The following is a 61170-nucleotide window of genomic DNA, read 5'->3' as shown; positions in this document are numbered from 1 at the left end:
ATGTACTTACGCGTGATAAAAGAAACATTTCTTGTGTGACCGGAATAATTTTTGCAATAAAGTACGGCGCATTTACCCATTTTTCGTGATATTTTTACTCTTCGAGAGCTCGCGTCATACTGACAAAGTGACAACCTGACAACATTTACCATGGCTAATTTAGCCTTGGTAAGTGCTAGCGGGGTAAAGACGAAAACGTCACTCGTTACGCGTCCAGTGGTTTATTCGTCCAAGGTAAGTACTTACTAATTTTGTTAGTCTATCTATAAACAAATAAAGATAACTTTGATTTGATTTGATTTATTTGAAATACGTCACGTCGATATGACGTGTCATGTAAGTATTTGACAGCACTACCTCACTAAACTGAGTTTTTAAACGAACGATATTTTGAAGTGAACGCTTAAGTGCCGGCGCGGACCGAGATGCAATATTAATAAACTCCTATTAAGTCTTTATTTTTCATTCACGTGGTCAAATTAAGTACACATAAGCCCAGAACAGACGGTGAAACGCAACTGCAACGAAACTGCAACTGCTAGTTACTTTTGAGGTGCATCTAAGTTTCTGCCATAGCATCCGTTGAGAGACCACACATGACGCGACCAGTTTGAAACTTTCAGTTTCAGTTTCATTCATCAGAATGATCAGAAAGTTGCAGTTTCGTTGCAGATGCGTTTCACCGTCTGTTCTGGGCCTTACGTATGAAACGTTCTGCAGTTTCATAGGTACGTTCTTTCAATTTCAAAGCTACGAGCCTACGAAGCGAATTCGATTATATGTGTAAATGTTTTGTTATATTTCAGGTTTTTCATGTTTTCCCGAGGGTATTGTATGTGCACTTTGGAAACTTATAAATTCCTCTTAATGAAATAGAAAGAAAAACGCTTTGCAACAGGCTCTCTTAGGATTTTATAAAACGATTTTAAAGTTTCTACTATCACAATAGTTTTAAAACAGCCAAGAATATCTTCAAAGAAAATGTATTTAAAAGGTGTCTAAGTTTCTTCCGCCACTACTTCTCAGCACATATTTGTTGTCCCGAAGTGGTGTTGGGGCAAACTATATTTAGGACGTGTATTAGCGCCTTGGAAAGGGTCTAGGTACTGAATAAAAGCTTTTTTTGACTTTGTAAGCAGTATGTCTTCTTCTTCCTCCTCCTCGGTCCCTTACTGATGAGGATCGCGACCACAGATAGTGTTCCTCCACAGACTGCGGTCATAAGCTGTGTGAACCGCACGATGCAAACTCCCGCCCACCGTCCTCCTCACCGCGTCCGACCATCTCGTCGGTGCCCTGCCCCGAGCGCGTCTGCCTTCCATATTTTGTCCCAAGATAATTTCTTTCTCCAGACAATGCCTTGGAGACCGCATAATGTGTCCAAAAAAAAACAGAGGGTACGCTTTAGGCATATAGAGAAGGCTATATGTGGATGTTCATAAGAAAGTGTTGTCATAAAAAGGTCTAAAAAAGTTCACTGGTTGAATATTAGAACGTTTTTAAATATTGATCACCTAAATTTTATTCATCCCATTCATCACGGCTCTAACAAAACGGGGCAAAAAGGCAACAGTCGTTAGCCTATTTTTTTCTCTATTTTCAAATGTGTGGGTAATTATATAAATGCTTTTTCATTTAAATTCCGAACGCGTGTCCATTCCAGTTGGGAACTAGAACTATTAGCATTGGGAACATCTGGCTTACTTTCATTCATCTCTTCGTACAGATAGCAAAAGAAGTATAATAAATAGCCTCAGCGAACTTCGTACCACCAGTAAAAAGTTATCCTTACTTATCTATAAAACTAGCAGTGCCCGCGACTTCGTACGCGTGAAAATCATTTTTGCTCAGCACCTATTACTCGTAGCGTGATGGTATATAACCTATAGCCTTCCTCGATAAATGGGCTATCTAACACTGAAATAATTTTTCAAATCGGACCGGTAGTGCCTGAGATTAGCGCGTTCAAGTAAACAAACAAACAAACAACCTCTTCAGCTTTATAATATTAAGTATAGATGTTTGGTTATGTTTGGATGTTATAATTTTTTTATTTCGTAACAATTTCTTTGTGATAATTTAATCTTCTCACTTATTATTCTGGTATCAGGTTCTATGAGCTACTTTAGCTTCAAACATGATTTACGACACCAAAGACTAAGGTTGAGTTGCACCATCTTACTTTAACTGTGACAAACGTCAAAAATCTGTTAAACTCCATACAAAAATCATCGGTTATCGTCATAGTTACCGTTAAAATTGGTGTTGCAACCCACCCTTAATATAAAAATGTTAAAGTTTGTGAGGATGGATGGGTAAGTATTTCTAAGTAAGTATTTCACGCAAAAACTGATAAAAAGAGGCATAAAAAGCAATAAAATTAAAGGCAAATATTCTAACCGCTTTAGGCACCGCTGATTTTTTCACCTGGCAACGTAAAAATATGTGAAACCGAAAATTTAAAGACAAAATTGTGCCGTTGACAGTACCGCGCTTATGATTTCATTTCAAAGCCTAAACGATTTACTTTTGGTAACATTTTTTCTTTTTAATAACACATCATGTTTCTTATTTATAACTTCGTTCGTTCGTTCGTTTTCAGCCAAATGACGTCCACTGCTGGACAAAGGCCTCCCCTATTTATAACTTACCTACAACATAATTTAATAATAACAATGACAACTTAAAACTAAAACCACCATAAAATGAATGACAATTCGAATAGATATTGTGTCATGGATCGAATGTCGTAACCTTGTTTAAAATTGTATAATTTCCTATTTGTTATATGTTTTATTTTTGTGCTCTATACAAGATATGATTCGGACCTACGTCAGAACATAAGATTTAAAATCTCTAATCCTAAAATACACTCGACAGCAAATAAATCGCACCACCCGCGACGCGAACTTTAAAGATTTTCTTTTGACACAATAATGGTGCCCCAACAATATTGGTGTTATTTGAAAGCCCAATAAATATCCTTAAAGAAAAACACATTTAATTTCTTAATAAATGATTAACATATACCATAAATGTGACTTGAAAAAAGACCTCACTTTGGGCTCACCTCTGGGATCAANTAATCTCAACTTAACAGTTTTATAGCCATGAAAGTTGGCTCAAGCGTAACTATCTATTTTTTGAAGAAGTGACTCTGGATCCGTCTAAAGAAACATTTTTGCATTTTGGGGTAAAAACCTTTCCTATAATGAAATGAAGTTTAGAACTAGGCTTTTGAATGGTACCAATATTGGTGTGAAGTGAGGATGCATACGTTTGAAAGTGCTTAAGGCGGGTGGTGCGATTTATTTGCTGTCGAGTGTATATTGAGGCTTTTAGACAGGTAGAGCGGCTTGTTTAAAGTTTCCATCACCCATTTCTCTTTTTTTCTCTTCTCTCTTGTTTCTATACCTATCTTAGAAACACAATTGAAATTCACCATATACCTACACTCTCAATCTTACAAAGAAACTTTCAAACTTCCTTATTTCCCTTGAAACAGAACGCGGAGAATCAAGACTGGAAAACTAAAAGGTAAAGTTCTGTGAAAAATCACAAAACTAGGAACTTTCGTATTTCACAAGTAAAGAATCAACTACAAATAACACGGTTAATCTTGGCCGGTGCGCAAATGTGCCATCGCCCCTTAACTTATGGAGATAGTACGAAACATAATTTAAAGTCAACTGAACGGCAACAAATCACAAAAATGTACGCCATCTTGTGGGGGTGGGTAGGGTAGGCGAAAAACCTTGAACAGCTGCTAATGTCTCTATGAAACTACAATTATGTTGAATTATTGGAATAAGTAGACACTGAATAACTAATTATAATTAATCCAGTCAAAAATACTATTACAAAGTTGATGAACTTACGCATAACACTGAGCAAAAACTAGAAAAGTAGGTAGGTATATTAATTAAATATCTATAAAACTATTGCTGGGTAGCTATTTTCTACTAGCACCTTTTATGTAATTTACAAAAACTTGTATTAAGAATTTCAATGAGCGACACTGTACTTTAAGCCCTGAATATCACCAACTGTGTTGTAGATACTACGTTGCGTTTGAGCAGTGACCTACTGAACAATATTTCAAATACTTTTTAGGCGTAAAATATAAATTTCTCAAAAACAATCAAGAAAATATCTCAAAAATCAATTTCCGCGATTTTCTATTTACCTACGGACCCAACCCTAAACACATCCGAACCGCGCTTTACGCGTTTTTTCAAAGATGGCGTCGGTCACGGCTTCGCGCGCTGGCCTTTCGCCAGCTACCCGCGAGCTTAAAGTAATTAACAATTAGCGAGATACCTTTGTTCCTGCTGTCAATTAGGACATCACAGCGTGTGTGCCATGGAAATTAGGGGACGAAACGACTGACTAGAATAAGTTAAATCAAAAGGCAAAACGACGTAACTCGCAAAAACATTTTGTTTGGAATAAAAAAAAAGACTTCTTAGAAAAATTCTTATAAAATTGATTTATCTTTTTTTTTTTAAGATTAATGTGTTTTACCACGTAGTCCTATTACACGAAATCTTCCTGAAGATACTTTGAGTTGATTAAAAAAGAAAACTTTATGTCCATCTTTGATAGAGATTTAAAAATACTCAGCCTGTATTTTAACCAATTGCAAGTCAAATAAAGAAGGGTTAAAATCTAGAAAGCATTACAGAGATATGGGCTTATTTTAACGAAACACTACTTATTACACCTGTATTATAATTATTGAAAGTGGAAGTTAACATTATCTTATTATTGTGGTGAAACAAAAAAATAGTGGTTGACCCATTATTATAAGCAAAAATCCTTGTCTCAGAAGTTCTCGCTTAATACATATAAGTACTATACAAGGTGGAATTTTGTAATGCCACCTGAATGGAAAGTACTCTTAAGACTGTTGAAATTTTACTTAAAGAAAACATTCCTATATTATTTAAAGAAGAAAACTGTTCTTTGAGTATTTAAATTTTCTATCTACAATATTAATATTAAATAAGTACTTTCCCTTCAGGTGGCATTACAAAATTCTACCCTGTATTATATTTTTTGCATGCAAATTTTATGTAAACTTAACAAAACTTTTACTATACATTCCACTGGCTACCTCAAGCGTAGTGATGGGCACTAATTGTTAATTGCATTAAGCCCATCCTGGCGGGAAGCCAGAATGTCCGCCATTTTCATTTTTAGTTTCCATGTAAAACGAACTAGGAAGCCTTGTTATATCCATGTAATTATGGATTGGTTGTCCAATTTTAATATAATGAGACTGTACGTTCTTTTAAATAAAGCATCTCATTCTAAGCGAAAACTAAGCAAAGCCACTACTATGGGTATCCTACTTAAAAAACTTAAATGACATCATTTACCTAAGTTAATAGATCTAGTATTAAATCCTGTACGACCAATTTAGCCAAACGTCACTTTGAACATAAACTCATTAAAAATCTGCAGTAACCTTTAAAATTTGATGAGGTGACAAGTGTTTGATAACTCGTCAATATCCTGATACAAAACTCCCTAAAGCTTAAACGAAATCGTTAAGAATTATTAACAAACATCTGGTTTTATAAACCGTTAAAATACCTTTCGGTATAAAACGATTTCAAAAAATTTACCAGTTAATCAGATGGTCTGAGTGTAAGGTAACGTGATTGTTAATTTGCAAGTCTTGCCACGAACGCACATATTCGAATCACTTAAATAGCCGAATATTTCAAACCAAATCGCGAGCTAAGTCAGCACAGCGCCATCTATGTGCTATGAATGAAATTTTAATTTCATACATCACAGGTAGATGGCGCTAAGCGTACGGTTGTTGCTTTAGGGCTGTCTGAACCACGATGAGATTTATATTTTTCAACGTCATGTTCGTAAAATGGCTCTTACTGCGCCGTTTTTAGGTTTATAATGCAATTTATTTACACAGGCGTTTGTTCTTTTCGATATAATCGTCAGTGCTGTAATGTGGATTTACAATAAATAAGTAGTTAAACAAAATGTCTAGGTAGTCGAATTTAACCTACTTCTTTTATTTTTATTATTTTTGTAGTGATGATAAAAGCTAGGTAATCTTTTATAATCTTTTCATAATCAGTAATTTCAAGTAGCTCTACTTATTATGTTATGTACTAGCGGCCGCCAGCGACTTCGTACGCCGTGGATCCTGTTTTATTCCCTTAGGGGTGGAGTTTCGTAAAACCCATTCTTAATGAGCATCTACGTTCTAAAAGGAACCCTCATGAGACTCCTAGCACTTGTAGTTGCTGAGATTTCGTGATGAGTGAGTGAGTCAGTCAGTCAATCAGTCAGTGATCTTTCGCTTTTACAAATATCTTAGATTATTTCTATAAGGGCCGGTAATCAAACTCGAGATTCCCTCGATATTATCTTTGTTTCTTACAATTGGACGATGTTCTGGCACTCTGTGCCATGTACCTCACTCTCTATCACAAAAGTTGCCAAACTAATACGGAGTTGTATGTAATCGCGGGAAAGTACCCAATCCCCTTGATGGATTTATTGCGACTTATCAGCTAAGTTTATATCCTTTGAACGGAGTTGAAAAAGTTTCGAGGAGCTGTTATTTGGACTCTACATAAATATATTGGGTAATGTTATTGTCTTAACTGCTATAACAATTACCGAGCTGTGATAAGAAGAACTTGTAAACTGGCTAAAAAATCCAATGACAAGCTGGATTGTATGCTTTAGATTGTATTGAGCTTCATTTCTTTTATACTAACAGTACCTTCTGCCCGCGGCTTCGCCCGCGTGGAATTTTGCCTGTCATCGCAAAAAATTATCGCGCATGTCCTTGTTTCAAAAACCGGGATAAAAACTATCCTGTGTCCTTTGGGACTCAAACTCTCTATGCCACATCGAAATTGGTTCAGTGGTTTAGGCGTGAAAGCGTGACAGACAGAGTTACTTTTCAATTTATAATATTAGTAGGGATGAATTTGTTTGCTTCCATTACAACCTTTCTGTATTATCAATCCTCTAAAGACGTACAAGTCACGCTTTTCATAAGATTTCAGACAGAACAGATTTACATGCCATTGGCGAGCTCTACTTATGATGGCTACAGTGGAATAACAACCCAAATGTTTGTGCTACGTAGTAGAAGGGTGCTATCAATGTGTGGCACATACATTGCTCCTTGGAAACCAGATATTGTTGATGTTCTTGAATTTTTAACCTGTGTGAAAACACAGATTGAGGTGGATGGAAATATTAACAGATGAAGTTTGTGTTTGGAAGTTTGTCGAGGAAAAAATAAAACTAAATTGGCTTTAAATTACAAATAACTAGACAAAAATTTTGACTTTACCAATTTATACAATTGCTTCTAAAAAGAACTGAGCATTGCCTTTAAGGATCTTCATTTTACATGTCTCATCTGGGCTACCTTGGCATTTGTTCATAATGAATTAGTGATCTAAAAAATTAGACTAATAAGCTATGACTTTCCTTCCTGCAGTTGAGAAATACTTTGTTTCGTTTTCCTTACTATTGTTTGCATTTTATTTGCACTGATCGATCATACCTAAGAGCTGAGCAATTTTATAACAGTACTAGCGGCCGCCCGCGACTTCGTACGCGTGGTTCCCGGGGTGGAGTTTCGTAAAATTCTTTCTTAGCGGATGCCTACGTCATAACATCTACCTGCATGCCAAATTTCAGCCCGATCCGTCCAGTGGTTTGGGCTGTGCGTTGATAGATCACTATGTCAGTCAGTCAGTCAGTCAGTCACCTTTGAGTTATTATATTTAGAAGACACAACTCTAGTTTTACCCAGTAATGTATACTAACCTCATAGCTATAACCGCTCGAACAAAACTGGAACTAACTTGCCAAGTCACCAGGGACGTAGTTGGAACGTTATCTAAAGTATTTTTTGCTTCGGAAAGTGGTCGGAATGGAAATAGTTTAGGTTATAAAAGCTTTATTTTGTTCTGGTTGCGGGACGGACGCGGGGCCTGAATTTCAAGCAGGGCTTCGGAATATTAATGAGCGGATGCTGAAAAAGCTAGACTTGGCTATAAAAGTGTTACCTAAAGAGTTACTAACTCTTGTTACTGCTTGTGGAATCTGAAGTGTGTCTACCTACTTATTTGTTTTAGTTACCTCTTTTTTACTCGTTTTTATTTTGAGCCACTTTTGTTGAATCATTTCTAGGCTAAAAATTAGGACTGACTGCACTTACATCAAACGCGCTCACTAGTGAACGCGTCAAAAAATGTCAAAAAATGACAATAAATATATGGCGGATATGTATGCGCCCCTAACGGGAAACGTTCAAAAACTAAAATTTTCAGATGTAAACTCACACTCAGCCCACTGTGGACTAAGTAGTTTCGTTTTATCTTTTCTATTGCTACTCACAAATCATCGAAAATAAGAGGAAAAGTTGGATAGTTGCGTAAAGAGCTCAAATATTTTTAAATGTTCTCTTTACACGTTTTTTTTGCCTCGAATTTCATTAATTAAGTTATTTCTAAATGGTCTAAAGTTTGGTAAACTACCGCTGTAATGAAAGGAAATAAATAAAAGCCTTATTCCTAAAAATATGCGAGCGAACGGGCACATGTCGTGTGTATTCAATAGAGTGCGTCATCAAAAGCGGCCTGTCGCCAGTTCAGAAGCAGGAGTGGGGTGTGGCCTCACTAACAGCGGGGAATCGAAATTATTTTGAAAAATAACATAGACTTCTGTATCACTGAGCCAAAACCTTGGAACCAGCAAGCAAATTGAGGCATTGATAAATTTTCACGTTGAATCGTCCTCTTAAAACTCATGTAAAACTTTATTCTTTTCTATACACATATTTTTAATTGCTAATAACTCCGGCGTAAAAAAATCCGTCTGCTGCTTATGGCAGCCAAAAGTAGAAATAAACAATAGTAGAGGCTTGTCATCCATCGTATGACGTAGTTTAAATGCCTTCTGTACTCGATATTCTTCAAAGGAGCTCATCATCATCATCATCATCATCTCAGCCATAGGACGTCCACTGCTGAACATAGGCCTCCCCCAATGCTTTACATGCTACCCGGTTGGTAGCGGCCTGCGTCCAGCGCTTTCCTGCTAGGGCTATGCTCGGTGTTTATTTACGAGATCGAATTTTTTTTTTTTTTTTTTTTTTTTTTTTTTTTTATGCAAGACAAGGCAGGTATTTGACCGCAATCGCACCTGGTGTTAAGTGTGAATCAGAAATGAGGAGATCCGTAAACGAACTAAAGTCGCTGATATAGCCCGACGGATTAGCAAGCTGAAGTGGCAATGGGCAGGGCACATAGTACGCAGAACTGACGGCCGATGGGGCACAAGGTTCTGGAATGGAGGCCGCGTACCGGAAAACGCAGCGTGGGACGTCCACCCACAAGATGGACCGACGACATCATAAAGGTTGCAAAGGAGCTCACTCCGGTCTAAATCTGGAGCAATACTGCGCTATTTAAAATTTCCCGCTGTCACTAGCGCCCCACCCTTCCCAAGCGTACCCGTCACCACGTCACCCGCAGACTTGTCGATACGTTCACAGCACGCGGCAATTAGAACGTGCTTCACATTTATTTTGTCGGGTAAAAAATATTTGTGGCTTATAAATCGGATGTCAGACTTTATTACCCGTTATATTTTCCACATAAAACACATACAATCCTACAACCTCTATCAAAATATGTACCTACTAGCTTTTGCCCGAGGCTTCACCCGCGTAAAATTTTGTTTGTCACAGATCGTCATAAATTATAATGTTAATCTGGGTTGTAAACAATAATACTGTAAAGTTTCAACAAATTCCGTTCAGTAGTTTATGCGTGAAAGAGTAACAAACATCCAGACATCATGACATCCAAACTTTCGCATTTATAATATTAGTAGGGTATGATATTCTTTCGCATTCTCTTGTCTTACTGGTATGCATTTATCTCTTGTTTCTTATTTAATCATGATGTAGGTGGCTGGCCCAATCGGACCGATGGCTTAACATAGTATATTTATTTATTTAGTGACACCACACGAAAGTAACAAAATACAAATACAAAATCGAAACGGCACATTTTAAGTCATTAGTTTTTATGNGTTTACCCTACCTAAATCTTAATTGTTTATTCACACACCGGTCAAAACATATTTTTTTAAAGAACTTACATAGATTTTTTCATTTGCGTCTCCCTGGGAATCAAACGCAGGACTCACTTGATTTTCTGTTGTCATTGGCGCGGTGACGAGAGCTTTCGAAGGGCGGGCGGAAAGCTCTCCGTCGCTACGTCACACACAGGCGCTAGGCGCTTTCGATACGCTCGTAGGCTCGTAGTTCGTAGCACACAGCAGTTATATGGGTGTTCAAAAAATGTATTTTTATTTTATTTCGTTTTCATAATGGACACACTTCACATAGCAAAGATTTAAAAAATAAATAAAAGTTACGGTTTCTAGTAAGACGACAATTAACTTAAATATTATTGGTGGTTGAAAAACGTGAGAAACTTAATCTACACGTGAGTAACTTGATAATGTAACAAAATTAAATGCTTCTGACAATATGACTGAGTTTCTTGCGCTGCTTCTTCTCAGCACTGACCCATTTATTGTCCTGAAGCAGTGGTAGGGTTAATACTGCGACGTGTAAGAGTGTTTTTAAAAGCCTATTTGCAAAAATAAATAAGTTTTATAAGAGAGTTTTTATGAGATCTCAGCTCAACTACCTACATTTTCTGATTCCATTTTAATCTTGGACCAAAACTCTGTTAAACTTGACTGAGCCTCTTGACCACTTCTCACCCCATTGACTCTAGAACCTTTTGCCTTTTGCCATCGCAGTCTAAACCTTAGTCCCCGGACTTAAAGGCGATGTTCTAAGTGCCCGGCGCCCCGTGGATAATAAGGGCTGTTTACAGAGAGGTCTCACTTGTGGCTACTTGATATTTTATGCCTCGTAAATCAACACGCCGCAGGGTTGGCGGTTCTTGTCAAAATACAGATTTTAAACATTTTATGATCATCATTCGTCGTTTTATATTCACTCGTCGTTTTATATTCTTTACTTAATTACATGGATGTCCGTCATCAATAACGACCTTAAATAAGCCCAAGTTAACAGTAAGACAGCCCAGGACCGAGCCGCCTGGAGACGCATGACGCGGAGGGCCGACCCCAAATAAAATGGGAATGGGCTAGGCAAAGTAGTAGTAGTTTTATATTCTTTACTACAGTAACTTTAATAAGATACTATGGGCAAAGATTAGCAGGGCATTCATTTTATCAAGCGGCAATTCAAAATGTCTTTTAAGCTCGCGCCTAAAAAATAATTCTTGGAATGTTATCCTAAAGGACACTACTCTACCGCCGGGCTGTTGGCGGGCTAGGTGTGCCCTTTGTCCTTTAGTGTGTAGAATCATGTCAGCGACTAACGTATCTTCTGTGACATTTGACATGTCAAAGTCTACGACTCATGTCAGCTGGTCGGCGGGTTTAGTGTGTATACTGTATAACATAAAAAATAAACAAGTATCCAGTATTTCGTCCATGAAATTTCATTGACTAGTGTTAACAGCTAACTCTTTCAGTAAATGAACATAAATTTAAAAAAAAATACCCACGCCGAGGAAGTTCTTGGCCTGTATCTCACCTGATGGTAAGTGACGATCAGGCCGAAGGTGGAAGCAAGCTTCACCCGGAATCCTCAACCACGGAGAAACTAACATACATTTAGTATAAGTTTTCCCATCCCTGCCAAAGAAATTCAGCATAACCGTTACATAGTGTGCAGCGAATGTGTGATCCCTCGCGCAGTGTTGCACATTATCGCGCACTTTGTACGACATTATCACCCGGGCGGAGGGGCCGATTCTGGGAACGATCTATTTCTGTAAACGAAAGGGTCAAGACTAGTTATGGGTCAAGAGAAATCTTTGATGATGTGACCTAGTTTTGGGTCAATAGATTTTGATGACAATTTATGACCCTGCCCTTGTCGGCGCTTTTTGTGTTAGGAATATGGACGAAACAATAAAGTTTTAATCTATGACTAGGTACATGTGGTTTAGATAGTTGAGCCTGAAACTTTTTTTCGGGAAAATACACTCAAAAGTGTATTGTCTACTGTCTGTAAAATAACATCCCATCTGCTTACAAAATAGCCATATTGCAATATAGACCACTTAAATCGTTTAGTATAATGGTGCGTCCACACTTGGCGCACGGGCTCGCGCGGGCAGCTGATCATCTTGCTCACCCTGCTCTTGAGTGAGCAGAATGTCGAATGTGCCAAGCGAGCTCGTGCACCCAGTGTTGACGCACCATAAGTTAAGATGTGTGGGCATTTTTAACCAACATCAAAACCTAAAAGACACAAGTAAGGCTCCAATTTTAGTATCAAACATTGCAAACTTTCGGAATCGCGCCCAATGTGTGCACATTCGACAACATTGTCAGACCGCACTGAAACTGCAACTGTACTCGCGACTTTATTACCACTACGTGTTAGGTTTTATATTCTGTTGTTTTGTTACAACTTCTCCTTCTGACGTGAGGATTGTAACTGAAGACACTTTGTGACGTCATATTGGATACTTAGCTCAATTCGATACGAAACGATAATGTTATGTGCTGTAGAAACATACTTCATTTAGGATAGGTCAGGAATAATTATAGAAATTGGTGAAATCTTTCACGAAATTGGGACAAACAGAAGTTTTGACTGAGATCAATGTGACTCAAACGCGACATTTAGTACTCGTATGCATGTCAATCACATTTCTTTCTTTGTGCAGTAAAGTTTAAATAAAATAACGTAATGTATTGGAGAAACACATTACTTATCTTTTATGATTATGTATCCCATCTACAAATCCAACCCACTTTTACTACGTATGGCAATGTCTTAATGACGTCGGCAATATGCCAGGGGCCTTAAGAAAACTATATTGTCAGCAGATTTTCCCTAATAACATTACCCTCCCATCATCTGCCGATAAACTTCAAGGCGAAATTAATTAATTTGTTTTTTATTCAGCAAAATTTTCGGAGGCCTACAATAATTCAGCGGAGCATTAAGGGGCCTGGGACTAGTGGTCAATTAAAAATCCATTATTCGCTGGAACAGGTCAAGCGGGGTGATTATTCTATTTTCCTTGGGCACAGCTCGTCGTAGATCAACTATAGTCCGATTTTTAATTCGACGGAATTCTGACAGCTGTCATTTTTTGACAATTCAGATGTAATAAGCCTTTTTTGCTTAGAATTAATAATAAATAATATTAAATTAAATTTCATCAAGTACAACTTACAAGAATGAACTATTGTTTGTATTGTGAATTCAATGTACACTAATCATTATGTACATTTTAGAGATTAAATAGAAAAAAACGTGTTTTTAACACAGTAAAACAACATATTAACATAAACGAAAATATGTATTGATCATCAATCATCATTTTCGTCATCATAATCAACTTGGATTATAAAATTGGCATCTTGTTAAATTGATTATTTTATGAAGCTAAGATTTTATTAACAAAAGGATTTTCATAAAAAAGGTTTGTAACCCATGGATTATTGGGCAGGGATTCCAGTAATAGAAAAATAATTTCCCAATTTTTTTTGTAACTTCCATATCCATAATATGATAATAAAAATTCAAATAACCATTTGGAAATGATCATTACATTTTTAAGCCTTAGTTTTTCAAGTGAAACCTTAAATTCAAGAAAGGATTATTTTTTAATTTGTGAAAATGCTCTCCATTCTTAGTGGGAATGTTTCAATGTTGACAACACTTCTGAAATGTCAAAATTCCGTCGAATTAAAAATCAGAGTTTAGTTCATATACACAGCTGTGTTACATCTGAATTAAATAAAATGCAATGTGTTTTGAGACAATTTGGACGAAGATTTGGAACTCATGAGATGATAGCATTGCGTGCGAATAATATGCTCGTATTGCTCTAGGTCATGACATAGATTTCATCTTAGTAAAGTTCTAATTTTGAGGGCTTCTAATATTAATAATCTTAATATAAATCATTTATCAAAAAATCACTTAATGCTCACTTTTTGCTTGATTCTGTCTGAACAAATGTTTTTCCTACTCAAGTCATAATATTTAAATCCAGTCATAAAGAGGCCTCTTCCTACAGTTGTTTTTTCCATGTATAATAGAAATGGATCTCATGTGCTGGCTTATATCGTTGGGTTGTGTGTCCGGTAATTAGCCATTACACTAATTAATCTGTTTTTTAAGGAAAAATTCTGGATAATTAGGAAATATGGACGAGTGAATCGATGCAAATTAGTAGAAACGTAGATTTTGAGAGTTCTACCTACCTACTACAAAATTAAATTTCTTTAGCGAAACTATATCTTGGACGAGTATAACTGCCCAAATAGAAAAATGAATATTTTGAAAGGTCAAATGACTGATTAATGGAGGTAGCAATTAATGTCGACAACAGAAAATGATCAGACTATTTAATTATTTCATACCTATATGGAAAATACTACAACTACAATTATGTCACAGAGTAAAGCTTGATGTGCCGTCTTCTGTTATTATTATCAAAATTTTTATTGCGCAATAAACATCATACAAAAGGTGGACTTAATGCTAAAAGCATTCTCCGCCAGTCAACCCTTGAGTCGTGCAGAAAGCCGTGAGTGCGGTGCCAGTTAAATAAGAATGTCTCAAAAAAGTTCGCCGTGCGAAGTTGCCAAAGTCTTTTGATGACACACAAATTCATCATTGATAGAAAATAAAAATAGATTTCTTTATTTATGTGGAATAAAAACAGCAAATAGATTATATTATCTATAATGCACTGTGGGCATAACATTCCGAATCCAGCGTTATCAACCGAGTGTCGTCGCGTCTATGGCAACGGGAAAATCATTGTGCAATACATCGCATGAGTCAGATCTCCGAAGCTATATCGAATTTCGACTGCATCGAACACGGCTCGTTAGCTTAGTGGTAGAGCGCCGATTTACTTGCAATTCTCTAAACTTCCATCGGAGGCGAAGGTTCGATTCCTTCACGAGTCAAACTTTTTTTTTTATTTACAATAAAATAAGATTTTTAAGTATAACTGACTATCTTATTGAGGTGGTTCTGTTATATTGATTTTTGTTGTTGCGGCCATACTCGCGCCTCTTCATATTCTAATAGCAAAATCTACTTCTAATGTAAATGTCACAACTTGTGTCAGTCAATACTTTATATTGAGTTAAACATTGTGTAAATTCACTTCTCTTTTGGATGTCGATCGAACAACATCAAAATTGTAACGTCTCAAGAATACAACGAAATAAGTAGTTTCTGAGTTTTATTTATAAAACTCCATCGTAAGGCGCGAACATACATATTATATTCACATAATATTTGAGTCAATATTTTTTAATATGATAATATTTTAAGGTATAGCTGTACTATCTTATTTAGGTGGTTTTATTTATTATAATCGAAAAGTCGAAAAATTAATTGGAAATGTTTATAATATCTTTTAATTGATTACCTATTTGTCTTTTTCTTATTTTCTATCGCGGTCCTAATCGTATCTTGTGGTTTAAAATTAGACTTCATATTTTTTTATTTTGTCTGGGATCGAACCGGTGACCTAACCAATCTGTAGTCTGTAAACCTTTAGGTTATTGTCGCCTCTATATTTTATTAAAAACACTTTCACCCAAAGTGTTATTACTTTTTATATCTCTGGGGTCGTTTTGTTCCTTAATTTGAGACATTTCTGAGACTCATTGTCACCCGGAGCATTAGGGTTAACACAATAGATCTTCCTTCTTGCTCACTCCTAAGTACTTTTCGTATTTGTGTCCCTTTCTAATGCTTTGTGCTTAATGTGATGTGTCTGTCTGTGACATTTTTGGCACTTTTTACCCTCGGATACTATACTAATAATATAAATGTGAAAATAACTCCGTAATATGTTTGTTTATATGGTTGTCTACTATTTTTTACTTCTTTATCTTTATTTTTTTCAATGTTTGTTCTTGATTTGCCCATTTATCAAGGAAGGCTTTAGGCTGTAAGTATCATAACATCTCTCTACAGCCAATAGGGTCGGAGCAGTAAAGAAAAAGTTTGCAAAAACGGAAAATCATAAATAAACTATTTTCACGCGAAAAAGTCGCGGAAACAGCTATTGTGTAAAGATCAATTGAATGATAAAGAAGGAAATCGGCTACCTTCAGTTAATTTAATTAGCTTACAAAAGTAAGCATCTTTTAATTTTAATTATAACCAATATTCGAACCTACCCCTTTCCACCTGAGACCAATCACCACGCCACTGCACGAAGTTCGTGCAAATCTCACTTAGTTAATTATTCCGTCAAACAAAACTTGTGGACCCACACGATCTTCCCATATTATCATACAAAAACATCCCGTCTCTGGCCCGTATTTAGACCCGTATTCAATATGACTGCATTTTTTTAAGGTATGAATTACTAGCTTTCCGCCCGCGGCTTTGCCCGCGTGGAATTTTGTCTGTCACAGAAAACCTTTATCGCGCGCGTCCCTGTTTCAAAAACCCGGGATAAAAACTATCCTATGTCCTCTCCTGGGGCTCAAACTATCTCTATGCCAAATTTCATCAAAATCGGTTCAGTGGTTCAGACAGACAGAGTTACTTACGCATTTATAATTAATTAGTATAGAGTATAGATTTCCCATAAGTCGATTTGCTAGAGTCGCTGACATAGCCCGACGGATTAGCAAACGAAGTGGCAATGGGCAGGGCACATAGTACGCAGAACTGACGGCCGATGGGGCAACAAGGTTCTGGAATGGAGGCCGCGCACCGGAAAACGCAGCGTGGGACGTCCACCTACAAGGTGGACCGACGACATCGTAAAGGTAGCAGGGAAGCGCTGGACGCAGGCCGCTACCAATAGATCAACATGGAAAGCATTGGGGGAGGCCTATGTTCAGCAGTGGACGTCCTATGGCTGAAATGATGATGATGATAGATTTGCCTCCCCAACCCGTCTGGCCAGCGTGGGGAGTGTAGACCGAATCCTCCATTTACCTCTGATTTTAGAGAGAGTCATGCTTCTGCAGTAGAGACTGAATGACCTGATGATGTTGATGAATGATTTTGGGACGGTAGATTACTCTACCCAGCCAATTGACATACTTTTCGTTTCAGCCAAATGACGTCCACTGCTGTACAAAGGCCTCCCCCAAGGTTTTCCATAATGAACGGTCCTGCGCTGCCCGCATCCAGGCTCTTTCCGCGACCTTTACCAGATCGTCGGTCCACCTAGTAGGAGGCCTGCCCACGTTACGTCTTCCAGCCCGTGGTCGCCACTCGAGAACTTTCCTGCCTTACATACTTTTATGAGTTGCAAAACGCAATCTTACCATGTAGAGTTTGTATGGCAAAAAATATCTTATATGTTTCACCAAAAAAATCTTAATTTATTTCATGCATAGTCTGAGTTGATGTCGACTGTACTTTTGACTGCTATTTGAATCTGGGATAATATTCGTTCTACCATTCACCATCTTCTTCTACCTTAATTATATTGTATTTTTTGTGTTCTCAAAAAAGTTGTGTCTTATAATTTTTGTTTAATGCTGCCAACTTTCCAATTTTGACTATTTTGAGTTACCAAAAATTTAAACCAATAATAACCTTTACTTTGAAATTAAAATATAAACCATTAAAAAGCTACCTAGCCTCCCAAATACGGGCCTAAGTCGCTCGAGTGCGTGACACACACGCACGAAGATAACCGAGCATTCGCGCGCGCCCGAACTTGATAGTTCGCAACACAAACAGGGCGCTCCAACGGCCCAGTAAAGTTTCCTTATCAAACGCGCGGCGCGTGACTACACATGAATGCAACACACTGCCTTGAAGGATGGACAACAATTACATGAACAGCGCAAATACTGTTGTAAAGAAGGCCTACCTACGTACTAAAAATATTTGAATTAATAATAACATTGCTCAAGGCCTTTCCTACTGATTTTAATGATCTTGTGACCCTCTTTGGTAGGGCCCAAAAGATAAGGAGACATGTAAAGTGCCCCATAAGGGCTACCTTTTCTCTTTTATAAATATTTGACGATCATAAGTGCCACTTGTGGTCTAAACTGAATAAATAATTTTGATTTTGATATTGATCTTTCTAGTTACCGCGATTTAGTAAGCAGACATCAAGTAAGGTGACATCTTGAATCACCCTCATTGCAACCCTTAATTTTTTTTACATGCCCGTTCTTTTTCTTCTTATTCGTTACGCTTTTGGCAGAGCGGTCGTGGTCACGTTGAGGCGTTGTTCACATCGGTTGTAGAAGCGGATACAACTCTCCGCACGATCTCCCGCCATCTAATTGGACTAATCATCGTCTATGACTACATTATACCTAGTACTATACCTCTTTATTATCGCTATATATTTCTGTCATGACATATTGAATAGAAATACCTATAACTCTTGATCTAGGAATGATAAATGATTTGATATTAAGTGGGTCGTTCGCTATCCCAATGAACAGTGTGTCCGCCAAGGTAAGTTCGGTCTGAATTCTCGGCCTAGGCAGCGCCATTCCTCATGCTATCTGGTCTGGATTTACGGCCATTTCTTGCCTTCAGATAGCTGGACACTTTATATTTCAGTTGGTTTATGTTTTCAGGAAGGTTACGTATTTGAAGTATGCATTTCGTAGTGGGACTGAGAATAGTGAGGTAAGAAGTTTCCATTATGTAACTAAACAGTTTTATTTTTATATTAAGGTTGAAATAGTATTTTAACATAAAATCATTTATGAGGAAAAAACCTTAAGCAGTAATCATAATCGTCTTGACAATTTATTTAAATAAGATAATCGTAGAAGCTGGTTTAAAATAAAATTGTCCCTTTGGATGGCCACTTTAATACTGGTGTTTCCTATTTCTGTTAAATTTTATTTTCCTGAGAGAAGGAAGTTTCAATTTCCATAAAAAATAACCTTTTCATACAAATTGTCATCAGTATTAGGTATGCCAATCAGTACAGGAACGTAATTTTTTTGAGAATCTGAATATTAATTTGGTTCATTAGAGTACTTAATAGAATCATTCCTTTTTGTTGGATCACCTCACCCATCAATGGGCCTGTGTAATACATTAATCTAAAAGAAACATCCCAAAAAAGCTCTGTAAAGCTCCTAAAAATGGCGTCCGAAAAGCTTGCCTCATGAGCTATAAACACAGGCCTCTAATGGAGTCTCAACTAACAGTGAGGCTGTAACCCTCAGACCCTCCGGTGAGGTTATTGCATCCGCAACTTTTGAACACCCTGGTGGTGACTGTGAGTTTGGGGAAAATTAGGACAAAATTGATAGCTTAGTTAGGTAATAAATGATTGTTGAAAAGGTTAAGTAGCGACATCTAGATATAAACTAATTAATATTTTTGCACTGTGATATCTTGTATCTGTCTTTTTTTTTTGTTTCATTTTTGTTGCTTACAACGAGAAAAAACACCGTCGCGTTTAGCTTTTCAACCGACTTCAAAAAAGGAGGAGGTTCTCAATTCGACCCGTATGTTTTTTTTTTTTTTCTATGTTTGTTACGCGATAACTCCGCCAATTATGAACCGATTTGAACAAATCTTTTTTCGGCGTATAGGTAATACCTCAAGAGTGGTCCCATTTAAATTTAATAATAAAAAAAACAACCCCCAAGGGTGGAAAATTGGGGATGAACTTTTTTATACGCAATATCTCTGCCGATTATAAACCAATTTGAACGATTATTTCTTTGTTGAATAGGTATTATCAAAAGGGTGGTTTCATGCGAATTTGAAGAAAATATTTCACCCCCAAGGGTGGAAAATTGGGGATGAACTTTTTTATACGCAATATCTCCGCCGATTATGAACCAATTTTTTTTGGTCTCAGTGTACTGCCTACCTTCAGTGGTAACATCAAGGTAATAATTAGTTAACTAAAAAGCAAGAAATAAGTAAAATTTTATAAAAAAAGGTGGTGCAGGCAAACTTTACATGTTTCATAATCTTGGCACCGACTCCAAAAGTATCAATCATGGTATACCTACATAAATATTAATAATTCGTCCTAATAAATAAGTAGGTAATTAGTAATTATTTTTCTACGTTTTAGTGTAGGTTTTTTTTGGAGTCGGTTTTATTTTTTTTTATAAAATTTTTTTTGCTATCTTCTGTATCGTGAATATTACACATTTTGATAGGTACTGAAAAGTAAAAGAAAGAAATGTTGTAAATTAGAAGGGACACAATTAACTTCTTTCGACCAAATAGTGATTTTGTCATTAGTTTGAGCTCCCGTGTTATAACACTTTATTTTTAATTATTGGCAAATTCTCACCGTTATCTTATTTTTACGCACAAAGTTTCTCGGTATTTCCTCAGGAAATAAAAAACCATGCTCGCCCTACGTTTCACAAAGTATGGCGCGTTACAAACTACATTTTTTCCTCTACAAAACAAAATGGCCCCGTTTTATTATTGTCCTGTCTTTTTAGCGACATTAGAACAAGTTTATACTTCTGTTACCGCGTTCTTTTATTTACGAAACAAGGCAATATTTGTGCTAGCACAAAATCTACCTTTAGTACAAGCATTTAAGTTGCTTTTTGACTGACCTGTGAATAAACTTGAGCTGTTTTGGCTGAAAATACAGATGCATTTTTAAAGTTTTCCCACACCATATGAACAGAAACTCTACGCCTCACAAAATAAGACACATTTTTGCTTGTTATAAAACCCCTGGTGAACTTAAAATTAAGCATAGTACAAAGTTCACGGAGTAAATCAACTTCGTTCAGAAGTTTCAAGAAAAGATTTCGTCCCTTAGTGCATTCCCCACAGTGGGGATCGGTGAAGGAATTAGATTGGGACTTTTCACTCTTATTGTGTTTGTAGAGGGCGATTGCCTTTAAAGGTAGTTTTTTCAGCTTAGCATTAGTCTTGGTCACACAATGAGTAGATAAGGCGGTTAATAACTATCATAAATTACGATAATATAAAGTATTTTACTCGTAGTTCCAAAATAAGCAAAACTTTTGCACTAAGACATCGCATTAACTAAATTTTTAAATTATCGTACAATGCATTATCATAAGTAGTTGTTCATGCTTTGTTTTTTTTTTTATTTCTCTGTGTTCAAATTAAACCTTAACAAGTAGTAAGCACCCGTTGCTTCTAAGCTTTATTAACAATTTTCTCGTTGGCTTGGACCAAAATGTTTTGGTTAATTAAGGTAGGGGAAAGTAGTACGAGTTGATCCCCTGGGGTAAGATGATCTTTCGCGATTGTGCTGAAACCACTAACGTCATTTAGTTTCTTTCACTGGTAAAACATAGCTCTGGACACATCCCCGCCTCAGTCAAATCGTAATGGTGGCGTGAGCGATACATCGAATTTGACGAGAAAAAAGAAAAATTGTGTACTTCTGATCTAAAATAGGCATGACTTTGAGCTTATGTTACTTTTATTCAAACAATGTTAAATGTAATTACTGTTGTCGTTAGGCTTTCTATTATGTTTAATTTTAATATTTTGGCCATAAAAACGTAGCCGCGTACTTGTAGATTATTTTAGCAAATATTTAACAAAAAGTGGGACTTGGGTCAAGATGATCCCTTCCTATATGTACGAGATGATCCCTGGGAATTAAAACAAAAAAGTCAATGGAGTAGGTAAAGGGAAGTGAAATAAAAGAAAGAGAACTTCATATAACTCACCTGAGTCTGAAGGAGATGATAGTGAGTGGCTGTGCTGAACAGAAAAGTTTTCAAGCGATACCAAGGGTGAAGGATGGATAAAATGTTATGCATGTGGAAAATGGGGCCATAAAGCATGTGCTGGGGTAGAGGGTGATGAAGCAGGTGAATTTATTTGTGATATATTCAACACAGCTCCAGCCAAAAAGCGTTTCAATTATTTAAACGCTTTTTAGCAGGTACTAAGAAAGAATCAGTTATTTTCGTTATTTAATTCGTAAATGTTTTTCTTTTCTAACTTTTTAACGATTTGTTCGCATAATTAGGTAATTAATTTCTGGTTTTGAGTATAAGGAAAGTTGGATAGATAAATATACTAGTAGTAATCGTTTTTATTTTTGGTTTACCTTGAAAAATATGTATTTTACAGCGATTCCCGCTTAAGGGGATCATCTCGTACTACTTTCCCCTACTCATATATTGTAAAATAAAGCATTTTAATCTCCGTAGGTTTTGTATACTTTTCAATATAAAAGAATCACCTCAATAAGATAGTACAGTTATACTTAAAAATCTTATTTTATTGTAAATAAAAAAAAGTTTGACTCGTGAAGGAATCGAACCTTCGCCTCCGATGGAAGTTTAAACGATTGCAAGGAAATCGGCGCTCTACCACTGAGCTAACGAGCCTTATTCGATGCAGTCGTATTTTGAAACCATATGCCAGATCTGAGTTGCAAATTATTGCGCAATATTAATGTAAACGCTTCGCCTCGCTGTTGACAGCGCGCTAAAGGCGATACGGTTTTGATGCCCTTTCCGGGTTGATAAGTGTGCTATGACCTTTAGTCTCCATTTCAAGAGTACTGCCTTCTCTAATTTACTCGAAGAAGAGGTAGGAGGTTTTTACATTTGACATCGTACTTTAGTAGCAAAACTTCGAAAGAGAATAAAAAAAGAAAATAAAAGTTTGACTCGTGAAGGAATCGAACCTTCGTCTCCGATGGAAGTTTATAATATTGAAAGGAAATCGGCGCTCTACCACTGAGCTAACGAGCCGTGTTCGATGCAGTCGTATTTTGCTATAGCTTCGGAGATCTGACTCAAACGAAGTATTGCACAATGATTTTTCCCCAAGTAAATATATGCAAATAGATTAGGTAACGTGGATAGGTTAAAGCAGTGAAATAATTTATTAATTTTAAACTTTATCATACAACATTGATGGTTCGACAGGCGTACTTATGTCATAGGGTATTCTCTCCCAGTTAATCTTTGGGTCAAACAGAAATTGGAGTAAGTGATATGATGAGCAATATGAGCATTTGACCTATGAGTGATTGGAAAGCCATAGTAATTTGGGATCACTTAGAAAGTTCAATCTCTATTCAATCAATTTTATTATAATGTTTTATGTATGCACTATCATAGGTTGTTTGGAAGAGATTGCTTCATAGCGATAAGACCGCCTAAATTGTATTGTTTCTTTTACAACTACTGCAACTGCTACAATGTATAGCTTAATGTGCTGTTTACTGTTCGTAATTGCCATAATCTATTTACACAATAACAGTAACTAATCTTTGATAATAATTAGATTATCTCTATGACATTCCCCAATCATAGTATTATCGCATCTATGTATACTTGTGGAAACGGGAAAATCATTGTGCAATATTTCGTATGAGTCAAATCTCCGAAACTATATCAAATTTCGACTGCATCGAACACGACTCGTTAGCTTAGTGGTAGAGCGCCGATTTCCTTTCAATACTAAACTTCCATCGGAGGCGAAGGTTCGATTCCTTCACGAGTCAAACTTTTATTTACTTTTTTTTTATTTTATTTCGAAGTTTTGCTACTGGAGTAGGATGTCAAATGTCAAAACAAAACCTCCTACCTTTTCTTCGAGTAAATTACAGAAGGTAGTACTCTTGAAACGGAGACTAAAGGTCATAGCACACTTATCAACCCGGAAAGGGTATCAACACCGTATCGCCTTTAGCGCGCTGTCAACCGCGAGGTGAAGCGTTTACCTACGAAAAGTAAGTGTGCGTTGCAGTACGGAGTTTCATACAAGGAATACTGACGGCCTCGAATTGATTCCGCTTCTGGTTTGATAAGTGTGCTTCGTCCTTTATAGACCTGATGATGTTCTTGAAAATTTATCTTTATCAGGAAACCATATTGTAAATTTATTTTTTTCCAAAAGAAAAAGGCAGCATTTCTATGAAAACATTTTTACAATAATTTCAGTACTAGAATAGTTTTTTTCATAAATGTAGTAACTCTGACGGTTCGTTATAATTTCATGCTTAAACCGCTGAATCAATTTTGGTAAACTTCGTATAGAGATAGATAACACCTTAGAAAACAACATAATCTACGTTGTATTGCAAAAATATCGGGTGAGGGTGTAAAAAGGGAAAATGTGGAAGCCATTATTTCTCAATATAAGTATTGCGCAATAATTTACAACTAAATCTGGCATATAGTTGAAAATTACGACTGCATCACCCACGGCTCGTTAGCTCAGTGGTAGAGCGCCGATTTCCTTGCAATTCTAAACTTCCATCGGAGGCGAAGGTTCGATTCCTTCACGAGTCAAACTTTTATTTTAGATTTTTTATTTTCTTTTGAACGACCTTCAACTTGACACTGAAGATGCTACTGAAGTAGGATGTCCAATGTAACAATGTCCTAGTTTTTCGTCGAATAAATTAGAGGGGGTAGTGCTATTGCAGCGAGGGCTAAATGACCTGATGTTCTTAAAAATATCTCTAATTTTATTTAATTTTTTCAAAGAGTGAGAGGCAGCGTTTTTATAGAAATACTAGCGACCACCCGCAACTTCGTACGCGTAGACATGGGGTCTAACTCCTCAGAGGTAGAGTTTCGTAAAATCCGTTCTTAACGAATGTCTACAGTACCTAGTCTACACCCTATAAGGAACATACCTGCCTAATTTGAAGTTTGTAAGTGTTATACACTCGCGAGCAAATGTATGGAATCACTTACATGAAGTTGTTTCCACGCGATCTTGTGTACTAACGAATTTGTTGGTAACAAAAAAAGTGGCACCATTTTAAAGAATAAACTTTTAACTTTAAATTGATACCAAATTCATTTAAATCACACCAGTATTTAAAAAGATATCCCGGCTGATGTGAAGAAGTAAGGAAAAAGACATGTATCAACTGTTTGATACGTCGCGAGTTGCGGCCTATTTACCCCCTATAAAAGCACGTGTTTTCGGATTTTTGCTTTCACACGTTGATTCATACACATCTCCGCTTATTTTGACACTTTACCTGGGATTCTACACCTTCAGAAGCATCACAAATCGTTGCACTATTGCAAGAAGGGCTCAGCCAGCGGGCTGTCGCACGTCAGCTCCACATAAGCCAGTCCTGGGTTTCGAAAGTTATAAAACGCTTTCGGGAGACTGCTGGCTTTATCCCGAGACCAAGTTCTGAACAGCGCCGGTGCACATCGCAGAGGGATGACCGTTTTTTCATGTCAACCTCTCTACGAAATCGTCATTTGACTGGTATCGACGTCCAGCAAGAGCTCAGAAATGTTTGTGGGATAGCTGTTAGCGAGTGGACAGTTCGTCTAAGATATAAACAAAAGAATTTGACTCCAAAAAGGCCTGCCACAGGCTCGAAACTGACGGCAGGTCACCGACAAGCACGCCTTCAATTTTGAGTTGATACATGTCTTTTTCCGTACTTCTTCACATCAGTGGGGATATCTTTTTAAATGCTGGTGTGATTTAAATTAATTTGGTATCAATTTAAAGTTAAAAGTTTAATCTTTAAAATGGTGCTACTTTTTTTGTTACTAACAAATTCGTTAGTACACAAGATCGCGTGGAAACAACTTCATGTAAGTGATTCCATACTTGTGCTCGCGAGTGTAGTTTGTGAAATTTCGTGATTAATCAGTGAATGGTATTTCGCTTTCACATACATAAACAACATATTTTTTTACAATCATTTCATTCCTAGAATAAATCTACGAGTATTTTTGAAGTTCGATTAAGTTATTTTTTGTACATGTAGTAACTCTGACGGTTCGTTACAATTTCATGCTTAAACCGCTCAATCAATGTTGGTGAACTTTGATAGAGATAGATTTATCACCTTAGAAAACAACATAGGCCATTCCTTGGATTGCAAAAATATCTTGAAGGGGGTGTAAAAATGGAATATTGGAAAGCCATTATTTCTCAATATAAATATTGCGCAACAATTTGCAACTCAGATCTGGCATATAATTCCAAAATACGACTGCATCGAACATGGCTCGTTAGCTCAGTGGTAGAGCGCCGATTTCCTTGCAATTCTAAACTTCCATCGGAGGCGAAGGTTCGATTCCTTCACGAGTCAACTTTTTTTAAGCGAATTTTTTTTTCTGATAACTATTCATCATTCAGTGCCTACTCAGTGTAACGGCTATCCTTTGCAAGAAATACATTTTGACATTATAGTTTATTTTTTTACTTTCGACATTTATTTTATAAAAATCACCTCTAAGGTTTAACTCGTATAAATAGGAAATATTATCGGTTTAGGTCACCAGATTCATTTTTATATGGTGATCGACTCCACCACATTTACCTTTAAAAAATAGTAAAAACATTTTTCTGTCACTTCACTTTTTATTTATTTAATCTTATGTGCCACATAAATTGGTAAATAAGATGAACTAATGCCATAAGGCATTCTCTACCAATACAATGTACTCTTGGCCTATCTCTCAATTTTCCCTCTCATCTACCCTCAACCCAGATACAAATGAATTACCCAAAACGCCATCTTTAGATGACAGCTGCGTAATTTCCTCCCAGAGAGCCTCATTTCCGGATCCGGTTTTCATGGAAGCCTCTTAGCAACACCAGCTGTAATAAAATTTATTTTAACGTTCAGAAAAATCTATTGAGATCAAACATTGGGGTTTCGTGGCTCGTTGTATTGTAGTTTACATTAAGCGAAGAATAATTTCATTGACATTTTACTTTGAACCCAAAATGGTGTAATCTTCTACCTTCAAGAGACATCAGCTATGCACATAGTATTATTTTTTATTAGTTCCTAAATAACCTAGTTTTACATGTCAGAAATATCGATTACTTACATATTAATTAGATATAAATCAATCACGGAAGGGTCAATTGAAAGTCTATGATAGTTTTTGAACTTTTTAGTATTTGGGTTGACCATATTCAGGATATGATTTATATCAGTCGAAATCTACCCCAGTGACTAATTTTAACTAATTCACTGTTGCATATTGATTAATTTAAAAGTTACAATAAATTATCATGACTGTGGGCTCACAGACTTTTAATCCAAAAATATATATCCTGAAAATCAATCACATATTGCTTAAGACCAATTGAAAAACCTGTTCGATTATAGGATTGGGAAATCTGATCTAAAGCTTCTGACAAAGTGGATTTAGGTTTTCCGGGAATTTTCCCCAATTTTTCTCTCCATTGGAAATCATATTTTATTTTGGTCTTTCATCATTTGAAATTATTTCATTTGGTTTTCGAGCATAAAATTTACTATTTATCTGGAAAGATTTTGATCTGAGATTCGGATAACTTATTTTTATTTAACGTTGATTTCGGTTCATTGTAAACTAATTTTCTATGCAGTAAGATTCCATCTGAAATGATTTTTACATTTTCCTCACGCCTGTTATTCATCTAATAATTGCAATTTAAACGTTTACTGATTTAAATTAAAAAGTGCAGCAGGTAATTAGTGCCTTTAGAAAACTGCATACAATAACGCTCTGTACCTTTAAAACATTTCTAAATTATAGCACAACTCACAACAACCAACCAAGCTGGGTTGCACCATCTTACTTTAACTTTAACAAACATTAAAAGCTGCTATGTTTTAATAAAAAAAAATGTTGAATAGTTTGTACGAGTGATATCGTCGGTGTTGACGGTAGACAAAAATGTTCACCGATTGTTTTTTGTTTTTGTGTTAGATAAGGTATACAAGACAAGTGTAAATGTAAATGTTAAATTATTATCAATAAATTATTTGTATTTGTATTATTGTAAAGTCTGTCATACTTCATACAAAAAACACTAGTTATGGTTAAAGTCACGGTTAAAATAACATGGTGCAACTCAGCTTTAGAAATACGAGTATAGAAAACAAGCGCTATTTCTCTGGGAAAGTCTCACGTGTAAAGCGAAAATGTTTTATATAGAGGTTCTACAGAAAATCAGAGATTGCTTCACTCTCTGCCAGTCTTTCTCAAAGTGGCCTATGAAAGCCCCTTGTGGGGGTAATTGGTCAGTTCACAAGGCCTAATATGGCTTACTATAATTAAATTAATCGGAGTAATTTATGTTAGAATGGTTGTTAAGATGCGGTAAAGCAAAAAAAAGATTGATTTTCAAAGCGAGCGGTAGACGATGTAAATTCTTTTTCCCACAGAAACATCCCGTTTTTTGCAGGGTACCGTTTAGTAGTATACATGTTTAAATAGACTTGTGCCTACGGACACATCTCGCTTTTTGCAGGAACTGTTTTTTGCAGGATTTCGTTTAGTAGGTAGTAATTAATACTCACACGAACATCCCGCTTGCACCTCTTGTCTCCTCTTGTCCTCTTGTCCCCTCTTGTCCTCTTGTCCCAAAAAAAAACCGATCCGTTCGAACATACACTGATTGTTTGTACCTTAAGCCCGGTCCGTGAGCACGTAGAATTTTGTCCAATGACCCCTAGCTATCCATCCCCCCATCCTTATCGCTCGCGCGTAATTATATTGCTGTCGTGACTGTGCGACTGGCACCCGCAGTGAGTGTGCGAGCGCGATAGCAACATAATTATGGGAGCGATAAGGATGGGTAGCTTGGGGTCCTTGGACAAAATTCTACTTGCTCACGGACCAGACTATACACGATAGTCCAATTTTGCTTGATCCTTCATTACTGGAACCCTAGGGGAAAAGGCCCAAAGATTGAGGACCTCTGCTCTAGAGCAATAAATATGGAGCCAATATCGTCCGGAGGGATGAGGCTGCACCTCGATAGAACCTCCGATACAGCCCAGCAATTGAGATGGGTCAGCTTTGGAACTATTGCAGATAGACTGATGTATGACTGTGGTTTAGGGTTTTGGTGATAAGAATTTTGATAAAAATTACATGTTTTCTAGAGAGGTCTTTGTTGATCAGATAAAATAATAGACACCTACTCATGGCAAGCTTAACCAGTCTTACTCGTAAATAAGGACTTTTTTAGCTGTCGTAAAGGTTTCAAATACGCGGTTTTTAGTTTTATTTTCCGAAAATCAACTCACAATAATTACAAAGCATAAAGAATAATTTAACTAATTGTATCTCTTACCGCTGTAATACTTTGTATTGTACATCATCATCATCATGATCATCATTTTAGCCAGCAGTGGACGCTGCTGAACATAGGTAAAAAAGGCGAATGAAAGCATTGTTGATCGATTGGTAGCGGCCTGCGTCCATCGCTTCCCTGCTACCTTTATGATGTCGTCGGTCCACCTTGTGGTGAACTTGTATTTACTCATTATTATATTAGTTTATACCTAATGTTTTGAGACGAATAATTATACATTATGTATATTATTATGTTCTTAATTCTAGCCGTGAAAACTAAGCGAGAATCACGTAATAGACAGCTACTCGAAACTGCCTATAAATAACTTAGGTGGATTTAAAACTAATTTTTGAATGACCGAAACGATGCGACTTTATCTATGACCAAAACAACATACGCAGTGTTAGACGTACGCAAAACGCAAACCAATTGTACCGATAACGTTAGCGGAATAATAACGTTATTAACGGCTAATTAGCTCGGTAACGGTTGCGTTATTCGTTGCATTACCCGTGGGTTATTGGCCAACTTAATGAACTGGAAATATTCCCAAAACGCTTTGTTCGGACTCAATTACGATATTTTGTCGTTATAATTATTTTAGTTAAATAAATAAACATTTTATTTTTTATTTTTTATTTTTTACAGGACAGGCGGTAAACGAGCAGATGGATCACCTGATGGTAAGTGATTTCTTCTGTTGACTTCACTAGGAACAAAGAAAGCAGTTGCTAATAAAAACGAAAAGAAAATCCGCAATATTCACCTGGCGTATCTACCGATAGCAAATTGAAAGTACTAACTGTATAGTAGGGAATTTAGTGCAAGAACCCCTCCACTTTGGTATAGAAGGCTCATTTTTGCAACAGTGGTTCTTTGGGTGCTCCTGAGTGGANTTTTTTCACCTACTTTTTGCGAAAAAAGTACCATACAATGTTATATTTTTATAATCCTGATAAATGTAGCTTTCAGGTCATATTTTTTTTATTAGATTATCTCCAGTGGTTTAAAAGTAAACGACGTTTATTTAAAAAAATACTTTTTGGTTTTTGTGAATTTTACTCAATATTTCTATTTTTTTGTATGAAAAGGCAAAAAGTTTGTTCTAGAAATGAATTCGCCATCCTTTAATTATCCGAAAATGATACCACACTTGCCCTAATACCCATAGTTTTGAAGATATGGGCCTTAAAGTGAAGCGCGGCGGAAGGAAACTTGCCCCCCCTCCCCCTGCTACCACAGGGGGGGCTCCCGATGTCTACCAACGGAAATCCACTCAGGAGCACCCAAAGAACCACTGTTGCAAAAATGAGCCTTCTATACCAAAGTGGAGGGGTCTCCATACAAATCATAGCACTAAATTCCCTACTAGTACTGATATATAAAAACTTGTGAAATTTTGAACTTCTCTCTCGACTTCACCCAATATCTAGGAAGTAACATTTTTGCTAAAACTTTCTTTGTAACTATCATTTATTTGTTTTGATAACCATCGACGATTTTGGTAACATAAAAATATTTCGCGTTTTTCCAAAGAGCAAAGAGCTAATATACGGTAAAAACTATAAAAAACGTTCAGAATATCTTTTCTAGTTTTCCGAATAGAACTAAAAGTTCAAACGCAGATACTCCTGTGCATTTTTCGAAGGCAGTGTATTTTAGAATCGCGATTGCTCTGAACATTTTTGTAGGAGATCCACGACTTTTCAATTGAGTTATTCCAGTTGCGGGCTGGTGTCGGAAAAGTTCATGTTTGATTTCCGAATAAAAGCAAACTTTGTCGTTACACTTTAAACTTTTTGGTCAAATTTAAGAGAATTGGGTTTTATTTATACTGAATGAATATAAAAGTGGATTGCATTTTCTGCCCACCATAGAATTAGGGGAACCTGTTGAACCTTGGACAGAGTTGTACCTAAAACAATTGTATATATTTTTTAAATTATGCGGTTTTATGAAAAGTTGTCTAGGGTATTACATACGTTATTTGTCAACATTAACGTGCAGTTAGCTAAGATTCGCCGACGCCGTGCAAGTACAAGAAAAAATGGTAATTTAATATTTTACACTGACGCAGTGAGTTTTTGGAGGTTTACTTCATGTCAATTTATGAAAAATGTTGCATGTTTGACAAAACGGTTATAGTTAGAACATAATCTTTATATATCTAGCTACTGGACGATATGAGTTTCAGATCCTAAGCTCAAATGGAAGTGGGTATAGTGTGCTTATTAAGTGAAGTAGTCGCAATGTTGTACCTTGACCACCCAACTAGCGATGTACCTTGGTCACTGATTTTCATACGTTTTAATGAGAATTTTATTGTAATAAAAAAAACATATCATACTGTTATAGATACAATGCCCCGAAGACCTCAAAATAGCAATTTAAAGTCTGTTTTTGATATGTATTTTTTTAATTTCTAATGTTTTTTAAATTTACGTTTAATGTATCTTCATATGACTTTTTTAAGATTATTTTTGTTGATAAAGCGGTTTTAATGGATATTTTGCTAGAATTTATGTTAAATGATAAGAAATAAAAAAAACTAGATTGCAAGTTAAAGCCACTCCAGCGCGTATTTTGTCCTACACGACATAACATATCAACATTCAACAAAATTTTCTAGAAAAAATGTTGAATATTGTCATATTTTAGTTGATTGTGTAAGGCTGAACATGGACTGGAGAGCCGGCTTAAACTTAAGTGATTTGTTGCCAAAAAATTGTGAAAAATAATTAGTACAAAAAATATGGATGAGGATCTTTTTAAAAAAATACTTTTACTTAGATATTGTTGCTAATAACTGTAATAATTGGTATTTCAAATAATAATTTAACAGAAAATTAACAAATTGAAGCGAATATAAGCATTTATTTAAATTTAAATAGGTACAACGTACACGGTCCAAGGTACACCTGGTTTGTTGTACCTAGGACAGTTTTCCCTTTTTTTTTCTAGCAGCTAGTATGCCCAAATTTTATAAATTATACACAATTTTATGAATGAATTATGTAGTTAATTAAATGATCTTTAAATATAACTGCACTAGACAAGTTTAACTATCACCATTATTTTTCAAAAAATCAAAATTCGAAAAACTGGCCTAAGTACAACAGGTTCCCCTACGTACATTTGAGCAGTTCACTGTTCCACTGTTCATCCATAGTAATTAGGTGGGGGAGGCCTATGTTCAGCAGTGGACGTCCTATGGCTGAAATGATGATGATGATGATGAATTAGGTGGGAATTATTTTTCATTTAGGTGTAATGAATATGAGTAGGTATGAATAAATAATGAATGAATAGGTATGGATATGAGTAGGTGCACGCGCCCCACACGATCGCACTCGTAGATATATTTCTATAGGTAGGTATTATTTATTTTGACATTATTTTTTTATGTTTTTCCTCTACTTTAGGCCCTAATACTATTATATGAGCTACCCACTGAAAGACTCACCATTATAAGTGCCACTTGTGGTCTTAACTGAATAAATATATTTGATTATGATTTTTGATTGATTTCTCACCCTATAATCTAAAGGAAAATTTAATGAAAACCTTTAACATAGAAGCAATGTAATTTACTAAGATCCTGTTCATTCATAAATAGTATACTAATGTAAAGTACGATAAAAACAAGCGGTAGGTGGCACGGGCCAGTGCATTACTCACGAATGTCACCTCGCTGAGTGGTGATTCATTGCTTGTTTCTTAGATTATGCTGCGCATCAACTGGGGACAGCAGTCATGTAATATAATGTCCAGTGACGTTCTAGAGTCAGCTGTGTCAAGCGTTGATATCTGTTTTTTAAATCAGTGCTTAGTCAGTTTTAACCCTTTCGTAATAATATGATGTATAAGCATACCTTGAATTAGCAATTATCACGCACGAGTGGCTGTGTTTTTTTTAGGGTTCCGTAGTCCTGACAAGGAACCCTTATAGTTTCGTCATGTTTTTAAACTCATATATCAATTTTAGCCCCGTCGTCATTGGAATATTGTGGTGAACCCAGTCGTAACAATACAAGCATACCTATAAATTAGCTTATCATAATATAGCCAACGGGACTATAAGTAGTTTTTGCAATACAAATTACTAGCTAACATTTTAAGAAAATACTTCAATTAGTAAAGTAAATTACATAATCACTGTCTCAATATTTTTATCAATGCGCATCCTAATACGGGAATCCCCAGAGATTAACATGGTAAACAAAAGTAACCTTGAGTTCCATGAGTTGTAGTAATTGAAAGATTAAATATTTCAAAGCATGTTTGTAAGATCATGGGGATAGCGGTGCTGGTTGTACAATAACTAAATGTAGATGCTAACTTTACTGCATATCTGAATTGTACAATTGTTTGTTATCCTAAGGGCCGAATTTTCAACCGTCAGGTATCAGGTAAAAAACCAGTAATTTCGATAATTGTCAAAGTTTGCAGTCTGTTCACAACACAATTTGTTCTGAGTCACGACTCTTGACACGAGGTGGCGTGTAATTGTATGGAATGGATGGCGGCTCATTGCTGATTGGTGGCGTTACATCTGGGGGACGATGACCGAAGGATACTTAGTTTAATTTGTGTTAGTTTACCGATAGGATGTAGGTCACCAGTTTAAATTAGGTGTGTTTGGGAACCTGTGACTTCCTGGTTTCCCGGAATTTTCGGGAGATTCTGTTTGTTCGTTCGTTTCAGCCAAATCACTCACCACTACCAATCACGGTAATCACTTACCATCAGGTGATCCGTCTGCTCGTTTGCCTCCTGTTACATAAAAAAAAAATGACGTCCACTGCTGGAAAAATGCCTCCCCCAAGGATTCCAAAACTACCGGTCTGCGCTGCCTGCATTCAGGCTCTTCCCGCGACCTTCACCGGATCGTCGGTCCACCTAGGGGGAAGCTTAACCATGCTCCGTCTTCTACTTAAAAACTTTTCTGCCCCAACTGCCATCGTCTCTACGATGAGAGAGATTCTGTATCTGGTCCAAATCCTTTGAAACGTTCCACTCTTGACAGAGTGGTTTGGTCGTCAGCAGTGTGAATTATTGTGGACAAATGCTGTCAGCTCTGTGTATGTAGGGGCCGAAATTCAGTTCATGACATTCCAAGCATTCTCCTAGTATCATATCTCTAGTGCATATACAGTGTGTCCGGGCTTGTAGTGATCAAACTTTAAGGGCATAATCTATGGACAATTTTATCGATGAAAATACTTCAAATTTGGGGCTTGACCCATTTCTCGCAAAATTACGAGGATTTAAGTTTTTAATTTTTAGTTTTCACCTCTTCCTTCAAAAACAAGTGAAAGCGTGGGTAGCTTAACACTAATAAGCAAAAATTTTATATCATGCGATAGCCAATAAAATTATCTATTAGCAGAAGTAGAAAACAGATACAAGTTTCATACATTTTAAGGGAGTAAGAATGGATTTAATTAGAAAAAAACATGACTTTTTTCACTTCTTTTTCAGTTATTTTCCAACACAAGAAAAACCAGGTCGTTAAGGTATGTTTTATTTGCATTGTATTATTAGTATTTGAGCTATTCTACAAAACGAATGTAAATTTATTAGTCTACGTCTATTAGTTTCGACGTAATTGTTGAACAAAGATACCCCTTCCCAGCGGTTTCCATAGTAATCGGAATAGGTTGTGTGATTCTTTCAGGCAGTGCATTTTCGCATGTCGCGTGCGCTATGGAAACCGCTGGGAAGGGGTATCTTTGTTCAACAATTACGTCGAAACTAATAGACGTAGACTAATAAATTTACATTCGTTTTGTAGAATAGCTCAAATACTAATAATACAATGCAAATAAAACATACCTTAACGACCTGGTTTTTCTTGTGTTGGAAAATAACTAAAAAATAAGTGAAAAATGTCATGTTTTTTTCTAATTAAATCCATTCTTACTCCCTTAAAATGTATGAAACTTGCATCTGTTTTCTACTTTTGCTAATAGATAATTTTATTGGCTATCGCATGATATAAAATATTTGCTTATTAATGTTAAGCTACCCACGCTTTCACTTGTTTTTGAAGGAAGAGGTGAAAACAAAAAAATAAAAACTTAAATCCTTGTAATTTTGCGATAAATGGGTCAAGCCCCAAATTTGAAGTATTTTTATCGATAAAATTGTCCCTAGATTTGGCCCATAAAGTTTGATCACTACATGCCCGGACACACTATTTTCTTATCAATTTCTCTGTTTATTAAGTTGCTAATTGTTGAATAGTTGAAAATTAGTCTAAACAAATAAAGATAATTTTGATTTTGATTTTGATTTTGCTAACATAAAATGAAACTTTACATTGAATTTAGCATTTTACTAAACTTTATATTCAATTAGAGTTTTCACGAGTAGCATAATAATGAATCACAATAATACTGAAGGTTTTATACATATTTTAAAAGGTCATTAAAGTACTAGTTCTTAGATGAATATGTTAAACACCTTTAACAAACCTTAAATGTATTTTTAAAATTATAAGAATTGATTTGATACAAAGTTAGATTTTTTTTGTTCATATACAAAAATTGTAAAAATGTTCGTTTAAAAATATTCAGGACTCAACTATCGACCTCTAACGAAGTAGTAGAGCTCACCACTCCGCTAAACCGTCTCGAAAAGCGTCGACAAAAGTTTTCTAGAGAAAATCTCCGCCGCAAAATCACACGTACTGAAGAAACATTAATAGCTTTATTACTGTGACGTCAGCACACAGTAATAGGTACAGCTAGCAAAATAGGTGCTCTTTATTTTTCGTTTATTTATTTATTTATGTATTTTACGTAAATACAAAAGGAACTAAGTAATTGATTGCTTTTAAAGCAGTTTTCTGGGCTATTTAAATATCATATTTTGATACACATCAAATTAAAGAAAATATGAAAAATTAATTAATGTTAAAATAATAGTTTACCTGTAAGTAACCACAGTAAAAATCCACGAACCGCCATGATAGTACTCGTAACTAAAAATAACTAACAAATATTTGAACAGAGAATGGGCAGCAGCGCTCTCTGAAAAACATCAATCTTTTAAACTGCGATCTCCAACCCGCCTGCCAAGCGTGGAGATTATGGCAAAACCCTCCACTATAGTGGAGGAGGCTCATAGTCCAGTAGTGGACTGTAAAGGGCTGTTGATGATGATGATTTGAATTTTGTTTAATAGGTAATTAGTTAAACTTAATCAGTAATACATATATTTTTGTGTACAAACGTGTCTTTATCACATACTTTTGCAAACCGTACCCATGATAACATCACGCACAGTCAGCGCACGCTCTAATTACCCCACGGGGAGATTACCCCACTCCGGGGAGATTACCCCGCGCTCCCCGAGGGATTTTTATCAGTTTCCACGTCTGTACACTTGTGTAGATTTATTGTGATTGCCAACTTTTGGGGCTGGCTGTAGTTACAAAGTAAAATTAAATTTGAGCACTTGGCACCTACGTTTTAACCCTAAAAAAGGCAATGGCAATATCACAGAATAAATACTAGTTAATGATAGGCACTGCATTTTGAACTCGCAATTTTCAAAAACTCTCTGATTTCTAGTCTGATTTTCAGCTCTCTTTAAATAAAACAACCATTTATTATTTCTTACTCTGAACTTCTAATTATATCTGGGATTTTATGTCCCATCAGAGAACAGAACCTAGGATCTCTGGATCAAGAAAGACCAATGATTATTGGATCATGAAGATGCCAGTTATTTTTTTGTGTAGGTACCTACCTAATGAGTTAATGTGACATCACAATTCAAAGCTATGAATAAAAAAATCCTGCCCCAAAACCTACCTCATAAAAACTGAATCCCAAACTCTTTTTGCAAAACTAAAAGGCAATTCAGCAATAGTCCACTTGTATCCTATATCGGACTTTAAAACCGGTTCGCGCCGGAAAAATCCAGACGTATCGAGCTGGATCCGGCGGAATCCGCCCGGGGGCGGTTTAATTGCATTCCTCTGAGGACTGGTGTCGAAAGACGTATTGTATTACATTGTGTAACGCCGGATTACTTACTTTTAATGGGAAAAGCTGGATCTGGGAATGTCTCTGGAATTGGGTGGACTTGGTTTGGAGATTAGGTATTTAAAAACAAATGAACTTAGAGAGACAGATTGAACACACTTTGTTGTCCCGAAGTGGTGGTAGGGCAAGCTATATTTCGGACGTGTATAAGTGCCCTGGAAACACGACACAAGATTAGGAAAGAAAAGAAAGAAATACACAAAAGAGACGGTACAATTAAGGCTTTCTTATCGCTATGAAGCGATTTCTTCCAGACAACATAGAGAACATTACTTAGGTACTTATGAAGATATTAAATGAGAAAAAAAAACTTGCAATTCCTTATATCGCTAATAAATTAGAATACATTTACATATTTTTCATCCTCTATTTCACACTATACTATATTTGTGAGACAAAAAGTAACTATTGCACTAACTAACAGATCAAAATTAAATCGTATTCGGTTGAGTGTTTATTTAAAACATAAATAGACACAATTAGTTTGGCATTTGTCAGACAAGTTCGTGGACAAACAGCAGTATTTAGGGATCATGTTTTCATTAAATCCGACAAACTACCACTAACCATATTAAGTTAAATCCATCCCATTTTACTATAATTAATCATTATTTCCACGAAGATTAAAATTAAACAATTTCCTTTATAGAAATTTCAGTGTTTGTGAACCTGAATGACTTTTCATATTAATTAACTGAGATTGGAAATGATTATAATCAGCTGAGAGGATTTTCAGTTCATAATTCCATTCGTATAATTAGTATATTATCTAATAATTACAGGTGTATTTGGTAATTAATTTGTCAAATTTTCACCGTAATTAAATTACAATTAGAACGGGAAAGTGATAAATTAAATTCCTTACTACAATTAAGACATTATTTAAAAGTAATCCTGAGTATGTACGACTATTAAGATAGGGTGGAATAGCAATAAAGAATTTGAATTTGAATAGAGAAACACGGGTCTCAACCCGACATTTTTTGAATTAAATTATGTAGTTCTCACGGCTTGACATTTCGGATGCTATGCTGCAGCCGTGGCCACAAGCAGACTGAAGTGACTGAAATGGAACGCGAAAGTACAAAATCTTATAAATTATTGTTTCGAATACAAATGTTACGTAGATTGCTATCTTTCTTTGTGTCAGCAATTTATAGTCCTGTAACGTCAAAGCCACGATAAACTTTCATCAAGGAATTTTATCGATTATGCGCGATAAGGCCTTTCCATAGCATGCTGTGCAACTTTGAGCTTCTTTATTAATCCTTAATGAGAGGCCACGTTTCGGAGCCATATGTCATCACTGGAAACACACACTGGCTATAGACTTTTGTCTTAAGGCATTGAGGTTTTTTGGTAGCAGGTAGCAGGAAGGCGCTGGATGCAGGCCGCTACCAACCGCGCGATATAGAAATCATTGGGAGAGGCCTATGTTCAGCAGTGGACGTCCTGTGGCTGAAATGATGATGACGCGATAAGCCCATACATTTGTCGTTTAAATCAATGATAAAAATTTATCACGGCGCGCATTCTAAAGATAAAGATAAAGATATTTATTTACATAAACATGTGTGAAAACATATTACAGAGCAACATGAACATGAACATTCTAGCCCAGCTGGTGTCACTCTATAAAAGCCATTATCAAAGCTCTATAAATGGGTACCTAATCTCAACTTATAGGCCCAAAATTGGCATTTAAGCTTATCCAAACTGAACGTGGAACATAATTATCATAACCGAACAGGCGACCACGTCGGAGTCAGCCATGCATTTCATAATCCCGTATCTGTCCCTGTCTATTACGTAGTAAATGACAGAGGCAACCCCTGGAGCAGTGCCAAGCTCCGGCGCACAGTGGCGAAATAATTGGATGAATAACACAATTCACAGAGATGGTACGAAGGGATTTACATCATAGGTATATTGTTATGTAATTAAAGTATTTACTTTGATAGCTAGTACGGTGCGCCAATGAAATTTATTTTTACTAAATTGCCAGCGACTTCACTCTTGAAGGTTTATATAGCTCAAAAAGAGTATTTTCTCTAAACCTTTTATTTGGAGGCTTACAACTGTTCTCAACAGTTTCCTGATACAAATATTCATCTCGGAATTTTCACTGTTTTCAGTTTTAAGAACCAAAGGTCAGCCTATGTCTTTCGCTCTCATAACTCTATCACCTTAATGTATCTAAATGGATTTTACTGGCGCTACTTCTCATCACTGGCTCATTTATTGTCCCGAAGCAATGGTAGGGTTACAGTAATACTGGGACGTGTAAAAGCGCTTTTCAAAAGCCTATTTGCAGAAAATAAATGACTTTTACTCATAAGCATGAAAAATTAAAAGATAGAGTTTACAGACAGAAATAAAAAGAATTCAAACATAAATCACCCCCTGAAAATCGCTATGAGCCGAATGACCATCGACAAAGTTCCACCAACAAGATAGAACAATAGAACAATGCACACGATGACGTGTCGGGATGTGCCAAAACGTGGCTGTGACGGCTGCTGGCTGGCTCTTAGAGCCGTCAGATACGATACAACTGAAAAGTTTTCAGTGGCTTTTCGAAATACATAGTGTCCTAAGTTTACATTTGACATGATTTTTTTTGTTAGGATTTAATTATTGCAATAAATATTGACTCTGACTTAGTCGGATCGTGACAAGCGGCCTTAACGTGTGCGTCGACGCGTAAGCATGAGTTGCGCTTCCAACCTAAATCCTCCGCCGACTGGACATGGACACACATGGTGGCCAAATCCTATATCTAGAGACATACATACAATTATTATTATATACCTAACTACTATTTGGTTTGTTACACAAATATAGTACAGGGTAGTTTGGAATCTAAAGATGTTAGGGACGGATTTGTTAACCTATGAAGATTTCCGATCATGCATACTAAGTATAAAGAATTTGTCACAATGGATGCGGTCTGCGGTCATGTTGCGGTCAAGTGAGCCCGCATAATTTATGGTTAGGTACTTTGACCTGATCGCAGACCGCATCTTTAATAAATCTCTATAATCCTTAATACAAGAATAGAATAAACTATGTGTACCTTTAAATATAGCTACAGTTCCTTTTGAACCTCGTGCGTACTAAAATATCTGTATAGATGTCCAACATTGAATCGTCCCAGCTATGCTATGACATTTCAGGTGGGCGCTACTATCAATACTTTTTCCATTGAAGTAATATTACTACGTATAGAACAGACATCGCGAACAAAATATGTACAGTGCGGGGTGCGGGGCGGGAATTTGACGGACAGCTGTCAGTCAAATCCATGACTATCAAGTTTCATAATTTATGGCGATAAAATCTGCACCAGATAATGTCGTACTTCATTGATAGGATTGCACGAATAGTGACGTTCCTGCGGTCGCCTCATCATAGACATTGTGAATCGATTGTGAAAATAAACAAAATGGCTAAATTGTGTTAAATTTTCATTGTGCTCAATAGCAAAAAGGTTCAGTTACTTACATTATTTTCTTTTATTATATTGTGCGTTTCCTGTAATGTAATCTAAGCTCCCCTCCCTTAGACTAAAATTAGCCCTCCTAGCACGTTGAGTGCGATACCAGGTCTATAGACCTTGTGTACGTCTCGCTTACCGTGCGGCTAAGAAAATTATAGTCTTCCTTGTCGTGCGAAAGGCATAACTTCAATTGGGTCCGGTGTAGGAAAGTGATGAATATACACTCGCGAGCAAAAGTATGGAATCACTTACATGAAGTTGTTTCCACGCGATCTTGTGTATTAACGAATTTGTTAGTAACAAAAAAAGTAGTNCTATGATCTGAGATCTGGAGTTATTTGAACAGTATTTTCGTCTATAGGATGGCATATTTCAAAAAACAAAACTGCACTCAAGTGTGTTGTCACAGCAACCGCTGAGCACATACTAATTGAATTTCGGTCCATGGACCTGTTTGCGTGCCAGAAACAGTCTAGTTGACATGTCTTCTCTAGTACGTAGTACATTATATCTCAATGACTTTTTCTAGTTTTTTATTTATGCCACTTGACGTTTTAAAATCGTTGCGACTATACTAAGCTAAAAAAAGCTACCTGTCACTGATTCAGTATTCAATGTTCAAACTATTCATACCGAGCGGCAAAAAAAAGAAAACAATATTTTATTGTTTCAACTCTCAAACGAAAAACATTCTGCTTTTATTCAGCGGAATTTTAACTTGAATTTTACAAAAATGTTTCTGCAGTAAATAATTTAAACGATTTTATATCGATATCTGAAATTGTACTTACATTTTCAATATCTGGTTTTGTCTCTTTTATTTGCTTTGGAAAGGGAAAGAGAGAGATAGGTAGAGTTAGTAAATCGAATTATGTTTGTTTAATCAGTAAGTTTCAACGGAATTTTGAAAGACTATTTTGAAAGACATAGGGGCATTTATTTAAACAGGCGTTGAACACTTATATTATCTTAATTGACGTTTAGTATGGAAATGTCATTTTAAATACATGTTTGACGTCTCAAGTTTTTTTGTATTAAAATAACACTGATATAGGTATTTAAGATTAATCGTGATGTATGTCAAACACTGGTATCTAGAGGAAAACCTGAAGTCATAGTTAACAACCCTCTTTTATAATTCGCAGAATGAAGTTCTATTTTGGAAAAAAGTATTAGTGGCGTCATAAATAACGTAACGAATCTAAAATAGGCCTAAACACGAAAATAACGTTGTACCGTTAATATTCAACAGACAAAGGCCGTATTTCAGCATCGCTATTTGGGCGGCGATTTTCACTGCATTATTAATGTACTTTATATTGGATAGTAGTTATTTATAAGCAGGAAAGTTATTTTTATTTCGGAAAAATGCCTACAGGGTATTACTTGGCGTGGTGGTTCGTGTATCGACCACGTGTAACTGATTCGAATCCCGCCAGGAACAAGTAATTAGTGTGATGAGCACGAGTCATACAGGATCGTATACGTTAAATTCTTGTATATGTTTATGTCATCATCATCATCATTTCAGCCACAGGACGTCCACTGCTGAACATAGGCCTCACCCAATGACTTCCACATCGCCCGGTTGGTAGCGGCCTGCATCCAGCGCCTTCCTGCTACCTTTATCAGGGAGTCGTCGGTCCACCTTGTGGGTGGACGTCTCACGCTGCGTTTTCCACTCTAGAACCTTGCTGCTGATATGTTTGTTACCAAAGTATAGTCGACAGGATACAACTATACATGTATGTTTCAAAATTGTAATCACACAAGCCACAGTTTTCAGGTTCAATGTGCTGTCGTCGGTACAAATTCAACTAGTATATTTTTTAATATCTAAACTGTTGCCCCCCGTGAGATTCGAACCCGCATTCCACACGGTCATAACTGACACAGCCATAAATTCCTTTCCATTTTTGTTACGAACAAACACTGCAGATTAATCAAACACCTACTAAAACAACAAAACTAAAAGCAAGCGCAAAAATCTACGAAAGACAAAACAATGCGAACTCCTAATACTTAAGTAGCGTCAGCAAAATCAACGAAACAAGAACTAAGTGGCGAGTGAACCCTAGTTTTTGCAGACGCGCTGATTATACGATACTATTGTGTACGGTCGGCACAAAAACTCGTTGGGTTAAGGGATGGTTCCACTGGACAAATTAATTAGATAATTATTACATTGTGGGAGTCATTAGCTGTTATCGTTACTTTCCTCTAAGATCGTTAAACTCTATAATACTAGGTTTTGCCTGCGGCTTCGCTTGCTAGGATAACCGATATCCTAGCAAGCGAAGCCTCTAGAAGGTTCTAGAAATACTATATCGCGCGCGTGAACCTATCCTATATTTTGAAAATTTAAAAATGGGAGTAAAAGTATCCTTTTTTCTCCAGGACTCATACTATCTCTATACCAATATTTTGAATCGGGTCATCCCTTAAATTTCCTAAAAAATTTAAAATCACACTGTGGGACGTAGGTGCATTGTAAATCTACGCCGTTAAAACTGCTAACATTACAACTAATAACATACTACATTCGATGTAAGAACATTGTTACTAACATAAATTGATCTTTGAAATCTGAATAAATGAAATTTATTAATATTATTAAAACTAAAAGTTCACAAAATTATTAAACAGCGACAATCAGAGTACCAATTAACTTTTATCGCAACTGCATATAAAAACATAACTTGATGAGCTATAGTCTAAACATTCCTGACAGACCCGAATGTTCTATCCAGCGGCACCGCACCTTTCGTAACACAATATCCATTGATCGGCGCACCTTATTTCCTGTGCAGCATCATCGGTTCAATACTCTTCCTAGTCTAATGGACAAAAACTATTTCAAGCTGGGATTTGAAACTAACCGGATTGTACAAGTAATCCACTTACGTAGTGTTAAGATTCCCTACAGATTGTCTTTTCTGAACACTATAATCCGGGCCTTTTCAAGGCAAGAGTGAATAGGCACTTATAGGGCAGATATGTACCATCCTAGACTGCATCTCACTTAACACCAGGTGCGATTGCGGTCAAATGTCACCTGTAACGCCCCTGGGTCTGCGGGTGTCTATGGGCGACGGTAATCACTTAACATCAGGTGATCCGTATGTTCGTTTGCCTCCTGTCACATAAAAAAAAATACAACTTGTCATTGTCATGGATAAAAACAAGACTACAGACTTTTAGTCTGCCGATAGTTGGACCCGATTCAATTTGTATGAAGAATCGGCAGATACCAATTTGCGCATTTTCATACATGTCCTGGTCTATAATCCATACTGATATTAAAAGCCCGATCCAACTATGGGGCGACAAAAATTATGTAGTGTGCAGCCAAGTGGCAAAGTAAGCAACTATATTAGGAGGTTATTATCTTATGAGAGACTAACAAAACAACAGATTCATAGCATTTGCCCAACTGACACTGCAAAGTAAACCCCACCAGTGGGATGGTTCATGCAATGGTTCAGTGAACCAGGAACCCATATCATCTCACTACGCCATAGTGTCGTACTGATGGGACCCATGATCTCATCCCATACAATCTGGTACCTACCTATCTATTAAGAGTGGGTGGACATACCGTATTAATATAAGATGTGATAGGTCAGTGGCCCTATTTTGTTTGTAGTACGTAAGATGAACGAGACAAACATAGATTTATTCGATTCATTATTGCTATTAATGTTATTATACTCTATTCAACGGTTAGAAACGTAATTTGATTATTTGATTGCTTCGTTGAAATTCTGCACTACTTTATGTAATTAAATCCTACACTTAAAAATATATGAGTAAAAAATAGTTCTTACAATTAATCGTCAAATGCCTTTACATGTCTCACTATACATTATTATTTTTTGCCCTATCAGCGCTTTCTTTACTCATGTACCTATACCTAGTGCCAAGGTGCTAGCTAGATCCTAAACACGGGGTTTTTTCTACGCTTTTTCCTTCAAAATAAATCGTGAATATCAGTTAACTTGACAACTGACTCAGAGTTATTGAGTCATCGCCAAATAATTAAGCAATAGCATGGTAAAACATTTATTTAGCACGTTAGAAAATCGATGGTAATTGAATAACAAACGATTTCATCTCAGGGGAAAGCACTTTAAGCTTAACATGGTAGACTCTTATGTAGTTGAATTTAGAGTGATTTTGCAATAGAAAATGTATGGTTTGAAGTGCTGTCGTCTGAACAATTTATGTACGTAACAACATCATAACTATTTGAACACTCAATTTTCATGTTTTTTCTCAGTGTCGAGTTGAGGTCACGGAACGTTTAGTATTTGTTCACAATGTAGTTATGGACAGTGTAAAAAACTGCCTCTAAACATAACCCTCCTTCTGGTGCAGTCGGGTAAAAACAAGCTTCAAATAAAGGGCCTTCATCATAATTTTATTATTGTAATGGTGAATCGATGATAGGCAACTATAGGATTATACCCCAACAGCACTAAGTGAAAAGTCTCTGAATATTTTTATGTATTTAATTCAGACATGACAATTCCAATTAATGACATAGTTATTTAAAATTCCAACTTCAGTAGTCCGATTTCGATGATGTCAATAATTTGTACGTCAACTTTTTATCATTATATTGGCCAGAGTGCTATATTGGATTTATATTTGTACCTGCTACGTAGATAACCTATTTTCCTTAAGTTAAATTGATTTATTTATATGTTATAGGTACCATACTATGTTTTAACAGTTATACAACACGATGTGTACCGCATGACTAACGTTACATTAGTTTTATGACTCATTGAGCATTCTTATTAGAAGTAGGGACAGTATGTTCACTCCAAAGAATTTAAGCCACGTTTTCAATATGACATATGACTTTTTCACACTAGCCAGTAGTCAACAGTATGTCGCCCGAGGAGCGACACAAAGCGACACGCGTCCTCAATACTCAAAGGCTGTCGGGCAACATCGCGCGGGACACGTGAATTTTGTGTCAGGCGACAGAGTCGCGGGACAAATGTCTCCTAGTGAAAACGTGGCTTAAAGCCGGCTTTTGATACAATCCTCAAAGACATTTTTTGATGCAGTCAAACTTTTTGTTGAAAAAAAGTTCGTATTACAACCTATATAAAGATGCCTGAGTGTGAAGCTTGGTGTGCTGTCTTCTGTAACCTTTATGAAAATCATAAAGCCTGTACCTATATCAAATAACTGTCAAGTATGAATCTGCATTAAAACTTTGATTTAGTCCTTTCATCATCATCATCATCATTTCAACCATAGGACATCCACTGCTGAACATAGCTCTCCCCCAGTGATATCCATATTGACTGGTTGTTAGCGGCCTGCATCCAGCGCCTTCCTGCTACCTTTATGAGGTCATCGATCCACCTTGTGGCTGGAGTATTTAGGTTTTACTCAAATTCAAAAACATTTTTTAAGAATAAAGAGTTAAAGCGTACCTATCGGCGCAAAGACTCGGGGCAGGCCGGGTCATAATAAAACAGTGCATATCACGTTTTCTCTCGCACTCACACTGTTTATATGTGACGTCACACAGAGGCAGGCAAGCGTTGTTTATAATACGTAATAATTAATAAAATATAGGCGAGTGCATCCCTGTTTCAAAAATTACTTATGGCCCCGGCTGCCACGAGTCTTTGGCGTCGAGTATAGTACCTACTGACTGCTAACTACATTATAGCATGAATCACTATCGCCCCAAAAAGGCATAATTTGCATCGAATGCGTTGCGGTTCGCCTAATATAACTCAAATAAATACATGGTTGTATTTATTATTTGATGACTAAATATCGCCACTTCCACTTTCTACATTGTTGATGGATAACGTGTCCAATTGAATACAGTAGTACCTAAGTACCTACCTAGTATTTAGTGGAAAGTGAAGTCGATTTCTGATAATATACACAGTTCATTCATCATCAGTAGCAGCCGATATTATGTACCAAATTAGTGGTACAGCAGGCCATATTTGGGACATGTACCTATAAAGTGCTCTCAAAATGGGCCTATTTACGAAATGAATCTTGGATACAACATAGCCTCTAAATAAACGATTGTAACTTATCAAAGGGCTCCCTAACATTCAAATACACAAGCAGGCGAAAATTTTTCATATTTTCCAGGGCACATAAAGTTCAATGGAGCAGGAATAAAGAAAGGACTTTCCCTAAGTCTTCCTGCTCTATTAAACTACCTAAATCGTACTTGGAAGGCTTACGTCTGTATTCACAAACGATGCTTGCTTAAGTAAAGCAGCAAATCGAACGCACAGCGTTGAATAGAGCTCTGTGATTGGTTCGTGTGTCACTCTGTACGCGTACTGTGAGACCTCATAGTAATGTTTGTGAATACGTTAAAACGAGCCTACCCTTTAATGGTGTTTAGTTATAATAACAATATCTATATGTATAAATAAAAATGAATTGCTGTTCGTTAGTCTGATTAAAACTCGAGAACGGCTGGGCCGATTGAGCTGATTTTGGTTTTAAAATGTTTGTCGTAGTCCAGGGTAGGTCTAAACGGTGAGCAAATAAGGAAACATTGCGATGGCTTATTTATTGCCTTTAAGGCGGAACAAAGTTCGCCGGGTCAGCTAGTAAAATACTATAAATATTATGTATTATCAAATGAGCTATGTTCTTACATAACAGTCCACCCCAAAGCCATAACGCCGACATTGCTTTATCAATCCCCAGTGGGCTGGGAATATATATGTCGGCCATCCCAGGGCTGGGCGATCTGTCGGCAGATACCGGTGATTTACCGCTTTCCCCGCTGACGCACCCGTCACCCCGGACTTTGCCCGGGTAAAGTGGGAGAATAACAGCCAGTCTTATGAAATTTGAGAAGGCAGTTCACATGGGAATTCTAAGAGCTTTCTAGTTACATTTTATTCTTGCTCTCGTGGTTGAGTTCTCAGTGAATTGTAGCATAGTTGACACCTCCAGTCAATATTAAAATACTTGCTTTTTTTTATCCCGTCAACTGTTGCTAATAACGGCTCACCTGGAAAAACCCGTTATTTATAAAAATATGAGCTGTCATAAAGTAGTTTTTACATAGATTTTGAAGGGCAAAAAAACTATGACGTCACTTTTTAATCTTTTAAGTTTCTTTTTCTTTCTTTTTTTTCACACTATTTGTTTTCTTTTATGATTGGTTTATTAAATACTAACTGTAAAAATTAAATAGGATCTGAGTTGGTTGTTCTAAACTAGCTTTATCAGGGGAAACCGCGAATTTCAATTTCGGGGTATAAGCGGGTAGATAAATACGACTATCTGGGATGGATCCTGCGTTCATTTTTGACTGATGACTCGAACTATGTTACTGTGACAACTACTATACTATTATCCTTGTTTAGAAACGCGTAGATAACGTACAAAGTGGGCTATCGCAATCCAAGCTGGAATCACTGGAACATAATATTATGTATAGTACTAAAAACTCAGAAAACCTTGAACTAAAAGTGGGGCCACTTTGTTGAGATTTGTAGATAGTGCAATCTTTGAAAAAATAATGAAGATAGTTTTTCTGCCATCCAAATACTGGCGCATTTTTTTTTCAGTATTTCAGTGTTGCACCCTCAACTTTTTACTTGATTTTCAGCGTATTTTATTCAAATAATAATAATGTTAAGAAGCAACCTATTAATTTTGCGTTTTTTTTTAATAATAAATAAATTAATAACTTTATTTCAGTACCAAAGTTTCCTAAAACTAAAAACAAAGGTTGACTCATTATTTTAAGTGCATTTGCAGCTGTGTCAGAAGGAGCCACTCTTCCGTCAATTTTTTTTCAATCACCGAATGACAGACGCAACACAAAATAGGTCAAAATAAAAATAACGTTGACTGTCACACTTGGGTATCGAATCTAGGATCATGTTCCTAACCACTAATCCACTTTATACTTAATCTAGGTCAGACTGTTGTTTTCTGGAGCTAGTCACGTTTATAGCCGTCGTTTATCTCCGCGCTCCGCAAGTTGACGTTCAGTTAAATTTAACTGCTTCAGTTAAGCGCTGCTTTGACTTGAGGCTGTCTTAATAGCTGTGGTCTCCAGAATCCGAATTAAGACAGTATTTACTGTGTTTTACGAATTATAAAGTACTAGCTTTCCGCCCGCGGCTTCGCCCGCGTGGAATTTTGTCTGTCACAGAAAAACTTTATCGCGCGCGTCCCTGTTTCAAAAACCGGGATAAAAACTATCCTATGTTCTTTCCCGGGACTCAAACTATCTCTATGCCTAATTTCATCAAAATCGGTTGCGAGGTTTAAGCGGGAAAGCGTAACAGACAGACAGACAGACAGACAGACAGACAGACAGACAGACAGACAGACAGACAGACAGACAGAGTTACTTTCGCATTTATAATATTAGTTGGGATTGAGAGTAATGGCGCATTGCAGTTAAGAAAGGTCTTGAGTTTGACTTTTAATGGGTTCACGCCCGTATTCACAAACATCACTATGAGGTCTCACAGTGCACGTGGATGCACAGGGTGACTCGAATCAATCACAGAGCTCTATTCAACGCTGTGCGTTCGATTTGCTGCTGCGAAACAAGCATCGTTTGTGAATACGGGCGTTAATCTAGAAAATTCTCAGTTACATATTTTGTAATAGATTCGTCTTTAATTACTTAAACTAGATTTTACAACTTCATCTGCTTTATAACAATCATTCTTGTATTAAAAAATCAGATTTTTAATGTTTTATTACCATTATGGGCTTTTATCGTAGGTCACTTTAAAATCGTACCCTCTAGCTAGAGTTCAAATCACAAGCTTATTAATTTGTTATCGTAATAATTAACAGTAATAAATACCTACTGATCCAGATAAATATCATTTTAAATTACAGTAGAACGCCGATTATCCGAACGCCGATTAACCGAATCGCCAATTATCCGAATCGGTCCTAAGCGTAATATAAAAAATTAAAACCAAGTAATTATTGATTTTTTTGTTGGAATTCGGATTTATTTCAACTGAGCGTTATTGTAGCAGTTCTACAATAACGCCAAGTAGCAATATATCTGTTTGTTAAACTAATTAAAGTTTGTTCTATGTATAACAGTTCGTTTTTCTCTATTACCAGTCTATGTCCGATTATCCGAATTTTCGATTATCCGAATCGACCCCGGTCCCAATTAATTCGGATAATCGGCGTTGTACTGTACATTAAAACATATTTCCCAATAATTCCAAAATCGTTTTTAACTCCAAACAAAATTAACCCCCAACACACTGCGTAACAACTGTCTGACACACACCGCTAGGGGGCGCTGCGACTGACAGCTGTCAAAGCTGTCAGATGCGTGCAAATTGGCGGGAAAGGTTGGAGCGCCGAAATAAAAACAGATGAATGTCGATTGGGCATAGAGTAGCTAACTTCAGATGGTCCAATGTCAAAATGTGTCCCTTACCGTAAAAATGCGTGCATTGGTTATTAAGCTCTCTGCAACTACTGCAATTAATTCACCTTGAATGTGAGTAATACCAACGCAATCGCGTCAAGATATACGTGAATCATTATTGATACAATAATGTGTTACAAGTATTAGGTAGGGGTAGAATTTTTGTACTTTACAATGAACAAAATAATTACATTTTATAGAGCTTTACTTTAAAAGATTCATACCCGTTTTCTACATTAAACCCTATTTTTTAAGTGAGCCCTATGAAAACAAAATTCCTGTTATGTGTTACCATAGGGGTCACTTAAAAAATAGGGATTGATGGTGAAAACGGGCATAACCTTTTTCTTTTATCACTTAGTCTGGTATCCGATTTTAAAATCAACAGTACGATTTCCAACTGCCTATTTTGTAAATCATGTAGTTACAATCAACAGTACGATTTCCAACTGCCTATTTTGTAAATCATGTAGTTACTACTGTATTTTTACTGGATTATTCAAAATAGGTCCTTTCTCTAAACTTACTTACTTATACATGTATATTAAAGCAATGGAATTCCATTCTTAGAATTTTGCATAACCTCAAGTTGAGTTTCTTAAGGTCACACACCCACAGAACCTTAGTTTTTTCCTGTCTTTAAAAATGTCTTCTGGTTTTTCTCTATTGAGTAACAAGGGGTAAACCATCCATTCAAAAATGAATCAACAAGATTTTTCTATCGTGTCCAAAAGGATAAGGAAACATAGCAATAAGCTAGTTATAGTGCAAGATTTGCTTAACTTGGGACTAGATGGCGCAGTATAAAATGATATTTATTAATAACTACCGACCGCCCGCGACTTCGTACACGTGGATCTCGTTTTAACCCCTTCGTAAAATGTGTTCTTAGCGGATGTCTATCGCAGGGTTTCCCAATTTTTTTTTGCCAAGGAACCCTAATTGATTATACTTTTCCTAGCGGAACCCTACTTTGATAAATGGAAATTTAAATGAAAAACAATATAGTTTTTATGCAATTATTTGTAAACAAGTCGGTGCGCGCGAACAACGTCGGTCACGAAACGTGGGGTAATATTTTTTACGGAACCCTTGCGGCCTTTCCACGGAACCCTAGGGTTCCGCGGACCACCTTTCGGGAACCGCTGGTCTATCGACACCTAATAAGTTTAGGAACCTGCCAAATTTCAAGTTAGCAGGTGTAGTTTCTGAGATTTCGTGATTAATCAGTGAGTGGTATTTCGCATTGTATTTGTAGAGATCTAAAGGATGAAGTGGCAACTATGCTTGCGAGTGCCTTTTAATGTATGGACCCTAACCTACTTTGGCCCTCACTCACTTTTTTTGGTGAAATCGTTAAATAGGGCAGTCCCACATAACCCCTAACCACACTTTATGTATGTGTAACGCATTTCTATGCGTCATAAAAAGGTAGTGTGTCACAGTTTAGCTTACCACGAGGGGCTAATGGGAGTATTAGTAATTTGGGCAATACAAAATGGTAATAATCTTTTTAAAAAAAAATATGCTTGCTTATTTTGGTATTTCTTTCTTTTTGTTTTGTGTGTTGCCAAAAGTGACTGAGTTTCTTCCGCCACTTCATCTCAGCAGCAAGCTTTCTTATGTTGTCCCGAAGTGGTGGTAGGGCAAGCTATGTATACCACCCGTATTCACAAACATTACTATGAGGCCTCACAGTGTGCGTGGACGCACAGGGTCCTAAAAACCTAATCATAAACAATAAACAATACTTAAGTGGCGGAGTGACACACACGAACCAATCACAGAGCTCTATTCAACGCTGTACTTTCGTCACGTAAGTGCCCTGGAAAGAGCATAAGTACTGAATAAAAACTGTGACTTTTTTGTACAATAAAGTACTTAATATTTATTATTCACTCGAATATCTTTAAACACAAAAGTGTCCACCTGAAAAACTGCACAACGCGGAATAACAAGCAAGGCTAGGTGCGGGTATTTTAGTATTTTCCGGCGTCGCTTTACGTGTCGGAGCCGGTATCGGAACACGTCACCCCATTTGCGAGCGTAATCGAGTAAAAAGGGGCCTTGGTAAAAATGCATCAGATCAGAAAAATGGGTAAGCGCGAGTAGGGGGGATGTTTGAAGGTTCCGTAAAATTATTTTTTATTCTACAACATACGATTAATACGAATAAACATTATTTCAAATGGCCATCAAATCTCTTGAAATCCAAAGTCTTTATGCCAATCGTTTTGACTTGTGATGGGTACCAAGCAATAAGAAAGTGGCATTAAAATTAAATTATTAAATTACTTCTATCATAAATCAGGAAAGAAAGTTGAAATCCTTCTTTTCGATTGATTTTGTAACAAATATCCTAACTTTACCATTTTTGTATGGAGTTTAACAGACTTTTGACGTTTGAAGATGGTGCAACCCAGGCTGGTAAAGTTATACCTAGTTGTCGTTAGAGCAAAAAATGGAATGCATGGACAGAGAGAAAGTTTATGCAGATTCTATTTGTTTATACATACTCTACCTCGCCTATCGTCGTTCCCCATCATTGAATGTACAAGACGAGACAAATTGTTCCATAAAGTTTACAGAGATTGCTCATTTAATGTACTTGTATAGTATTCATAAAATTATATTATGTGACTGACTTCTGCACACAGTCTTCACGACAAATGGATACTCCTACTTTGCATACGGATCCCTGAATATCAGTTACGGTCAGCATACTAAGGCGTCTGCCGCGGGCGAGGCCTCGGTCCTACGTCATGGAGGACTGTCATTTCATTTGTGTACAGACGAAATAATATTGGTATAAAAAAAATCTCATAAAACTCATTTATTTCTGTAAAAAAGCACTTTTACACGTCCCAGTATTAACCCTACCACTGCTTCAGGACAATAAATGGGCCAGTGCTGAGAAGAAGCAGCGCAAGAAACTCCGCATAGTTATAAATATTTATGCGAGCTAGACAGTTACGCATCCCAAACATTTTTATCTTTTAAATAATCAACGACTTTATAGTAGCCCTTTTTCATTAAGGTACTTTTAATATGTGCTTTGAATTTATGAATGGGTATGCAATAGTTTTGCGTCCTTTAGGCATTTCAGACGATACTTTTGTTGCAAAATTACAACCATTTCCAACTGCATAAAGTGAAAAAAAATTGGTCCACCTGTCTCTTATGACAGCTCTGAAAGTTTCATTTATGTAGAGTCAACAGCATAGCATAAACATTAATGTCACTTTTAGTTGAAAACAAAAAAAAGTATTGTTTTTCTTCGTCTCAGTTAACAAAATCAGCCAGCATTTTCCGTAAAGAAAGTTTGCAGATTTTTTAAAACAGTTTCACTTTAAAATCGGAACGCTCTAAACTAATTTCAATTCCGAAGCTGGCGCATCGAGAAACATCGAATAAATCGCTCCAAATTAAAAAGCTCTGTCCAAGCGCTTTGATTAGTAAAAAACTAGCCCAAAACCTAATCCGGGGGTGTCGTCCAAACTCAGTTGCGCAAAAAATGAAAACCTACCACGGTTGAAAATTTAACAAAAACAAATCCCGTTCTTTGAACTCTATTGGATTAAAAATAGAGTTGAGAATGGTTTTCTGGATTGTTTTAGAGAGGAATTGTATTGTCAGGATATAAAAGCGAGTGCCAACCTATTCTGTGTATTGGCCGGTCGTTTTTTCCGGCGCGTGTAGAGCTCAGATTAATAGTGCAGTAACTGTTTCCGTTCCGGGATATGTGTCCGCTTTGTGGAGTTTGGACGTGTTTGAAGTCCAGCTTTATACCGCATTTTTGCTGAATAAGATCAAAAGGCTGGAACTTTTGGAAACTTTTGTCGTGTGGGTTGTATTAATTCAGGTTATAACCTTAGTCAGATTTAAGGTCATAGCAGACTTATCAACTTGGAAAGGGATCAACAACGCCTTTTGGTAGCTGTCATCGTCTTTCGCGCGCTGTCAACTGCGAGGCGCAAGTGTGAGTTACGGTATGGATTTTCATACAAAGAATACTGCCCGCCTCGAGTTGATACGGTTACGATCCCTTTCCGGGTTGATAAGTATGCTACGTCCTTTAATGATCTTAGTCTGTAATGTAGGTACTTAACCGAACTAGAAATAATTACAGTATCTAATTATTCAATTTATGCAGCACTCTTAATTTTTCCCTGAGGATCATGAGTGGATACAAGTAAAAAATTGCTGCTCTTTATTTAAATAAAGAAAAGAACCAAGATCGGAAATTGAATTGAATTGAAAATACTACATTAGGTTTCAGCAAATATACTTTTTATACACAAAAAAATAACGTTAAGAAAATAATTAAACCAGTACAAAATGTTCACACAAAATAGGTACTTGTATGGAGCAGAAATCGAACCTTATGATCTATGCCATGCCATATCAGTACTCGACGCATCCTCATAATCAATCGTAGAGTACTAGATCTGGTCACAAACGTATATAAAAAGATAAATGGGAGATCTTATATCATTTCACCATGTTTTTCGCATTTCCCTATCTTTGTTTACAAACCAAAATCTTCCAAGTTTGTTTACAAAAGCCTAAACGGTAGCATCGATATAATGTATGCCATAGTTCGCACACTTTCACGGTTACCTAACCGTCGCCATTTGTATGCGTCCCTTGTCTCTGGCCAGACTTGGGCCGGGTATTATGGCTCGTGGCGAGGTATTTTGCTATTCTAAGGTTAAAACCATACTTGGGTACAAAAGCTGGTCTATGAGTACCTAGGGCCCGATTCGACCAAACTTTTATCCGAGAATAACTCCTGGTATAACTGGCACATTGACAGTTTCAGTATGAGAAATATGTCAAAGCTGACGATTTATTCTAAGATCAATATTTACTCTTGTTTGGTCCAATCCACCCTTAGTGATAGAGTCGTATTATTACAGTAGTCCTGCCGGGCCAGGATGCGCGCCATGATCAATCTTATCGGCGATTTTTGACGACAAACGTGTAGGCTTATCGTGCAAAATCGATAAAATGCCTGGATAACTGTTTATCGTGGCGCGCATCTTAGCCCTACTGAAAGGCACTGAAGCAGTGGCAGATTTTTATGCAGAACAAGGCATTATTTCAAGGCCCTGTAAATACATATTCACTGTCATTTTAAAGGGGCCCGGATCACAGTATTCTAGCTAGGTGTAACTCATTTGGAAATTAAACCCAAACCTACTGGACCATGGAGGCGAAAACTGTTTACCTCGAAAATAAAATAATGCTATTTTTATCTATTTAGACTTTAGACAAATTGCAATTCTGTGCTCAGACTGCTAATCTCTCAGTAGTGTGGTTGTACCCTTACGTTTGGGTCAAAATATGCATCCCCTAATAAAGGTTGTTTAGATAAAGATTTTTAGTGGCTAGTAGGGATCAACGAGCCGCAGTTAGCATGATCCACGCAAAAACAAAATACGCTTACGTCACACAATACGTTATGGCTTTCCAATATTGATTATGTAAGAATTTTCTAAGTTTGTACGTAGAAAAATTGATATCTCAACATTTATTATTTTTATTTTAATTAACAGTAACTTTTTTTGTATTATTATTAGTATAACCTATGTTCAATGTTCATCAATGCTTTTTACCCAAAAAAATAAATGAAAACAGATGTTGTATATTAATAGGTAAACATTGTGTTATTGAGTTTATTTAAAAAGTAAGAAAAAACTATTAACAACTCGTAAAAATTAAATATTCATAATATACGCTATCTTCACATTAAACGATAAAAACCACACAATTACCATAAAACAAACATAAAATTACGCGCCATAAAAATTCATACCAATAGTTGACACAACTTAAAGTTATGATGACCAATAAAAGATTAATAGTTAAAATTCTTATAATCGTAAAAACAAAATGGCCGCGTTTCCCGCCGACGCGGCAATAAAAGAAAATGGCGGATCGCTATGACTGACACTTTTCTCCTCGTTTGCGATGATGTACTTTTGGCCAGAGATTATCACTTTTTGTTGGAAAAACTTAAGATTAAAGTACAGTCGCCAGCATAACTACTTAATGATGAAAATAAATTATACTTATTCACACTGTGTTAAGCTTGTGCCTTGGTACATTTAAATTTTACATTTAAGTTTTCTAGAATTCTTTTGTAGTGTTTAGCCATAGCAACAAAACTCTTATTTATGCTGAGTAGTACTAGTACTACTTTATTTTAAGCGTGACTATAACCATTACCGGTGTTTTATAAGGGGTTTGACAGACTTTTCACGTTTGTTACAATTAAAGTAAGATGGTGCAACCCAGCCTTAGAGTCTGTTTAATTATGTTGTGTCTGTAATCTTTGTACTTGATGAGATTATTATATTTTATCTTGTATAAAAAATTAAGTAAAAAAAATTAAGATAAAAGGCGCCCTAAGATAAAATGGAACCAATCAATATGTATATCGATATTATATTGATAAACATCTTTAATACTCAAGGTACTATCAGCGCCAAAACGTTGACAACACAGCCTTATTCCAACAGTGACAAAGACGTGTTGCGAACTTACTGACTGTACTAGTCAGTATTAGCAGGCCTGGCTCACTCCGCGCGGTACATCCGATAATTACCTACAGCGAAGCGCCCCGCCGGCGGGTATTATATCAGTCGAGTGTCACACGCGCGCCCGTCAGGACGCTGGCGTGCGTTGTAGTACCTAATTCTATGATAGAAGTATTATTTAAAAATGGACATAAAGAGAAAGAAATTGTTAGATATAAGCATCTATAGGCGCGGGCTGCGACCCGCCCGCGGCCATCTTTCGAATAAAACAGTGTGCATGTGACTTGCTTGTTTGATTGACGTGCGACGTATCGCCTCTTCCTACCAAATACCTAACACGTGGCGACGAGGATGGGATTATATCATTTGAATTGTANTATTAATAATATATTAGGTTTTAGAATTTCAATAGAGCATATTTCGATAACATATTCAACGGTCAGGTCCACAATATCCTTTCTCTCAGTAAATTGCACGTTATCTTGCAGTAGGATACAGACGCCGCCGCCCGCGTGATTCTTTCGGCAGTAGGATGACGCGATCTGATAGCCATGGACATGTAGCAGGTCCCTCTTTTCTTCATTTAACCAGCTCTCAGTTATACATATGGCTTGGTATTCGCTTTGGTTATTATCTAGGAAGTCCTGCAAAATATGTGTTTTGTTGTTTAGACTCTGCATATTCTGGAAAAGGATTTTAAATCTATTATTTATTTCGAAAGGAACTGTTGTCGTGTTTCTCTAGTGGTTCGGTGGATATATTCAGTGAGTCGCTGTTTATTTGTGATGTGCGTCGAGTAGTGTCGGCCTTATTAGTAGTAAGTTGGGTCTCAACCGGTTTTCCGTTTACGATCAGTTTGTTGTTGCGGATGATTGCATGGTGACCGCTTTGTCTCGCTGTTTTTAGACCGTCGCGTAGGTTTTTTCTTATCTGGAGTGATCGTTTATCTAGGTATTCAGAGACTCCCAGCCCTGTGCCTCTGAAGTATTTTGCGTTCTGAGTGATATATTTAGTCATTTTCTTGCTAATTAATTCGATTATGAGTGGCCTTTGTTGTCTTGGGCGGTAATTTCCTATTCTTTTTACGTCTTCTATGTATCCAAACAAATTTATATTCAATATTTCGTTAAATACTTGTGTCACTCGATTATATAGATCATGTTCCGGCTCTCTGTGGTATTCTGCGAGGCCATATAAGACAATTTTCTTGTTGTTATTTTGTTCCATGTCTGAGTACTTTTCCTGATTATTTTGCTGGTTTTTTATTTCTTGTAGTTGCAGTTTTAATTTTTCATTTTCTTGTTCTAAATTTTCTATTATTCCATTGATTTTTGTTATATCNTCCATTGATTTTTTAATGCTTTCCTGTCCTGTTTTTAATTCATTGTTGTGTAGATAAACTTCCTGTTTTAATTTGTATATAGCCTTATTTATTTCACTTTCAATTGTGCTTTTTAGGTCAGTTAGTATAGACTTTTTATTGTTTTCCAGTTTAATGTCTAGGAGTCTACTGAATTCTTCCAAAGTTGGGTAGTTTTCTTGCCTCGTTGGGATGTTGGAGGCTTCAGTCGGGCTCAAGCTCTTAGGTTGAGGGTTGTCGTCTATAGACATTGTGGTGTCATCTAGGTTGAGTTGAAACTGTTTTCTTGTGGGAGTGTTATCATTTCTAGTGCGCCGGGTTATGTTTTCGCAAGCGTGGCATCGCCAGGTCCTAGCTAGTTCGGTTTTGTGGTTTAGATAATAAGCAGAGATCATGTTTAGGCATGCATAGTGGTATCTACCTTTACAGCTTACGCATCGCAATATCTCTCCCTCATAAATTATACGTTGGTTACATGCTTGGCAGTCCATTTTTGTTCAGCTTCAGAAATTAGTAAGCAGTAGACAGAGCGCGAGATTTGCAAGCGAGATAGTCAGTTACAGGCGCGGCCAGAGTAAGTGCGACAGCAATACAGCAACGTCACACGACGTGTAACAGTAGTGAGTGACACGAACAGGTAGATGCGTAGGCGCGTTTAGAGCGAATGAGACAGCATACGTACGGGATTGCGATCGATGATGTGGTGAATTATGGCACTTTTTCTTCTAATAATTCACCACACTGCAAATAGTTTGTCAATCCAATATCACACACTTTTAGCTCTCACTTGCAGCTACACACTGATGCAAATTTTGTATTTATAAGTCATTTTCTATAGGTGTATTTCTCATTTTTAACAAGAGCGAGTTAGAACCGGTGTAAGCTTAACGGTCGCGCGATGACGTTATCCCGTTATGTTCATATAACGTATTTCGACTTTTGTATATTCCCTTGGTAGCCCAGTCACTAAACTTTGATTTGGTATTTGGTTTTAATGGCTTTACCGTAAAAACTTTGTCATGTTCGGTTTTAATACATTCGAAAAGGTTATTGTAAAGAGCATCTGGGTCTCCCTGCACATACGGGACTAAATGCAATTTATTTTCAAGATTATTTTTAAAACGTTCTAGACGACTAATGGTTACAGGTCTACATACGGCATTTTTTTTACTTTTGTTAGGTATTTGGTAGGAAGGGGCGATACGTCGCACGTCAATCAAACAAGCAAGTCACATGCACACTGTTTTATTCGAAAGATGGCCGCGGGCGGGTCGCAGCCCGCGCCTATAGATGCTTATATCTAACATCCCTTCCCCTTAAGCTAAGGAATTACAGAAGAAGTACATAGTAATAATACCTAATAATAAATATACATTACAACCTAAATCATGACAACAGTCAGTCATCGCAAACACTATCCTGGTCCGACGTTGGTGTGGAGAATATTGGACTTATTGCCTGTCGCCTGCGAGTCACCACCTGGTCGTGGTCCGTGGGGGTGGCGGGCGAGGCCGCGCTCGGGCCCGGGCCGCTCGCCGGCGCGCCATCCTCCCCCCGCGGCACGTCGGGCACCACGTCGGGGTCCCAGTCATGGTGGTTGTCTGGCGACTGGCTCCAACGTCTTCTTATTTGATCAATGTGTCTTGTGACGTTTGCATTCAACTTTGGTACATATATCAAATATGTTACATTGCCTGTTTTCTTTAATATAACACCTTCAACCCAGGAAAAGTTTTTAACGTTAATGTTCTTAGTTATCCACACTTTATCATTTTCTTTAAAGTCTACTCTGTTAGTACCTTTATAATATTTAGCCTGTAAGGACTGATTACGCACGATTGTGTCAGTGAGGTCTGTGGACGATGGAGACGGCGCAGACGGGTCAATTAAATCTAAGCGAGATCGCAAAGTGCGTCCGTAAACTAACTCCGCGGGTGTTTTATCAGTAGTACTGTTTTTAGAGTTCCTGTAGTCAAATAAAAGTTTAGCTATTTTATTTTGAATATTTTTTTTATTGCAACCTTCTAAAATCAAACTCTTAATCCCCTTTTTTACTATTTTAACATACGACTCGGCTTGCCCGTTGCTTGCTGGGTGATAAACAGGGGATAATGCGTGTTTAATTCCGTTTAGTACACAAAATTGTTTGAATTCCGCAGAGGTAAAAGAGGTACCGTTGTCACTCACCAATGTATGTGGGATTCCAAACCGCGACATCATGTCGTACAATTTATTAATTATAGTATTTGAATTGTACGTCGAGGATACGTCATAACATTCTACCCATTTGCTAAAAGCGTCAACGATAACTAAAAAGACGTACCCGTGAAACGGACCCAGGAGGTCTACATGTATACGGTAAAACGGCTGCGGCGGCACGGGCCACGGCGCGAGCGGCGCGTGCGGCGGCGCGGGGCGCAGCGCGCAGCACACGGCGCAGGCGCGCGCCAGCCGCTCCAGCGCCGCGTCCACGCCCGGGAACCACAGCCGCCTGCGCGCCTCCGCCTTCATTTTTACCACACCGAAATGCGAACTGTGTAGTTCCCTACATACGCTCTCTTGTAACGACGGGGGTATGACAACTTTATGTCCACGCATTAAAATACCATTTTCGAAAGACAGCTGAGACCGACAATTGAAAAAAGGTTTTAACTCCGAGTCAACTATTTTTCTAGGCCAACCTTTTAAAACGTATTGCATAACGGTCGACATGGTGACGTCATTAGCTGTTTCGCGGCGCATCTCGTTTAGCGTCACCGGTAAGTCGCCATCAACCACGAAGTTGACATAAGTAGCGCGGTCTCCGCACTCCGCCAGCTCGTCCGGCGCCGCCGGCTCGGTCTCCGCGCACGCCCGCGATAGATAGTCCGCCGTGTTTTGCTTACTACCTATAAACTCTATAGCATAGTTAAACGCAGCCAAAAATATAGCGTACCTTTGTAGGCGGTTAGCTGATATCTCTGGAATGCTCTTATGGGGTCCAAATATGGCCAACAGGGGCTTGTGGTCTGTTCGTAATATAAAAGGCTCTGACCTACCGTACAGGTACTGGTGGAAACGTCGTACGCCAAAGATAATAGCCGTCGCTTCTTTTTGTATTTGTGCGTAATTTTTTTCCGCCGACGACAACGTACGAGAGCCGTAAGATATTGGTCTTTCTAAACCA

At 37.0% G+C, this 61170-nt stretch overlaps 1 protein-coding gene and 6 non-coding genes across 7 annotated transcripts in view; 4 read left to right on the top strand and 3 right to left on the bottom strand.

Annotated features, from left to right (window-relative positions):
• Nucleotides 1-14972: 14972 nt before the first annotated feature.
• Nucleotides 14973-15060, top strand: TRNAS-ACU (transfer RNA serine (anticodon ACU)). Its single transcript is given in 2 exon segments — nucleotides 14973-15008; nucleotides 15026-15060. It is a non-coding gene; the product is annotated as a tRNA-Ser (tRNA).
• A 7271-nt stretch (nucleotides 15061-22331) lies between these two features.
• On the bottom strand, nucleotides 22332-22419 carry TRNAR-CCU (transfer RNA arginine (anticodon CCU)). Its single transcript is given in 2 exon segments — nucleotides 22332-22366; nucleotides 22384-22419. It is a non-coding gene; the product is annotated as a tRNA-Arg (tRNA).
• Nucleotides 22420-22700: 281 nt separating this feature from the next.
• TRNAR-CCU (transfer RNA arginine (anticodon CCU)) lies at nucleotides 22701-22788 on the bottom strand. Its single transcript is given in 2 exon segments — nucleotides 22701-22735; nucleotides 22753-22788. It is a non-coding gene; the product is annotated as a tRNA-Arg (tRNA).
• Nucleotides 22789-23460: 672 nt separating this feature from the next.
• TRNAR-CCU (transfer RNA arginine (anticodon CCU)) lies at nucleotides 23461-23546 on the top strand. Its single transcript is given in 2 exon segments — nucleotides 23461-23496; nucleotides 23512-23546. It is a non-coding gene; the product is annotated as a tRNA-Arg (tRNA).
• A 704-nt stretch (nucleotides 23547-24250) lies between these two features.
• Nucleotides 24251-24336, top strand: TRNAR-CCU (transfer RNA arginine (anticodon CCU)). Its single transcript is given in 2 exon segments — nucleotides 24251-24286; nucleotides 24302-24336. It is a non-coding gene; the product is annotated as a tRNA-Arg (tRNA).
• Nucleotides 24337-26034: 1698 nt separating this feature from the next.
• TRNAR-CCU (transfer RNA arginine (anticodon CCU)) lies at nucleotides 26035-26120 on the top strand. Its single transcript is given in 2 exon segments — nucleotides 26035-26070; nucleotides 26086-26120. It is a non-coding gene; the product is annotated as a tRNA-Arg (tRNA).
• A 33119-nt stretch (nucleotides 26121-59239) lies between these two features.
• Nucleotides 59240-61170, bottom strand: part of LOC114366027 (uncharacterized protein K02A2.6-like) — a 4119-nt gene continuing 2188 nt past the window's right edge. The window contains 1 exon segment of the mRNA XM_028322789.1: nucleotides 59240-61170. This exon segment is cut by the window's right edge and continues 712 nt beyond it. Coding sequence (XP_028178590.1) covers nucleotides 59403-61170 — 1768 coding nt within the window. The 3' untranslated portion in view covers nucleotides 59240-59402.

The sequence above is a fragment of the Ostrinia furnacalis genome, unplaced genomic scaffold (genome assembly GCF_004193835.3).
Source record: "Ostrinia furnacalis isolate ACB-3 unplaced genomic scaffold, ASM419383v2 OfSCF0518, whole genome shotgun sequence".
Classification (NCBI taxonomy): Eukaryota; Metazoa; Arthropoda; class Insecta; order Lepidoptera; family Crambidae; genus Ostrinia; species Ostrinia furnacalis.
The sequence above is the reverse complement of the archived record's forward strand: the minus strand, read 5'-3'. Positions and strand labels throughout refer to the sequence as shown.